Below are 70,280 nucleotides of genomic sequence, written 5' to 3' on the forward strand. Positions count from 1 at the left end.
CGAATCCGGGTCGTCGGGCCGGGCCGGGTGTCCCCGAACGCCCGCCACGGCGGCGTTTTAATGTGATAAAAAAAAATAAAAAAATCTGAGTCGGGCCCGTGTTGCGGGCCCGTACTGTTCGGGTCGCCGCCCAGTCGACACAACCCGTGGATCCGACCCGGGTTGGTTTTTATTTTAATAATAAATAAATAATTTATTTTCCAAAAAAACAAAAAAAAAATATTTTCTTTTTGAAATATATTAAAAAGCATTTTAATTAAAAAATTTAAAAAAATATTTTATTTTCCGAAAAATCAAAAAAATCAAAAATATTTCATATTTTCCAAAAATGTCAAAAATCCAAAAAAGGCCAAAAATTCATGAAAAAGCCAAAAAAATCAGAAAAAGCCAAAAGACTTGTATTTTTTCCAAAAATACCAAAAAACAAAAAACAAAAAAATCCCTTTTATGTCCAAAAATGAGAAAAAGACTCAAAAATGTTTTTCCTCCCAAAATGCATGGAAAATCCCTCAAAAATCCAAAAAGCCTAAGAGTTTAAACAAGATTAGGTACCGAAAGGGCATTAGTGATTAACTAGTGTAATCAAGTCCCCGATCATAATTTCTCTAGTTGCGCAGAGTGAGTATTTCTCCCGATACTTCACTTGGGTTTCTAATCAACCCACCCCAAATCGATTAGTGGCGACTCCAATTTAAAAATTGATTTACTGGTTAAAAACTCAGACCATTAAGTCGTGAATTGGTGGACTTGGGAGAGTCCGGGCTTAACTAAATTTCAGCCGAGCCATTAGCCTCCTTAGGCACTCATACCCGATTGCGGGCGCCGAGAAAAAAGAGGTCGCGACAAATATGTTTGTGGATGAGAAAAAAATCGATTCAAGCTGCATGCCAAAAATTATTCTGATAAAATGAACAAGATTAGGTACCGAAAGGACACTAATTAGTCAATTAGTGTAATCAAGTCCCCAACCCTAGATTCTTTGGTTGCGTAGGAAGTGAGGCACGCTCCCATGCCTCACTTGGTTCCTAGCCGACCCCAATAGGCTAGTGGCGACTCCTTTGTGCAAAATTCCTTAAGAATATCCCAACGTCATGCGAGGTATGGGCTTGGGAGAGTCCACGCCTAATCATGGGCCTTAGGCCTGTCATTTAGGCAATACCCCTAAACCTACTCCCTCCCCCCGAGGGGTAGGTCGTGACATAAAGTCTAACACCTTAGTAATCCTATTACTAGAGCTCCTAATGCTAAATCTTTCTCACTTTCTCTCACGACCCCTTTCTTGTTTCCAAACCCCCATCGTTCCCACATCAACCGATATTCATCCGGACATTCTCAAAACAAATGAAGTCGAACTACTTAACTGAACACATGCAAAAATCAACACCACCACCTACACAAGCTTCATCGAATATCACAAACAAAATCATGACTTGGCCTAGAAAGATATCCTAAACTCGGTATGTATACTCACAAATCCCTCAATAGGTTCCCAAAGATATTGAATATAAACCTCATTCTTCAATAATTTCACAATCAAAACCATAATTCACCTCATAAACCGATTTTACAAATCGAATCAAACCAACTTTTACAATTCAATTTATCAAATATAATGCATTTTATAAAACATTTCACAAATATATATTCATAACTTTTGGCAATTACTTCACAAAGCAATTAAGTAAGACGTTCATAAATAATCATTTCAAACTATTTCAAATAATGCTATTTTCGATTTCTCATAAACCAAGGCATATAACCATTAACAAAAGAATTTGCTCAATTCATTTTAGGATAATTGACTCGTAAGCCATTTCTAGAAATGATGTACCATACCATTTCAAAATCAACAAGGTAATAAATGTCCAATCCAAATTTATGCAGCAAGCAGCAACTATGCTTTAAACATCACTTTTTCCACATTATGCCATGCCTTTAATACTCATAATGTATACAATTATTACTTGAAAATATTATTCTTTTTTTTTTGGTCCATGAAGATATTATTCTAAAAATTCATAGAAGAGATAGTGGGAATACCCAAACCAAATAACACTTAGCTAAATGAGCCAATGATCTCGTCATTCTAATAATTAAATAAGAGCCAACATTACAACCGAAAAAAATTCTATCTTAACTATGACTCAAACGTGCCCATAAATCATAATATATACAATTATTACTTTATTTATCTTTCTTTTATACTCTATAAGAATGGACGACTCACCGAATCAATAAAATCAGGCGTCAATAGGCCTAGAAGCCAAAGTCCAACCCATTTTCTAGGCCAATATTCTCAAAATGCAGCCTAAAGTCTGAACCAAATTGGGACACTATCTAGGCCAGCCCAATGTCCAGCCCAAAATTGACCCATTATTTTCTCTCAACAGGCCCAAAGTTCAGCCTATTATCCAAGCCCAATCGGTCCAAACTTGTCCTATTATCAAGGCCCAATGTCCAGCCCAAAAATAGGCCCACAAAGTTTGGCCCAATCAACACAGGCCTAAAGTCTGACCCAAATGGCCCATTTAGGCCTAGTAAATCTGTTGGCATTTCTAACTTTATAGCAAAACCCTAGTCTCTCTGTTAATAACCCTCTCTCTTTCAAAAAAAATCCTCCCTCAAAGAAACTTCACATGCAAGTTCTCAACTTCAATTTATGAAGCTGAGAGCTTGCTTTGCTATGCTTTTCTTTTCTAGACCTTGATTTTTTTTTGTCTCGATCTAATTTGAGTCTTTTTTTTTTGCCTTGTTTGGCGTCTTCTTTCGCTTGTTGTTGTTGCTATTCTTCACTCATCTTAGTAAATAAATCTGCTTGTAGTTAAAAATTTTGTGAGAACATCATCACTGATCCGGTTAACAGGTTGCTTGAGATGTGGTTCTATGACTTCTTTGAGATTTGGCAGAAGTTCTCCTCTCCTAATTTAGGTGTATATTTAAAATTTGGGAGCTTTTATCGCTCCATCTAATTCTAATATGGGAGTTTCTTAGAGGCGCTCGATCCGTGGTGGTTCGACATGTTGGTATTGTTGTTTCTATATGGAGAAATTATTTAAGACATCAAACCTAGGCATGCACTACAAGCCATAGCTTATGGAAGTAAAGATCTTGGCATGTGCCCATCATGGTTCCAGTAATCGACCGCGGAATGTCTTTTGACGTTGTGATAGATAAACTCTTTTAAAATGAAAGTGTGCTTATAGTTGTAAGTTGTACTCTTCTGTTTCCTCAGTTTTATTTTGTTTCGTAACTCTTTTGAGATTTATTTTTCTTGGAAATTTTCTATACTCTTTTCATATTTGATTATGACAAATAAATGAAATTTTCCTTTTGAAAAAAAAAAATATGTCATGTACTTGACAGGCTTCAAGCCTAGTCAACTTCAACTGAATATTTGAAGCCTATTGGCGTCAACGAAACGTTATTTCAATTTAAGCCTGACACAGGTTCATTCTTGGGGAAGCAACCACTCCGTCCAATCCAACCCAATAACCCACTTGCCCCTATCATTGTCAATTACTATTTCCTTTTTATTTTAGCCAATTTGCTATTGGAACTAGTATTCCGGACTTGAGGAGTTGCACTTCTATAGGATTCAGATGCATAAAGAACAACTTACAGACCTAAAAAGGCATGCTCCTGCTCAAACCCGGCTCTTTGCTATCCAGTTGGACACTTCTAACGCTGTTCCGCATGCTATGAAATGTCTATCGGTTCCTCTCGTCACCCCGAGATATAGACATTATATGATCAAAACTAATAATTACATATATATGACAGCCCAAATGCTAAGCTCACAAGAATGCTTAACATGCACCCTAGCTGAACTTCGTTGAAGCAAGGCCATTTGCTATAGACATTATAAAACACAAACACCAGAAAAAAGCATGGTCACCCAACGAAAGCACTCTCCGAGGTGTTGGTCCCAATTATCTAAGGACACTAGTGCCTATTATGCTGGCCAGAGCAAGCGCCTTTGCCCTCATATCTATTGCCATCAACTCTTTTGTCCATACGTCATTGATATTGCCTCACATTCTACGCATGTTTCAGGGTTAACCAATTGTTTCTTTTGAGAAATGCTAGCCTAGGCATCGATAATTCAGATGTTGGGCTACATGGAGGTGCAGAAATGTTCTCGGGTCTAAATCCATACCCACACAAGCCAACGCAACGTATGTGCACCATCTATGATCTCCGTGGCATCAAGTTCCTCCCATGAATCACCATCTACATGGTGCAGCTTCAGTTTCAATAGGCCCAAACAACAGCATGCCATGTAGTCACACTCCCTGGGCACCCTCTGCAAATCAACTTCGGTTCATTTCCTGTTGGGAGGCTTATATGCCGGGTCAAACCCAAGAAGCTGGGCTCTAAAAGTCACACTATCTATCAAGCATTAGGGCAGAAGTTAAAGCTAAGTAAGCATCATTTTAGAGCAGTAAAAGCAGTACACTAATAACAATATTGTTGAGGCCTAATCATAAAAATTGAGGTGACAAACGAAGGGAAATACTGTTAATGTCGCTCAAGACAGTTCTTTGGTAGTAACTCTCAACTAATTGTATTACAAATTCTCTTCCACTGTCTCCTCGAAAGTATGCATATGTTTAGCAACAAATCAATTCTGCCATCTTGTTTACGCCGCTTGACATGCAAGGAGCAATTAATCCCAATCTCTAACTACAGATCCATCTTTGGAGAAGAGCGACAAGTGCACCTAACATTCAACACTTCAAACAACAAATGCATTCAATGTTCTTCACCCCTGCCCTAAATACAGTATGCTAATTAAATGTAGAACAAGGTACACGCACAAGGTTCCTCCATAATATTAATATACAAGGGTCATTCTAGTCGACGCATGATAAGGAGAGATGAGGAGTAAGGTGCTTGGACCACCTGCGTTGGGACATCGCTAATTATTCTATCCACGAGGAAACATGTCGAGATTTATCCAGCAATCCATCCACCATGTAGAAGATGCTATTTTTGGACACTTGTGCTTGGAAAATGTGTTCACATTCATAATTTTAAGGGAAAATTGTCCAAAAAATCTTAAATTCATTGTACTTTTACCAATTCAGTCTTAAATATTTTAATTTTACTAATTGAATCATAAATATTTTCATATATTACCAATTGAGTCTATCCAACCAATTTGGGGTGAAACTCGCTAATGTGAACACTAACCATCCTATGTGACATGGTTGGCCCTAACGCGAACAAAATTTATTATTTTTAAATATTTTTTGGATTTTTTTGGAATTTTTCTTTTCCTTTTTTTCTCCTCTTCTTGCTTTGCCGGTTGCTGGTCTCCCAGCCTTCAGCTATTCCTCCGTGGTCAAGACTACAATTGTGCACGATATCATAGTTTTAGCTGGACTGCTGAATCTATGTTTTGTAAGCCGCGGATGCAATGAGAAGTACATGTATCTCCAAAAGCTGAAAAGTATAATAAGAGACTTGTCACAAAGGACCAAGAGTGATTATCTAAACACACACTCGCGGGTAGTCTCACTTTCACCATGGCACGCGACGGGCATTGCGCTTGAACTCATTAACTGCCATAGCTCGATGCAAAATAGATTCGTGTTTGAACAGTTTATACTAGAAATTATAGGATTCGTCTACTCTTCAAAATTCAATGTCATATACCTTTGAGGTGACCAGCTGTCTTTATGTTGCAGATTTTCTGGCATTCGTTCAAAATATCATGTCGCTGCCCTGCCGTGGAATGCAAGGATTGAAAACAAACTTTATTGATGAATCTCGTTTGTGAGATTTAGGGGAAGTGTAACTGGATGAATTTTTTGTAATTGTTGCGACAATCTTGACCCATGATGCGGCAGCCCTCTTTGGCCTGTCTACTCAGATTCCGACATGTAGTGTGAGCCTCATAACATGAGATTGATTGTAGTGGCGGCTCTTTCAGTTTGCTCCTTCCCGACCTATTCAGAGAGGCTGGAAGGAGAGTGAAGTGATGACCAAGGGACTTGGGAGACACTGTGCCGTTGTGTCCCTGGATTCCTGTGCAGTCACTGAACTTGATGCATAAAACCTATATACGTCGGCAGCGCATACTAATAACACAAGAATTTGTTAATCTATGAACAGTAACAGCCAACTCTGCTGTGCAAACTATGCAAGAGACATGGTTTTCAACGTATCGTATGATGTTCAGTACTACATTTCGCATGACGGGAGCCTGGGCATTTCAGAGATGTCGACAGGCCCCTTCCCTTTCTTGGATCGGCTCAGCTCTCCCATGGATGTTCCTGAAAGATTTTTTTTTTTTTGGTCGGTATTCCTGAAAGATTTTTTTTTGGTCGGTATTCCTGAAAGATTTGACATGCCTCTTCCCTTCTTGCATTGGCTCAGCCCTTCCATTTTCAGTGACAATCGACCTTCCCTTTTTTTTCCAAGAAAGCAGTTTCGCGAACCTGCAACCACACAGCCTGAAATTGCAATTGGCGGATAAGCCCAGAGGGTAAGAAAAACAAAAACGTGAATTTACCTTACAAGAACCTCGGCATAGGTCTCTTTAGAATACGGCCTGTCACTTCTTGGGTTTCTCTTAAAAACCGGTTTTTGCAACAAATCTTCACCAACTTTCACTAGATCCAACAAATTCTCCTTGGTGGCTTTGCCTATGGAAGATAGGTCCCCACAAAAAGTATCATCCTGAACACATGAAATTCAAATAGAAAGAGTCAACTATTTGGCTATTGCAATCTAAGAACATAACTTAGTAAATGCTTGAGCCAAAAACCTGAATCTGAAGGTAATAAACTTTGGCGTCAAGAGCTTTGATGAGACAGAGAATGCTCTCATCGAGCGAGTCTCTTATCCCTGTCCCGATCGATAAAAGGAGAAACTGGCCATGCTTTCTCGCTTCAACCAAACTGTGAATCCCTCCTGTCACTTCCCTTATTGTTTCCCCTATTGCAATCCCACTCTTCAAGCAAAGACAATATTAAGTCTCAAAGGAATAAATCTTAAAATCCAAACGTAATGCAATCACTAGATGTTATAAATGTACCGAATTATTTGCGACAATTCCGCTGAGGTTGAATTTTGTGATATTTCCCAAATGGTCAATTGTCTTGAAATAGTGGGAGGGCATGTAACCCGGTGTCGCCATGGCCCCGATGCATATATCGGAAATGGGGGCATCTAGTCTTGGTGATTTTTTCATCTAACAAACAAGATCCCAACAATCCATGTTAAATGGAAACAAATTATTATCATGATTTGAAAATATTGAAAACATATTTGAAAACAGAAGAATGAATACCTCATGGTTTGAGAATATGACTAGCTGATTCAATATAGTATCGTAATCCATAATCACTACATTGGTCAATGTGTCGTGCAATCTCCTTTCCCCAAGCAATTTACTGACAACATTACGCAGGTATTCTCCATCATATTTTGGACCCCATAAAAATGTATTCACCCTCTCCAAATACGGCAGCTTCCAAAAGTGACTTCTGTGTTGATAAAGTTATAACTCTAATTTAATTAGAATAAAATACCTAAAATGGACATAGTTACCTCTAGAAGTAGTACATCAACCAGGCTATCAGTAATTGTATACAACATAATATCTCAATTGTACATTTCAATTGGAATAATCATGAAAAAAAGAAAAAGACCAACAATTTCATTAATTACCTGGGTGGATGGAAAATTCTAGGAAATTCATTCAGATAAAATTCAATGATTTCTTTCGCGGTGAATAAGGGGCAGCCTGCTTCGTCTGGGCAAGTGAGCATCGCCGTTATCAAACCGCCGGTGCTTGTTCCGCTGATAGTGTGGAAGTAGTGAGCGATTCTTGCCTCTGGGCCATCGAGTTTCTACAAGAGTAGTGATCAAATGTACTCAAATAAAGTCTGAAAAAGAGATTTTATTCAAGTAGAAAGTCACTCTTGACTTACCTGAAGTTCGGACTCCAAGAAATTGAGAATAACTGCCAGAATTATTCCTCTAATCCCTCCTCTAATCCCTCCTCCATCAATGCTCAGAATGGAGATGAGATTCTGGTCTCCTTCCATTGATCGATTCTTCTTAACTATTCAAGGGTGAGAAAACAACACAGAAGAAAGCAAAAGTAATTGTTCGAACTTAGCAATAAGACGGTGCATCCTGTATATATAACACGAACGGTTGCTCCAACTGAACAGGAAAGCAATTTGAATCTGAAAATATTAGACCTTTCCAAGCAGGAAATAACATCAAGAAGAAATTAGGATAGTTACCAGCGCACCTGCTGACTAGGCAGTATCTGGCTAAAGTGTAAATGTTGCTTTTGGCGGCAGTGAATAAAGATACAGAGATGCATACACCAAATCCGTAGCCACAATTGTGAATATATAGTTTCCTAATTTGATGTCTTTTACCCATGAAATTTTCCGCTTCCCCAAAGAAAAAAGAAATATATAGCTTCCTAATTGACAACAACTTTCCCATATTTTATACGTGGCAGGTTCAATTGGACATAAATAAGATGAAATTAAAATTTGATTAAGTTGGACGTAAACTTTCATGCTTCAGCTATTGCGCTCAACCCCTACACTGACTTCACTGTTGTTCGAGCTCTGACTTAGTTACCTCGTTCACGTGATCAATCTCGACTCAACTAATTAATCACCTCAGAACATATAGTAAAAGTTCAAGCGTTGAACATGAATTTGAGGCATTTAAACGGGAGATATATAGAAAATGAATCAAATAATACTTTTTACTTTAATGAATATACATATAATCATGTTCAAATGTTCAAATGTACAAAGATTCCGCAACACAAAAGACCAAACTGTTCCAATATAGATCTAACCGTACATAAAATGTTTCATTAATCACGTTATAAAAGTTCCATGTAACTTGCACTAGCATAATTTCCTAAACTATATGAACACCAACTAAACGAAACTCAACCAATTCATCTCCTATCTTCCTAACGCCTTCAATTTCCAACATTTTTTTTATTATTTCTTATTATACTCTCTCCGTCCTTTTTTTTTGGGGTATAATTAAAGAGTTTCTATCTACAGAAACTGAGAATATACCTATAAAACCCCAATCCTAGAGGTGGGGATCCCCACCTTCCTATGCCCATAGGAGAATGGTGGCCCTAGGGCAACCCCTAGTGGCTCGATGTTTCTTCATTATGCAAATTAAGTGCACACAGATCTTGGCGTGAACACCGGAATATGAGTAACTTCGCCCGAAAATAAATAGATTTATTTTGCTGCACCGGCGACCATCTCCATCGACCACTGGACTACCGCCGTTTGCTGCCGGGCGTAAAAGTGGAGCACAGAACATAAACATGAGAAAAAACGAAATATAATGGAGAACTCCACGAACATAAATTTGCAGATGTCGATACTAGCACTATTGAGTTTCTGCCATTCCTTGGCGAATGCCATTAAACACCTCAAGCACACATTACAAAAACAGAGAAAATCTGGGGTGTCTGTTCTTGGGTTGGGCTGGGACCGGCTGTATTTTCATTTTTCATTTATTTATCTCTTGTAATGCATCGTGCACTACCCAGTCTGCAGACTAATTAAAACTGGTCCAGTTTGCGCCTGCCACCTGAACTAAGCTTGAAATTCTAACACAACCTAAGTTAAATTCAAACACAACATAAACAAAACAAAAAAAAGCAGCCCTAATCTCCAAACCACCAATAGACTTGCAAAGTGCGCAGATCAGAGCTTACCAATTCCAATGAGCAAAGCAAGGAACCAATTCACCGTCCACTCGATAGATGAAATACAACTTCCCTCTTTTTGCCTGCGATCAACCCGCACAGCCTCAAACTCATACTCATATTCCAGATCCACAACACCACAATCGGCCTCACCGAAACATAAGGAAAGATAAACCAAAATAAGAAATTTACCTGGTGTTCGTGTGCAACGAACGGGGACTTCCTACAACAGCAACGAGCGAGGTAGACAATCGCAGGGACTGAGCGTCGAGCGCGAGAGAGGGACGTGAGTGCTTGAGGCCGAGCGGTGAGCGATGAGCGGTGAGAGGCAAGGGAGGAAAAATTGAGCAGCAATATATAAGCCCTAAGCCACGTTTGGTTGTTCGAATTTAAATTGGGATAGAATATGATAAGGTGGGATTTGAAATTCTCCAAATATCCTCTGGATAGAAGAAAATCCCATCATATATGCTTAGTATAATTTATGATAGGATTGAAAATCTTTGAAAATGTTGTACAAAAGATTTATATAATTTAGAAAGTTTTTCATTTTTCCACTGCAAACATTTCAGCAAATGTTGTTAGGGAAGAGCATGAAAACCGTTTCCTCCAATGATGAGGACGGACAAATCAAGCAAATTGGACTTGACCCAAATCGGTTGCGATTGGTTTTTTCCTTGGAGTCCGAGTTGTAGCTTTTTGAAAATCTGAGAACTGAATCGAGGAGGTTCTGTGTTTGTGTGCGTGGGTGTGAAAGATAGATGCCGAAGAGAATGACACATGCACTTGAGCGAAGACGCTGCTCTTGATTGTACCGACCCTGATCTCTTTCTTTACTATTGCAAGCACTACGGCTCTCATATTCTAATCACCGCTTCTCTCTGTCTCCTGTGCTTGATTCGCTATTCCCTCTTTAAATCTCTCGAAACTGAATTACATTCGTTTGAAAAATATGGTACAAACGGTAATGGCTAAATAGACCTGGTGATAAGCGAGAATAGAGCGTTGAATGTCATGGGGTCAAAGCCTAGGAGAGAATTGACAGTGAAGATGGAGAGGTTGTAAGGGGTGATGAACTCGAGGGGGCGTCCAAGAAAAGGGAAGAAGAGTGAGTGATAGAGACAATGCCGGTGGAGGGTTGCATGTGATGTTGACGGAGCCGTGCTTGTTAAGTTATTTTCAATTTTTCTTATCTAATCTGGCTTATCCCACTCTCTACCCTGGATTTTTTATCTGGTATTTCATCTAGATTTATCTACGCTTATCCGGTCTAGATGATGTAACCAAACATCGGAAAGGATAATTTGTTGTCCTATCTTGACGTAAATCCATATTACTAGACATAGCCAAAGGATATCGAGAGCTCTTTTTCCTCTTTGTTGATTGTGTATATTCTCTTTTTTAAAGAAGAAGAAGAAGCAAATACCGCACAAATACCCCCAAGCACTTTTTTGTACCACCCGGAACCCTATCATAAATATTCTCAACTTTTTTTGTCACAAAAAAAAAATCCAAACTTTACTCTCTTTTTCAATTCTATCCAGAATATATTTGTCACGATGGTATATAAGTTCAACGGTTTGGATTATTTATGTAAATAAAGTTCAGGATATTTATCTCACGGTGGGCATAGTTGTATAATAGAAGTCTTAAAACTTCTTGTTAAATTGCAATTGAGTCACGAGTTTTTTTTTAAAAAAAAAATAGCCTTTTTTAGTTTGTCTTTTTTTGGGGAAAAACTATTGGATATTTGAACCTAATTTAATTAAGATTTGTTGCAAAATTAAGATTCAGATCAAAACGACATGATCTTAATGCTTTAGTTAAGTTTAATGCCACATAAGTTGCCGCATAGGAGAAAGAATAAAATATAAAAAGCCACTTTAGCATTTTTCGGTTAGTTAAATTGGATGAATTTAACGGAAGGATCTAATCATATTAATTTGATAAGTTTACTTTTTAAAGTTTTTAAACTGAATTATACTTTTATGATACTGCACTTATTTCAAAAAATTCTTCTCTAATCTCATTTTATTGAGGAGTTTTTATAGGTTATGACCCAAATCAAATGACGCAGATTTTGCTTCACTGGTCCAGTGCACGCCACTGTGTTGTTAAGGAAAGTATTTATGTAAGGATAATACCTTGTCATTGTTGCAAACCATTTTTCTACAACAATTGGGGAAAACACGATAATAGGTTTATGAGTATTGGTTAAAAGGTGAGTCAATCGATCAATGAATTAACTCGTGACCTCTCTCAAGCTTATACCTAGCAGTACGTTGGATTTTTGTTTTTAAAGTTTTTAACATTCTAAGTATTTCTAAGTGAGATAGGAATCGACACTAATCTATTAGGGCTGGTTAGAAATCAAGTGAGGTTAAGTGGATCTTTCACTTCCTGCATAGCCAACTATTTTAAGTTCAGGAACTTGCTTATATTAATGTCTATTAATGCCCTTTCAATACCACTAACTGGTTGGTCATTTATCTAAGTAATCATGCCATCTTGATTACCGATTAATCCTAAAGGTATTAAAACCATTTCCAAGTTTGACATACAAATGTTTTTTAGGGTTTCTTTTAGTTAATATCTAGAAAAGTTTAGAAAAAGAAATTAACAATCAATATATTGAAAGACGATGTGGAAATGTAAACACTCAAGTTATTGAAAGCGGCTATCCGTAAAGTCGTTACCATCATTTCTGAACAATGCTATAAGAATACTCTTGGAATCTGCTACCCGTAATTGCGACAACTTCCTAGTCACCAAGGATGATGTTGAAAAGATCATTGACTGGGAGAACACATCAACTAAGCAAGTTGAAATTCCTTTCAAGCCTGCCCGTGTCCTGTTGCAGGTTAAAAATTAATTATATGATGACAGTAGCTTGCTTTTTGGGTTGCACCTTACACATTTTAAGCCTTCTGAGTTGTTGAACATGATTTTACAGGAGTACCGGCGGTGGTTGACCTTGCTTGCATGCGGAATGCCATCAAGGATCTTGGCGGTGATCCTGAAAATATCAATCCGTTGGTTGGTGACTTTTGAACAAGTTGATTTGTGAATTTTTTGTTATTGCCAAATTCCAACTACTATTTCCTCTACTGGGTGATCCCTAGATGTACCATTTTGTCACGTCCACCAAAACCTGAGAAAACAAGAGTTCAACCTATTTGCACAAGAATGCTCACTTTTGCTGAGTCATGGCCTTAGTTATTTTTTGTTGCTACTCTGAAGTCAAAGATTCGTTTTCACATTGAACGAAAGCTTATAGGAGTTTGCAGTTGCACTGTTTCTCCTAAGGGTGAACGACTACATGGCACATGGCAATTCACATGGAATCAAGATCTCTAGAAAACTAATGGCATCCCAACTTGGGGGGGTGTTCTTTGAGGAGAGACTGAAATATATCTTCGTTCTCTTTCTGTCGAACGAAGATTCATTTGGTCTTGATCCTTGTAGAGTGAAAAAGGGACTCTACTGGATCTGCACGAACCCCCCGATAATATCCATAAATGGCTTGTTTTTGGTAAAAGATGGACATTACTATATGTAAATTCAGGTGCATGGTACACATCGGTGCTCCAGTGCATTTCTCCCTCTGATTCAGAATAAATATGTTTTCGAACCCTCTCTTTCAAATTGAAAGTGTATGTTCCCGCGCGAATTTCAGCAATCGAACGGGGGGGTTCTTTGAGGATTTGATAACTGGAGTGATAACTTACGATATCTCATGCCCGCGGGTTCCGGTGGACTGGTTGTCGATCATTCTCTTCAGGTTGATGTAGCCAGAAATGAGAATGCTTTGTAGGCTAATATGGAATTGGAGTAAAGAGAGATTTTCTTTCCTCAAGTGGGGATCCACTGCTTTCCATAACATGTTTGTCGTGCCACCTGGTTCTGGGATAGTCCTCACCAGGTGATGATGTTTCAGCAACCCACGGATAAAACTTAATTTGAATCAATTCTCCTTATATGGAGGTATTTCTTACGTGTGTTGCTTTAATTTTGTTCAGCTTTTTAGATTTTTTGTCTTCTGGAAGCCAGTTGATTGCCTTCAATTGCAAATTCTATATGGCTGATTTTGGTCTTATTATATATATATATATATATATATATATATATATATAACATTGTTATCTGAAATTTGATTTTAACCATCATAAACCAATTGGGGCATCATAATGTTGATTCATGTGACTTTTGCATATTTGTTTCCCACTTTAAATTATTTCAGGGATTTGCTGTCCCCGAGGAGGCACAAGATAGAATGGTACCATTCTCATTCCATGGAATACCTGCAGAGCTTAAGCATGGTGGTGTCGTTATTGTAGCAATTACCAGTTGCACAAGCGCGTCAAACCCTAGTGTCATGCTTGTTGCCGGGCTTGTTGCAAAGAATGCTTGTGAACTTGGTTTGTAGGTTGGTTTTCAATTCTCAAATGTTTTGACCCCTTTGCACATTTCTGGTGGCCTAACTCTAAGCATTTCAAATTGAGATTTGGCACAAAAACATAGTTACAGAAGAGACTAACAACAAGAATGAGCATGTCTTAGGTTAAACCATGGATTAAAACAAGTCTTGCACCTGGATCTGGAGTTGTCACAAAGTACCTGCTCAAGAAGTGTGCTAGTTGTATCTTCTTATAAATCAATAGCTATTTGAGCGTATTACTTATTGTTCCAACATATGCTTCTGCAGCGGCTTGCAAAAGTAGCTGAACCAGCAGGGCTTTCATTTAGTTGGTTATGGTTGCACTACATGCATTGGAAATTCAGGAGAACTCAATGAATCAGTTCCCCTGCAATTGCAGACAATGGTACATCCCGCTTGTTTCTTTTTATATACTACTTAGGCGGTCAATGTGTGAAAAAATGCGCATTAAAAAGTGACAGTAACCTCTTGCCTTGAAACTGGCCTATCTTTGTCTGAAGTATGTAAGTTATCTAAATCTACAGGCATTAGCATGTGACTAAAAACAAAATCATCCAGAGAGTCAGAGTTAGCCTAATGAGGAGGATAAAGAAAACTCTAGCGAGGCTTCTTGAGTCATTCCAAGTACCCTGAAGATTTAGTTCCAGCAGGCAAGAATTGTATCCACGAAGTTGAGCCATCATGCCACAAGCCCTTTTAGCACCTCTAGCTTCAGCTTCATAGCCTGTTGAAATTCTCTCTTGGCTGAAATAGATAAGATAAACAAGTAATGTTGCTTGATGGGCAAGAGTTTCATCTGATAATTCCTGCTTTTTATGGAAAGAGGTGCTAATGGAAGTGCAATCTGTACCCATCTTGCTAGGTAATATATAGGCGACAAGCACCAAACAAGACTTGAAAATGTCCCTAAGGTTCATCTTGTTTTTAATATATGTGTCGAGCTTTGATGACTTCCTTGCTTTGCATCAAGATAAATCATACAGTTCTGCTCGCTTATGCTTCTCAACCAATTCTTTCATTCTCTTTCCTGAGTTCCTAGCGACTAAACTGAAATTGCGTGTGGTTATTCTGATGTTCTTTCCATTGCCCCATCTATTTGTCAATCTTTATAATTTTGGTCCACCTGCTGATGATTCTGTTTGCTTATTTATCTGTAGTGGATCATTTTCATGATATTTCGGGTTCAGCCAAAGTTAACTTTTGGTTTATTTTGCGGATATAATTGCTGGAGCTGTGCTTTCTGGAAATCGAAATTTTGAAGGCCGTGTTCACCCATTGATGAGAGCTAACTATCTGACTTCACCTCCATTGGTAGTTGCATATGCACTTGCAGGCACAGTACGCATGCAGATGTCTCTGGTGGAATTTTACCCGATGTCATTATATCTTGTTGGATACTTCCATTTGAGCCTTCATTAAAACATTTGCATACCAATATGACCACATGAAAGCCCTAATATGTGGTTTTTACTTAAATTTAGTCGCATTATTATTTACTTTGAAGCTGATAAATTCAGAATTGCGTACTTTGTTATCAGCAGTTATCATGACTCAAATAGCTTCTGGGGACTCGCTGACTCCTTTTTTCAATTAGGTTGACATTGATTTTGGTAAGGAACCTATTGGAACATCACAGGATGGGAAAAAAATATATTTGAAGGATATTTGGCGAAGTAATGACGAAATTGCAGAGGTAGATGCCTATTGAGTTCACGGGGTTGATTCTTTGGTGCTCTCCATCTCTTACAGTTGGACCAGTGCACATGCATTTTACTCTGATGTAGGTTGTTCAAGCTAGTGTGTTGCAAGACATGTTTAAGAGCACTTATGACGCTATTACAAGGGGAAATCCTATGTGGAATCAGCTCGCTGTACCTTCCTCTACCCTTTATTCATGGGATCCAAGCTCGATTTACATTCATGAACCTCCTTATTTTAAGAACATGACCATGGTTCCTCCCCGGTCCTCATGGAGTGAAGGATGCCTATTGAACTTTGGAGACAGCATTACTATTGATCATATCTCTCTAGCTGGAAGTATCCACAAGGACAGCCCTGTGGCTACGTACCTCTTGGAACGCGGAGTGGACCCAAAAGATTTTAACTCTTATATCGCTGCATTTGTGTCCGAGGAAAAAAGTTCATACAGGGAGACCTCCGCAGCGTAAGAGAAGAAAAGGGGCGCGCATTATCGAAAAAAATGAAAAAGAAAATAATTACAAGATCCTTTTTTTTATTGAGAAGAGGGGATGTTCGCCTGGGGGGACCGGGAAAAGACTCTTTTTTTCTCCTCTGTAGACACGCTCTCTCCTTCTCCATTTCCCCTCACTTCAACCTCAGTGTCGACCACCCTCCTCAGTCCATCGCCACCGTCATTGTCACCAGTCATAACCAGTCCCGGCGTCCCCTCACTGAGCCATCCGCCTTCGTCTCCTCTCAATCCGACATCTCCCTCGGCTTGCTCCTTTCGCTGTTCTCGCTCCGTCCTTTTCTCTATGGACCTCCCGGCTTCCCTCACCTACGTTCCCGAAGCCGACCACACCGCACATCTAGTTGTCAACACGAGAACGACTCCCTTCGAGCATTCTTTCTGCATCAACCATCTTTCTTCTCGTCTTTCGTCGCTCTTGTCTGACTATCTCTCAACGCGGTCGCTCGTTGCTGTTCACCGCTTCAAGCCACGCTGGTCTTGCCCCCGTCCCGCTTTGTTTTTCCGAGCAAGAGTAGTCGGAGGGCTGTACACTTGCTCGACCTTCCTTCTCTGGCTTTTACACCTCCCACCGACTGCCGAGGAGCTTATAGCCAAGAACTCTTCTTTAGCAAGGTAAGGCTCAACCCACCATAACACCCTGTTTCGAGAGAATGATTGAGGTGCTGTGCGTTCCTTCTCCCTTTCTCTCCTTGGTGCAAACATACTATATCAAGTCTTTGCTAGCCTAGTTGTGAAATCTCGATTTGAAACGATTACTGTGGATATCTTTAAGACCGGTGCCTATAACCTGTTCTGGAAATGCCTATAAGAACCCAGTACAAGTTTGTTTCGTTTTGTCTAAACCGAAAGCACATTGGTCTAGATTAAATCATTTTAAATGAATTTCAAAGTCCTTTCAACTAACCCATGTGCTTTTTCTGAATCAATGTTTTCTTTGTCTTTTGTTCCACGTGTGCGTGGTTATGAACCGCCATCCTCGGTGTGGTGTCGGCCTTGATTCTGTAAAATTTATTATGGTTGACCAAATCAAAGGAAAGGAAAAAAAAAAAAAAAAAGGAAAGTGGGCCTCTTATTAAAATGAAATGTGCAGCAACGGGAGCGAGCGAGAGAGAAACCCTCGCGCAGGAAGAGAGAAAAGAGAGAGAAAGAAAGAAGAAGAAAGAAGGGGAGGTGGCGAACACCTCATCAAGTCAATTCAACTATGTAATGCAATGTTTGGTAAGTATTCGCACCCCCTCATTCTTTCAATCAGGTTAGTTTTCCAAGATTAAGGCTTAAATTCGAAATTATGTAAGATTTGAGTCACGTCTAATTTTTGAGTTGTTGAGTTGTGTAATTTCTTGAAAATGATATTTTAAAATATTGTGGATCTATAGGATTCTACAAAACTTGATTTGAGTTTATGATTTATCCAAAACGAGTTTCATAATTTCCTATTCGTGATGAGAAGTGTGCATCCAGCAATTTTGGGGGCCGTGTTTCGTTGGTTTTCAGCTAGATTTTAGGTCGGTCAATTTGGGATTCTTGTAACACATTGAAAGGGCTTTTGATTGATTGTAAGTACGTTTGAAATGGGGTTCAATGGAGAGAAAGATGGCGTGATCAAGTTTCATGCTCAAGCTCCGCATTGCTAACATCTTTAAATAATTGCTTTGGAATGAACGATTTGTGGACATGTTTGAGTCATAGTTGAGGAAGAGTTTCATTTGATTTTAATCGCTTTGGACAAACGATTTGTGAGCATGTTCAAGTCATAGTTGAGGTAGAAATTTAGTTGGTTGTAACATCAATTCTTCTTTAATTGTTAGGATTACGAGATCGTTAGCTTGTTTATCTATGATTCATTTGGTTTGGGTATTCCTAAGTGAGTGGTGCTATCTCTTCTATGAATTTTAAAACTCATTTTACAAGTAATAATTGTATATATTATAAGTATTAAAGGCATGGCACAATGTTGAAAAAGTGATGTTAAAGCATAATTGCTGCATAAATTCGGATCCGGCATTTACTACCTTGTTGTTTTTGAAATGGCATGGTAAAGCATTTTTGGAAATGGCTTACGAGTTGATTATCGTGAAACAAAATGAGGAAATTCTTTATGAAAAGAATGCTTTTGCTAATGGTTATATATCTTGGTTTAGGAGGAATTGAAAACAGTATTATTTGAAATAGTTTGAAATGATCACTTGTGAACGTCTTAATTAATTGCTTTGCGAAGGAATTGACCAAAAGCTATGGATATGAATTTTTGAAATGTTTTATAAAATGCATTCTATTTAATAAATTGAGTTGTGAAAGTTGATTTAATTCGGTTTGTAAAAACGGTTTATGAGGTGAATTACAGTCTTGATCGTGGGATTATTGGAGAATGAGGTTTATGTTCAATATCACTGAATGAGGTTTATGTTCAATATCACTGTGAACCCATTTATGGGTATGAATATCGGGTTTAGAATATCTTTCTAGGCAGAGCCATGGCTTGATCACTTTGTCACAAGATATTGTATTGTGATTATGGTTGCAAAAGATTGGTCGATAGATGGACTATCGATGTGTGTTTTGATATGAGTTGATCAATGGACTTAACCGTTGATGTTTATGATGATTTATATAAGTATTTTCTGAATTGTATAAAGCCTATTGAAATAAAACAACTTGTACATAATATGATATGTATACTAAAGAGTTGGATTATGAGTTTTTGGTAAGTACCATATACTTATTTATATGCATATTGGGTGCTTGATCTATTGAGAAGATATATGTATTACTCACTTAACTGTGATTTTTTACCCCTCTTTTCCGATCTTTTCAAGTTCTCAATTAGTGGCCGTTAGAGTAAGAACATTATCATGGGAACTATTAGGAATTGGATATTTAAGGTATAGTTTGAGACTGCATCCTTTAGAGAAAGAACAGCCGTGTCACCCCATCATCCTTATAGGTTTCGGGGTGCGATAGATTCTAGATCGTGAGTATTAATATACGGATAAGCCTACACCGATTTGTCTTTCACATTTTATTTTACATGCCTATCTCCTTCGATTGTGACTTAGCGACGCATGTGAATGGTGACCAGCAACGGCTTCCAATGATGGCCGATGGTGGTGATTGTTAGTGATATTCATTGAAGCTTGTGTAGGTTGTGGTGTTGATTTTTGCCTGCAATTGAGTAGTTCAAATTCATCGTTCTGGGAATGTCTAGGCGAATATTGGTCGATGTGGGAACGATGGGGGTTTGTGAACAAGAAAGGGGGCATGAGAGAAAGTGAAAGAAAAGAGCCTAGTAATAGGATTAATAACCTGTTGGACTTAAGTTTTGTAGACATGGGCTAGATTTGACTTTTAAGTGATCTCGGGCTTCAGTGTAGTGAATGCAAAGAGGGAACCCTTGCCCTGCAGAGACCAAAGCCTAGCTTGCGGAGACACAGAGACCTATTGTAGAGACACAGAGACCGAAACCTAGCTTGAGCTCCATCTTGGCTGCATTTGCAAAGTGAGTGCCTTTTCTCTCTTGTATATTGTTTTCTCACCTTTGGTCGAGAAATTTTTTCTGATCTATCAATGGATGGTCTCATCTTCCAGAAACCATGAGCAGTCGAAGACGCAGTGATGGAGGACCATTGGCTTTCGTTGCCATTTTAAGCATCGACGGAGGTGGAATTAGGGAAATAATTGCCGCAGTAATTCTCGATTACTTGGGGTCTGAACTTAAGGTATTTCAAAAATGACCTCCTTCTCAATTTTTCATGGATATTCATGTTTCAGATTTATGAATGTTAAGATTTGATAACAATGATAATATGTTTAGATGGAGTTATAAATTGAACAAACGATTGAATATCTTTTTTTTATTCATTTAAATTTAGACACATAAAAATATATAGACAAGCGAGTGTCACCCAACATATTAATAAGTAAGCTATGGGACAAATTCATTTTATAAAAAAAAATCCAACTGACAAGATCAATCTAGTCATTTTAATTAGTAAGATAGGAGACATTTTTGTTTTATAAAGAAATCCATATGGCAAGGTCAATCTAGTAGAATTAGGACAAAAGAGATGGGCAAGTAAAATATAGCATGCCTACCTTTTTGCTAGTGTTTTCTCTAATTTTTATTTTGAAATCTTAGATCGACCACTCATCAATCAATTTCCCAACACTACATTCGATATCAAAATGAAGCTTAATTACATTAGATAGTATCTGGATGTTGAAGATGGTGGAGACGGTAAAGATGCAAGAATTGCCAATTACTTCCACACAATTGTTGGAACAAGCACTAGAGGTCTAATTACTATGATGCTAACTTGCCTGAACAAAGAAGGCGGCCCTCTATTTACAGCGAAAGAGATTCTGGATTTTTATTTGGAACAAATCCCTAAGATTTTCCCTCAACTCAAGTGATTAATAGAAATTATCAAATATGATTCTTTTCTCATGAGTATCCATGTGAAATGCACGATATTGCATTAATTCAGGTATACATATATTTATAACTTAGGTGATGTAGTTCGTCTATTATAAATGAAATTAGTATAAGAGAATAATTATGTCAATTTTAGGAACTTTATTATAAAATTACTAACAAATTTAGAAAGCTTTTTACAATTGATATTTCCTTTTAATCAACACAGTACGCATTTGGGGGCTACATGATTTAATGGAGGCCATTAGGTGTCTTCGAGGTCCAAAATATGATGGAAAGCATCTACACAATCTCATGAGAAAATTACTAGGGAATAAGAGATTGCATGATACATTGACCAACATTGTGATCATGACATTAAGTTGTCTAAAGGAGTCACATTCTCAGGTCATGAGGTATTCTTTTTTTCAATATGACAATCAATTGTTTTTGCCTACTTTGAATTGTTGAAACCTTCCTTGTAGTTAAAGAAATCAGCGAGGCAAGATGCCCTCCTTTCTGACATATGCATCTCGACTTCAGCAGCGCCAATTTATCTACCCTCCCATGATTTCCAAACGGCCCACACTTCAATCAAGAAATTTAATCTTGTAGATGGCGAATAATCCAATATGACTTTAACATCAAATGATTTTCTTTCTTGGATTTAATAGGTTACTTTTGGCTATTAAGTTTTATTCTTTTATATAAATATTGGGTTATTGCTGAAGATAAAATGCTTTAGCTCTAGATTTATTCCTTGAGACTAAGTATTGTGTCATTACTTGAAGATTTTGCCTGCAATAATGGAAACACTTCGCGGGAGGGACTACCAAAGAGGTTAAAGCGGCAACACATTGTGAGTTTCTCATATTATCCATCGGAACATGGACCAAATTTCAAAAGAACTACAGCGCGCGGGAAAGCGCGAACTGGGGCTTATTAAAGTGGCTCTACAGAAGAGGGGATTTTCCGCTTTTGAATATCTTGGACGGAGGAAACAATGCAATGATGAGCGAGATTCTTCCCATGCACATCAAGAATCTTAATGCCCACCATCGTTACTTTCGGATTCAGGAAGACACTTTGAATGCGATAAATCTTCCTTGGACTTAGTCACCGAGAAGAATTTAGGGGATTTGGTGGAAGCTGGTAAAGCTTTGTTGCGAAGACAAGTTTCTGTAAAAAATGATCTATCAACGACCTATTTTGGATTTACCAATGCTCAGGCTCTCACAAGGTATATTTACTTATTTATTTTTTCCTTTTTATATTTTGACTCTTTCGCTTATCCATTAATTGCAATTACGCTCATGTGGTTGTAGGTTTGTTAAATTCTTTCATGAGGGAAAGAAACATCAATCAGCGCGAAATCTGAAAGTTTGTGAAGAATTGCTGCCAAACCTAATTTCTAGTAGAAACATAAAAATTGAACCAGGTTTTAGAATAAGATTTTCCCTCATGAAGAAATTTAGCAAACCTACAGCCACATGAGCATAATTGCAATTAATGGATAAGCGAAAGAGTCAAAATATAAACAAGGAAAAAACAAATAAGTGAATATACCTTATGAAAGCTTGAGCATTGGTAAATCCAAAATAGGTCATTGATAGGTCATTTTCTACAGAAACTTGTCTTCGCAACAAAACTTTACTAGTTTCCACCAAATCCCCCAAATTCTTCTTGGTGGCTAAGTCCAAGGAAGATTTATCGCCATCCAAAGTGTCATCCTGTATCCGAAAGTAACGACGATGGGCATTAAAATTCTTGATGTGCATGTGAAGAATCTCGCCCATCATTGCATTGTTTCCTCCATCCAAAATATTCAAAAGCGGAAAATCCCCTCTTCTGTAGAGCCACTTTAATAAGCCTTAGTTTGCGCTTTCCTGCGCGCTCTAGCCTTTTTGAAATTTGATCCCCGTTCGATGGATAATATGAGAAACTTGCAATGTGTTGCCGCTTTAACCTCATTGGTAGTCATTCCAGTGACTTCCTTCAGTGTTTCCATTATTGCAAGCAAAATCTTCAAGCAATGATACAATATTTAGTCTCGAGAAATAAATCTAGAGCCAAAGCATTCTATCTTCAACAATGACACAATATTCATATCAAAGAATAAAACTTAATAGCCAAAAGTAGCCTATTAAATTTAAGAAAGAAAATCATTTGATGTTAAAGTCACACTGGATTATTCACCATGACACCACCATCTAAGAGATTAAATTTCGTGATTAAAGTGTGAGCTGTTTGGAAATCGTGGAAGGGTAGATAAATCGGCACTGTTGAAGTCGAGATACATATGTCAGAAAGGAGGGCATATTGCCTTGCTGATTTCTTTAACTACAAGGAAGGTTTCAACAATCCAAGTTAAGCAGAAAGAATTGATTATCATGATTTGCAGATATTGAAAAAAAGAATACCTCATGACTTAAGAATGTGACTCCTTTAGGCGACTTAATGTCATACGTCATAATCACAATGTTGGTCAATGTATCATGCAATCTCTTCTTCCTAGTAATTTTCTCATGAGATTGTGTAGATGCTTTCCATCACATTTTGGACCTCGAAGACACCTAATGGCCTCCATTAAATCATGCAGGCCCCAAGTGCATACTCTATGTTGATTAAAAGGAAATATCAATTGTAAAAAGCTTTCTAAATTTATTAGTAATTCTATAATAAAGTTCCTAAAATTGACATAATTATTCTATTATACTAATTTTATTTATAATAGATGAACTACATCACCTAAACTATAAATATATGTATACCTGAATTAACACAATATCTCTACTATGCATTTCACATGGGATACTCATGAGAAAAGAATCATATTTGATAATTTCTATTAATCACCTGGGTTGAGAGAAAATCTTAGGGCTTTATTCCAAATAAAAATCCAGAATCTCTTTCGCTATAAATAGAGGGCCGCCTTCTTCGTTTAGACAAGTTAGCATCACAGTAATTAGACCTCCAATGCTTGTTCCAGCAATTGTGTGAAAGTAGTTGGCGATTCTTACATCTTTACCATCTCCACCATCCTCAACATCCATATACTACCTAATGTAATCTTGGTAAGCTTCATTTTGATATCGAATGTAATGTTGAGAAATTGATTGATGAGCGGTCGATCCAAGATTTCAAAATAAAAATTAGGGAAAACACTAGCAAAAAGGTAGGCATGCTATATTTTACTTGCCCATCTCTTTTGTCCTAATTCAGAATAGTCAATTTCATAAAGGGGAAAACAGAAATCCGATACCCTTTTGATGAATAGTCTTCAAGAAAGAGGGATTAGGAAAATAAATTAAAATCTCATTTCTACTAAATTGAGATTGCCATATGAATTTCTTTATACAACAAAAATGTTTTCAATCTTACTAATTAAAATGACTAGATTGACCTTATCAGTTGGATTTTTTTATAAAATGAATTTGTCCCATAGCTTACTTATTAATATGTTGGGTCACACTCGCTTGCCTATATATTTTTATGTGTCTAAATTTAAATGAATAAAAAAAGGATATTCAATTGTTTGTTCAATTTATAACCCCACCTAAACATATTATCATTGTTATCAAATCTTAACATTTATAAATTTGAAACATGAATGTCCATGAAAAATTGAGAATGTCATTTTTGAAATACCTTAAAGTTCAGACTCAAGTAATCGAGAATGCTGCAGCATGCAGCAATTATTCCCCTAATTCCACCTCCGTCGATGCTTAAAATGGCAATGAAAGCCAAGGGCCCTCCATCACTGCGTCTTCAACTGCTCATGGTTTCTGGAAGATGAGACCATCCATTGATAGATCAGAAAAAAAAATTCGACCAAAGGTGAAAAAAAAAAAACACGAGAGGAAAGGCACTCACTTTGCAAATGCAGCCAAGATGGAGCTCAAGCTAGGTTTCGATCTCTGTGTCTCTACAATAGGTCTCTGTGTCTCCGCAAGCTAGGCTTTCGTCTCGCAAGGCAAGGGTTTCCTCTTTGCATTCACTACAAGATCACTTAAAAGTCAAATCTAGCCCATGTCTACAAAACTTAAGTCCAACAGCTTATTAATCCTATTACTAGAGCCCCTAATGCTCTTTCTTCTTTCACTTTCTCTCATGCCCCCTTTCTTGTTCACAAACCCCCATTGTTCCCACATTGACCAATATTCGTCTAGACATTCCCAGAATGATGAAATTGAACTACTCAACAGAATTGACCAATATTCGTCTAGACATTCCCAGAACGATGAAATTGAACTACTCAACAGAACGCAGGCAAAAATCAACACCACAACCTACACAAGCTTCAACGAATATCACTAACAATCACCACCATCAACCATCATTGGAAGCCATTGCTGGTCACCATTCACACGTGTCGCTAAGTCACAACCGAAGGAGATAGGCATGTAGAATAAAATGTGAAAGACAAACCGGTGTAGGCTTATGACTACAAGGGTGAGAAAACAATGCACAAGAAAGCAAGAGTAATTGTTCCAACTCAGCAATAAGACAGTGTGTCCTGTATACTAACATGAAAGGTTGCTCCAAGTGAACAGGAAAGTAAACATTTGAATCTGAAAAATATTTAGAGACCTTGCCAAGTAGGAAATAACAGCAAGAAATTAGGATAGTTACCAATGCACCTTCTGACTAGGCAGTATCTGGCTAAAGTGTAAATGTTGCTTTTGGTGGCAGTGAATAAAGATACTGAGATGTAAATTCATAGCCACAACTGTGAATATATAGTTTCCTAATTTGATGTCTGTCGCGACCTACCCTCGGGGGGGAGGGAGCAGGTTTAGGGGTATTGCCTAAAGGACGGGCCTAAGGCCCATGATTAGGCGTGGGCTCTCCCAAGCCCATACCCCGCGTGACATTGGGATATTCTTAAGAAAATTTGTACAAAAGGAGTCGCCACTAGCCTATTGGGGTCGGCTAGAAACCAAGTGAGATATGGGAGCGTGCCTCACTTCCTACGCAACCAGAGAGTCTAGGATCGGGGACTTGATTACACTAATTGACTAATTAGTGCCCTTTCGGTACCTAATCTTGTTCATTTTAACAAAATAATTTTCATCGGGCAGTTTAGATTGATTTCATACATATCCACTAACATAGGAGGTGAGCATGCAAGTGTACAATCAATAAAGTAATAGTTATACCTACCAAGCTCTTATTTGCCCTAAAATTAAACACGTACAAATTAAACATAAAACACGCAAATTAAACATCCGATAAAAACAACATATAAGAAAATAAAGGCTTAATCACACTAAAGCGGCAATACACAGCAATTCCTAACCAAACCCTATCATTCTTGGATTTTCGAAAAAATTTTGTGTTGTTTTTTTTTTTAAATAAATAATTATTTTTTAAAATTTTTTAATGTTTAATTAATTTCTTTTTTTTAAAGAAAGTCGAATTTTTAATGTTTTCTGAGTTTTGAAATTTCGGAAATTTTTTGAATTTTTTGAATTTTTTGAATTTTTATCATTTTTTCGAGATTTTTGATTTTTATAATTTATTTTTGAATTTTTATAATTTTTAATATATATTTAATATTATTATACTTCAATAAAATGGGTTCGGACCGGGTAAACCCAATCCGGCCCGTGGACCCAACCCAAACCCGGATCCAACATTTTTGGGTTAAAAGAAACATTTTTAAAATTTTCTTTTACAGCTTTTTCTAAAGATTCTTTTCTTTTTTTAAATTATCTTTTCCCCACTTCATCATTTCCCCTGCACGTTCTGCCCAACTGTCCTTCCTGAGGCCAGCTTTGCCGTTTTAGTTTTCTATTTTTTATTTATTTTGCCTTTTTTTCTTGATTTTTCTTTTTCCTTTTTTCATTTCTTTCCCTCATCTCTTCTGACACTTTCACCGAACACCCCCCCCACTTACTGTCTTTCCTTCTCTTTTTGGGTTTTCTTCTTCTTCTCTTCTTTTTAATTTTTGTTTTGTCATTTTTCTGGCTTTTCTTTGTTCTTTTTTTTTTATTCTTTCCCTCCTCCCTTCTGACTCTCTTCTTCACGATACCAACGTCTTCCTTTCTTTTTCAATTTTTTTTTTACTTTTTCACTCTTTCGATACTTTTCTTTTGCTCTTGTTTCTTTTTACTATTTTCTTTTTTGGTCTTCTTCTTCCAGCGACCTCTCTGCGCGCCGAAGCCACCTTCTCTCCTACGCCCTCTTTCACCGAAACTCATCGATCAAACCAGTCCCATTTTAAATGAACCTCACTATTTTTTTGTCACCCACATCGACACCGCCTGCACTCGGGCCACCACCGAGCCAACACCCACTCTCTCCCCTAAACGGACAAGGAGGAATACGGGACGTAACTTGCACAAAAATGAGCCCAAATAACAACATATGGCCCTAAGTCCTAACCACGACAATGTAAACTCGGAATGGACGAAACAAAAGCGTGTAGAACAACAACAAAACACGTCTAGCAACAACGGACACCTATAATAAACAAAGATTCAGAGATAGTTATGCGGGCTTCACTTAGGCATTTATACAAACAGTCCGCGAGCATTACCGGACGTTAGATTTCCTACTCAATCGGGACACGAAATGGGATCGGGATTCTGAGAAAACGACCAAAAACACACAAAGACTCGGATAAAGACCTACGGGGGTTGGAGGGACAAAAGCTCATGCGAACGGGTTGTCCACAAGCTCCGGTCCGACATCCTATAAAAACGAAGCATGCATGATCGGAGAAAACCTACCTGGTTTGGTTCGGTGGGTACTGTGGCGAACCACCAACGACAGCAGATCACTCTCTTGGGTTCACGTTCTTGCTGGTCCCTTTGCGGCTAAAACCAACGTTGGAGGACGTGAAAAAAGGGGGGGAACCGCGAGCTCCGTTGCGTCGGTTTGCGTCGAGGACGACTAGATAACGCTCGGCCAGGGCTAAATTTCAGCCCTCTCGCTCTCTCGGCTGCTCTCGCTCGAACTCCCTTTGGATCTCTCTCTCCGACCCTCTCCTTCGCTTGAACTCGCTCTTCAGTGCTCTTTGTTCTCTCTCAACCAAGAAAACCAGTCGAGAACCCCCCTCTACGGTTTGCTCTCTCCCTTTTAAAAGCTCGGCCAACGACAGGCGCGCATGGCTCCTGCCACCGCCAGCCTGTCGCGGCCGCTTGATCTCCGACCCTGGGATCATGCCGTCCTCTGCCTTCGCGATCCTCTGGCCTTGCGATCCTCTGCTCCTCTGTTTGTACCCTCCTCTTTTCTCTTTTTTGCAGAAGCATGGATGTTGTGAGGGGAGGAAGATGATATGCGCATGGGCCGGGTTGAAATAAAAGGAGATGGGCCAGCCCAAGTGCGAAAAAAAGAAAAAAGAAAAGGAAAGAGATATGCGGGCGAGCCCATGCGCGAAGAAAGACCCATATACTCGGCCTCATTCGATTTTTATACCTTTAATGGATCTTTTTTTCTCTTCTTTTTTTTGTTTTGACAATTTTGGAGAAATAAAGGTCGTTCCATATGCCGTGCAATGATGAAAACACAATATCTTAATGATTTTTTTTACTTTTCTTTTCTCTTCTCTCTTTTTTTTTTTTTATTATATATTTTTTTTTAATTTCGAATTTTTTATTTAAAATTTTTTTTTGTAATAATTTTTGTAATAATTTTTCTTTGACAAATTTTAAAGCTAGTGACGCAAATGCTCATAATGCCAAAAATTTAGGTGTCAACAATGTCTTTTACCCATGAAATTTTCCGCTTCCCCAAAGAAAAAGGAAATATATAGCTTCCTAATTGACAAGAACTTTCCCATATTTTATACATGGCAGGTTAGATTTGACATAAATAAGATGAAATTAAAATTTGATTAAGTTGGACGTAAACTTCCATGCTTCAGCTATTGCGCTCAATCCCTACACTGACCTCACTGTTGTTCAAGCTCTTAGTTACCTCCTTCACATGATCAATCTTGACTCAACTAATTAATCACCTCAGAACATATAGTAAAAGTTGAAGCATCGAACATGAACTTGAGGCATTTAAACATGAGATATATAGAAAACGAATCAAATAATGCCTTTTCCCTTCATGAATATACATGTAATCATGTTCAAATGTACAAAGATTCCGCAACACAAAAGATCAAACTGTTCCAATATAGATCTAACCGTACATTAAATGCCTCATTAATCACATTATAAAAGTTACATGTAACTTGCACTAACACAATTTCCTAAACTATATGAACACCAACTAAACGAAACTCGACCAATACAACTTCTATCTTCCTAGCGCCTTCATTTTCCTACATTTTTTATTATCTCTCATTATTCTCTCCTGGTCTTTTTTTGGGGTACAATGAACAAGCTTCTATTTACAGAAACTGAGAATAAACCCATAAGCCCCCAATCCTAGAGGCGGGGATCCCCATCTCCCAATTCCCATGCAGGAATGGTGGCCACTAGGGCAACCCCTAGTGGCTTGATGTTTCTTCATTGTGCAGACTAAGTGCACACAAATCTTGGTGTGAACACTAGAATACAAGTAACTTCACCCGAAAATAAACAGATTTATATTGCTCCACCGGCCTCTCCACTGGCGACCATCTGCATTCACCACCCCTGTCACCGCCCGAGAGTGAAAATGGAGCACGCAGAACATAGACATGAGAAAAACGATAATAGAGGACTCCATGAACATAAATTTCCAGACGTCAATACTCGCACTATCGAGTTTCAGTCATTCCTCAGCAAATGCCGTTAAACACCACAGGAACATAAATTACAAAAACAAAGAAAATCTGGGGTGATCAGTTCCTGGGTTGGACCGGGACTGGCTGTATTTTTATTTTTCATTTATTTGTCTCTTGTAATTCATCATGCTTCTGCACACTAAAATTCAAACACAACATCACAACGAGTAAGTTAAATTCAAACACAACATAACAAAAACGCAGCCCTAATCTCCAGACTACCAATAAGACTTGCAAAATGCGCAGATCACAGCTTACCAATTCCAATAAGCAAAGCACGGAACCAATTATACACGAAATACACCTTCCCTCTTTTTGCTTGCGATCAACCCGCACAACCTCAAATTCATACTCGTATCCCAGATCCACAACACCAACCACAATCAGCCTCGCCAGAACGGAAGATAAACCAAACTAAACCACGAAATTTTACCTGGTTTTCGTGTGCAGAGAACAGGGTCGAGCGCGAGAGACGGAGGTGAGAGATGGAGACTGCCCGGCGACCGGCGAGAGGGAAAATTGAGCGGCGAAATAAGAGCCCTAATCGAATCGTCCTGAGAAGAGCTCTCGTTCCTCTTTGTTCAGTGGGCATATTCTCCTTTTAAAAAATACTAGAAGAAGCAAACGCCGCACGAATACTCCCAACACTTTTTTCTATCACCCCAAATCCTAAAAAATACCCTCGCTCTTGACTCCATGTGAATTGCCAGAAATGAGAATGCTTTGCAGGCTAAAATGGAACTGGAGTTTCACAGAAACAAAGAGAGATTTTTTCTTTCCTCAAGTGGGGTTCCACTGCTTTCCATAACATGCTTGTCGTGCCGCCTGATTCTGGGATAGTCCACCAGGTGAGGATGTTTCAGCAGCCCACGGACAAAACTTAATTTGAGTCTCTCTCTCTCTCTCTCTCTCTCTCCGTGCGGATAAAAATCTGGTCAACACATTAATCTGGAATATCTTGGAAGGGTCGTTTTTAACACTGATGGCATTCTGTACCCTGATAGTGTGTGGTCGGTACAGGTTCCCTTACAACTATGATTGATGGGTTAGGAGTAGCTGGTTGGGGAGTGGGAGGAATTGAAGCAGAGGCAGCTATGCTTGGACAGATAGACTTCGGCATTTCTGCTTCTTCTCTCTGCCCCACCTCTCCACCATTGTTCCATCTTGACTGATGTATGCTAGCAGATTCAATGGAACCAGAGGATTAATATTTTCTTTTGAAGTCTCAATAAGATATGGACTCTATGGCATGCTTATCAATGTTGAGTGTGAAATGCAGTGATAAATATAGTGATCTTTGAGGAGGATGGCTAGACACTTAAGTTACTCAATTTACGTGTGTGCAGTTAATCAAGTTTGAAGAAATCGCAATTTCCTCTCTATTCCTATTAAGGTCCTATTATAGAAGCTTCAAGAAATAGGACCGTAGCAATCTAGCTGGTATGAGGGTCATTCCACTTTGTTTCATGCCAGGCGAGGATGTGAACACTTTGGAATTTACGGGGCGTGAACGCTACACCATAGACCTTCCTAGTAAAGTCGGTGAGATGTGGCCTGGCTAAGATGTGATTGTTACAACCAACACCGAGAAATCATTCACTTTTACCCTGCGATTTGATACCGAGGTAAAGTGTCCGCAGCCTTTTCCGAGTTTTGTTAATTGCATTGCCATTTCGCTTATCAATTCCCATAACAATATCACGGGTTTGAGTCGCTGAGGACTTCTGCTTTTTTGGTTGGTATCTTGGATTAGATTGATTGCAGGTGGAGCTGGCATACTTTGATCATGGTGGAATTCTACCATACGTTATACGCAGCCTGATTAAACAGTGAAATTAAAGTCAGCAGTTGTTCGTTTCGTGTCTTGGAGAGGTCCGGGAATATTGGGGGTGTGAAAATCCCTCCGGTTTGTTGTGCATAATAATTTGGTTTGGTGAAAAATTTGGGGGAAGAGTGCAGGGGATTAAGATGTGAACCATTCGAAGAACGTATTGACGACAGTGATAAGAGATTATATGAGGGCAGAATCAAAGTCGAAATTCTACTTGGCACTCCGGCAAAGTTTCTTTTGGATTTACTTTAAATTTTCAGTCGGTGAATCGTGGTATTATTTGAAGAGCAAAAACCGAGTAAGACTGCGTCCAGTCCAACCTGATAGCCTACTTATACCGTTCCATCGTCATTATTATTACCTTTCTTTTTTCTTTTTCATTTCAGCCGATTCGCTATTGGTACTGGTATCAAGGGTTTGAGAAGTGTACTACTACAGGATAAAGATGCAGAAAGAACAAATTAGACCTAAAATGGGCCTGCCCCAGCTGAAGACCAGCCCTGTGCCAACCAATCGGACACTTTTAATGCCATTCTGTGCGCTCTGAAACGTCGGTTTCTCTCACCGCGACCGGCATAGACATTATGTGATTGGGAATCTAATAACTACAAATTTTAACAGCCTGAATGCTAAGCTCACAAGAGGGCTAACGCACGCTATCTGAACTGAACCTCATCAACATGCGCACATGCTGCAGACATTATAGAACACAAGGTTAGAAAAACGGCATGGTCAAACGACAAAAGCTCTCTCCGAGGCGTTGCCCCTCATTATCCCGGGACACTAGGGCCTATTATGCAGTGATTTGCTCAATTTTGAGGCCAGAGCAAGGGCCTTTGCCCTCGTATCTATTGCCATAAGCTCTTTTCCAGCACACCGTTAATGTTGACTTACGTTCTTTGCACGTTTCAGGGCTAACCGATTGTCTCGTTCAAGAAATGCAAGCCCAAACTTTTCGGCCACTGAGGACATCTTCCTGGGTCCAAATCCAGACACCGCCCATGTCTCGGGATCAATATCCTGAACAAAGGGTTCATCCAATATGATTTCTGGCCAACATCAACGGCGTCCGGAAAAGAGTTGTATACCCCTGCAAATCAACTTCTGTTCATTTCCTGTTAGGTGTTTTATATCCCTTGTCAAACCCAAGAAACTGGGCTCTAAAAGTCACGCTATTTATGTGGGAACCCGTCAAGGCGGAAGATGAAGCTAAGTAAGCACCATTTTAAATCAGTAAAAGCAGTATAGTATGCCACGGCTGGTCAAAACCTCTACGAATAAAATTTATAACAACCAACCTCTACAACATTCTGATCGTAAAATTTGAGGTGCCAAACGACGAGAAAGACTAAAAATGTCGGTCAAGAAAGTTCTTTAGTTTTAATTCTCAACTAGTTGATTGTATAAAGTCTCTTCCTCTCCCCTCAAAGTATCCATGTATTTGACAGCAAAATCAGATCTCTCATCTTGGGTATTGCCAGTTGACATGCAAGGAGCAAGAAATTAATATCAATCTCTAATTATCGTTGCATATATGGAGAAAAAGCAACAATTGCACTTATCATTCAAAACTTCAACCAATAAATGGGCTTGATGTTTTTCACCGCTGCCCTGAATAGAGTATGCTGATTAGCTGTAGACCAAGATAGGGTCATGCTAGTGCAACATGATTAGGAGCGATGAGGATTTGGCTGAAAGTGATAATATAGATGCATCAGAAGTAAATGACCTTGTAAATTTTTTTAAAAAATGCCCTTTCACATGCTTGGATATTCTGAGTATCAAGAGGCTTTGCCCAAGATGAAGTTAATTGCATGTGCTAATCATTATAAGAGCGTAAAGCAAAGAGAAGGACCACGATGGCATAAAAAATCATTGATGGTGAAAATTGTCAATGTCGACATAGACAGAGTTCATACCCACATCTCGAAGTTTCTAGCGAATGACAATGCTGCGAAGCTCCAAAAAATCTCATTCACATTTATGCAAATTGGGGATCGTAGCTCCCTATATACAAAAGAGATGATACGTACCTTCCTGCATTAGAATTTTCACTGCATCTTCTCACCTTTAACAATTACAAACAGTATAGAATATTGATTATTGGGGATGAGTCCTGATGATCGTTGCTTAATATGCTTGCACTTTCAAATTCTGGCGTGCCTGTGTTCTCACAGAGATATGAGGTCACCGGGCAATAAGCAATAATCCTCGCAAGAGCTGAGTATGGAAGTGGCAGCTCTCAAGATTGGGTTGCCAAGGGACCGATGCTCCTGGTGACGTCATGTTTGATTAGCTCACCATATTCGATTTGCCTAGCACCATTCCTTTTTTGGTTTGAATTTGGTGTCACTAAGCATTATGGGCTTAATCAAGGTGTAAAAGCAGTGACAGCTAAGAGTTTTGAGAGAATACATCGTTTCGTTTCTTGGAGGGGTCCGGAAATACAGGAGGAGTGAACCCTTGAGTTTCTTGTACATAATAATTTGGTTTGGTGAAAATTTGGGGAAAGAGTGTTATGGATTAAGCTGGGAAGCATTCGCAGAACGTATTTTGTTGGAACTGTGACGACAGCAATGAAAGATCATACGAGGGGAGAATCAAAGTACAAATTCCACTTGGCACCCTACCAGGTTTATTCTTAGTCCAACCTAATAATCCACTTAAACCGTTCTATTGTCATTATTATTTCCTTTTCATTTCAGCCAATTCGCTATTGGACTGGTATTACGGGCTTGAGAAGTGTCCTACAGGATTTAGATACAGAAAGAACAAATTACAGACCTAAAACGGGCCTGCCCCCAGCCCAAGACCAGCCCCGTGCCAACCAGTCGCACACTTCTAACGCTATTCCGACGCTATGAAACGTCCGTCAGTTCATCTCATCACCACGACATACAGACATTATATGACCGGGGAATCTAATAATTACAAATTTTAACGGCCCAAATGCTAAGCTCACAAGAGTGCTAACGCACGCTAGCTGAACCTCATCAACCCAGGGCCACATGCTGCAGAGCTTGTAAACACAAGCACCGAAAAACAGCATGGTCAAACGACAAACGCTCTCTCCAAGGTGTTGCCCCTGATTATACCGGGACACTAATGCCTATTATGCAGTAATTTGCCCAATTTTGAGGCCAGAGCAAGGGCTTTTGTCCTCGTATCCATTGCCATAAACTCTTTTTCCGCACGCCGTTGATGTTGCCTCACGTTCTTCGCACGTTTTGGGGCTAACCGATTGTCTCTTTCAAGAAATGCAAGCCTAAACTTTTCAGCCACCGACAATTCAGATGTTGGGCTAGATAGAGGTGCAGAAATCTTCCTGGGTCTAAATCCAGACACAGCCCATGTCTCGGGATCAATATCCTTAACAAAGGGTTCATCCAGTATGATATCTGGCCACGCTTCTCTCGGAACTTGGGCCCCTCTTAGAGTGAAAGGTGATGGCTTGGGATTTACCGTGATGCGCGGGCATTCGGCAGAGAAATCCTCCAAAGTATATTTATCAATCCTTGGCTGCATAAAATGAAAATCAAAAGGCAAAAAGCTAAGTTGTTTGTCTAGGAAGATTTATGAAGTAAGAACAAAAATAGGAGGGATTTCATATTCTTGTCGTGATTTTGAAATGGTTAAGAACAGAATGGCTAAACATATCAACAATGCAAAGATCCAAAGCATCAGTCCCAAGTTAACCTTCCTGCCTTTGAGAAGCAGATGAAAAGGGCGAAGATGGAAAAAAAAAGCGGATAATAATTACAAAGAGTAAATTTTTACCCACACAAGCCAACGCAACGAATGAGCACCATCTATGATTTCAGTGGCATCAAGTTCCTCCCATGAATCGCCATCCACATCACGCAGCTTCGGTTTCAATATGCCCAAACAACATCGTGCCATGTAGTCACTCCTCCGGCACCCTCTGCAAATCAACTTCCGTTCATTTCCTGTTAGGTGTTTTATACCCCTTGTCAAACCCAAGAAACTGGGCTCTAAAAGTCACGCTATTTATGTGGGAACCCATCAAGGTGGAAGATGAAGCTAAGTAAGCACCATTTTAAATCAGTAAAAGCAGTATAGTATGCCATGGCTGGTCAAAAACTTTACAAATAAAATTAACAACAACCAACTTCTACAATGGTGGCAAACAAAGAAAAAGATTAGTAATTCTCAACTAATTGTTTGTATAAATTCTCTTCCTCTCTCCCCTCAAAGTATCCATGTATTCAACAACAAAATCAGGTCTCTCATCTTGGGTATTGCCAGTTGACATTCAAGGAGCAAGCAATTACTCTCAATCTCTAATTATCGTTGCATATATGGAGAAAAAGCAACAATTGCACTTATCATTCAAAACTTCAACCAACAAATGCAGTCAATGGCTTTTCACCCTTGCCCTAGATACAGTAAGCTGATTAGCTGTAGACCAAGATAGGGTCATGCTAGTGCAACATGATTAGTTTTTTTTTTTTTTTGGTTGAAAGTGCAACATGATTAGTTTAAAGTGATAATATAGATTCATCAGAAGTAAATAATCTTGTAAATTTAAATAATAAAAAAATGCCCTATCAAATGCTTGGACATTTCAACCAAAAAAAAAAAATGCTTGGATATTTTGAGTATCAAGAGGCTTTGCCCAAGATGAAGTTAACTGTACTATGTAATGACGTATGCTAATCATTATAAGAGCATAAAGCAAAGGGAAGGACAATGATAAAATCATTGATAGTGAAAATTGTCAACGCTGACATAGACAGAGTTCATACCCACATCTCAAAGTTTCTAGCGAATGACAATGCTGCAAAACTCCAGACACACCAGCCACAGTGATATTTTCACACCGACTGCATGAAAATAAATCATCTCAATATGATTAGTAAGTCAGTTAAAGCCGTGTCGGCATGAGAAAATACCTAGTCTAACAAGCAAGTACTTGAAGAACAGAAAAACAAAAAAAAACAATAAATTTCAGAGGTAAAATAACCGAGAGAAGAGTAAATTTATCCCCACAAACAATCCTACCTAAAGTGCAATGGAGGCAAAACATTGTTCTTGAAATTTCACATGCAACAAAAACAGAAAAAAAGGAAGCCTAACTGATAGTCATTATATAACTTGGTAGATTTGCCTAAAAACGGAAAGAACCACAGCTATGAAATCATGACGCTGATAGAATACAGAGGCCCTCCATTTCATGCATCTATTCGACTTATCAAATGAAAGCATACGCAAAAAGAAATTCCCTCTTGACTCCTAGAAAAGTGGGCCTACACTCATTATCTCACTTGCGCTGTCCAACCCCCCACCAAAAAAAAAAAAAAAAAAACAAAGCTCACAATGGTCCTGGACCTACATGGAGGGTAGAGGGCTTAAGAACCGCTGTCCTGTATTTACTCTATTTACTTTTCCAAGCAAAAGACCAACATCATACATACTTGAACTCTTGTAATTTCACAGTCATCTCTCGAACAACTTCCCTCTTGAAAGGTTTAGAAAGAAAAGATTAAGGTTGGTAGGGCCCAGGTGGAAAGACAAGCCAAAATGACATTCCTTTCATTTGCCAAACACAAGGCGTTCACATGTTCATGATTTGTTGCATGATGCTTTAAGGAACCAACTACAAACCCTTGGCTTACCCAAGGAATTACATGTCAAACAAGTTCAGCAAAAATAGAAAAAAGAAGTCAGGAAGATGGAGTTTAGCACATGACCCAGCCTGGATGAGACCCACGTGTAACATAGAGACAATATTTTCCATCCCCTTTCGGGAGAGTGTTGAGGCACACAAAAGGAAATAAAACAATTTAAGGTGAGGCCCATGAGACCACTTATATAACTAATGTAACTTACGTACCTTATATCCACAGCTCGAAGAGACCTGCATATTTCAGCTAATTTAATCAATCCCACATCAGTAACATTTGAACCAGAGATGTCAAGGATCTCCCATGAACCATCAGCCAAAGGAACAATTACATTGTCATCAAGTAACCGTCTCCTCCGAGCAACTGCTGCCAGTGCCATCTGCCAATAGCAAACCCATGAGAACACAGGGACGCTGTGTCTACTATGATAAAATCATCTCAGTATAAAGTAGAAAAGATCAATGACACTAAAACATATTATGACCAACTCAAACCTGTTAATTCTGGTTGAGTTTATTTCCATGAAAAGAAAAATGCAGTCTGCTTTAAACTAGGCGTATATCTTTTAGGCCTTTCCACTGAGCTACACCTGAATGAGGCACTAATGGTATTGAGTGTCAACCATTAACATGTTACCTGTGTAACAATTAATACGCATAACGCACTCTAGCACCCAGCATGTTCAAAAAATTAATCTCTCCAACTGTTCAACCCATCATGCCAGCAGAAGATTACATTCACATCTTAACTCCATGGTTCTTCCTCCTGTACACATGAAATAAATGCAAACCATAGCTTCAACACATACCCTATTTGGTTACAGTCTTAGCCTAACAGGTTTCCCATCATAGCGATGGTATTTATACTTTATTGACCATCTTATTAGTTCATGATATAGCAATACTAATCTAGCTATGTTTTTCCCAAAATGCTTGAGAAAACTGGCAACACACCTTAGTATAGATTATAGACATCCAATAAAGAAAAAGAAAGAAAGAAAGAAAGCAGCCAATGCACTAGTTCTTTTTCCTTTATTGGGTTGCGCTCACCTTGGTGTTGGGGGGGGGGATTGGATTATTCAGCTTCTGAATGTTTCAGACCCTATACCTAAATCCATAGAACAAATACTTCTACATAGATTACAGAGATCGATTTCTGATTTGAGCAGAACTGAAGAATAGTACTGGCAATTTTCATGCTGTTTGGTTGTCTAATGGGACTCCACAAAGTCAGAGTAGAAATTACTATGCCGAGAGCACATAAGTCATTCAAATTACAATGAGCAGACTCATCGGGTATCCAACATCTCAGGAGCAATTTAAGATGAGGCTGATTATATGCACAAGCATCAACTAGACAAGCAAATGTATGCAGAGCATGTCTTGCACTAAAGATATCTTTTATGTCATAGCATGGCTATTTAATCCACAATTACTCATTTCATACCATGCTATGTATAAAATGCCTGAATAAACAAGTACCATAATCGTTTGGCACTCAAGAACTGAAATCCTCAAAAACCATGGAAAAAACATGACTGAGTTGCTCTCTTGTGATGTTAATTAATGTGCAAACCAACACCGTGCAGACTGGACAGATGATCAAACTGATTCTTGACAAGTGATGTTCTCATATAGACATTCTAAGTTAAAATATGGTTCTTCCACATTCTTCCTCGGAAAGGATAAATCAGAATGCCACATCAATGTTCAACATGAAGAAAAGATGCCCATCCCTATAATTTTTCCATCAAATTATATACATCCACAACAACAACAAATGTCATCTTTTCCTCGATTTTGACATTCATTCTTTGCATGACCTTATGCATGAGATAACATACACTCATCAAATGAAACGAACACATTGGAGATGTGAACCCTTGATAACACAAAGCTGCTAAGGTGAAGGCAACTTCAAAAATGACATGACAATTGATGCTGTAGATGAAACGGGTTCTCATCACAACATCGAGGAACAAGGAAGAGTTCTCTGATCTCTGGCAAAATTTGATGACAACGACAGAACTGAACACAAGTACTGAATTGACACAAACAATATAATAGGACTATAAAGGCCAATTTGACGACATGAGCTTGCTCGTGTTGCTCTTCATGCACAGATTACCCAAAAATTATCTCCATTTGCAATAGTTAAGTTCACACAACTACTATACATGAGAAAACTTCAAATGAAAACCTTAATATCCGAGGGAAGGTAATGGCAATCTCTTCCAAATCTGCAATTATATCCTCCAAGTGCTTGCCAACAACCCCCACGCACAGACTGACTAGACTCGGTGGCTTGACCTCTTGCTCAGCTGCCCTATATGGACAACCACGATGCAGTGAGTAAACAGAGCAGATTCATATCCCATACCAGCCCAAACTCACAGCAAAATACCTATAGAACAACAAGCTACAGTCCAGTATCCATTTCAGCAAAAGTAAACTGAAAAACTACCAAAAAAAAAAAAAACACTGCGTCCGAGCTTCTGGACACAAATAGTCCTCGATTCAGACGTTAAAGCTTCATCCGCACAACAGCACATCACAATCGACGGGCCAAAAGAGATGATAACGATCAAACCAGTTAAAGACACAAACGCCGTTCTTATGGCGGCTAGATTCACAGCACGCGGCATCGAGAACTCCAATCTAGGTCAAAGACAAAGCGACACGCTCACGAACGACGCGATCGATCGCTCGATGCTCACGACACGCGTAGGAACTCAGAATCGCAGACGAGCAACGACGCGCACGATCGCATCGGCGCGCGAACGTGTGCGGAGGGACGGGGATGAGAGAGGGAAAGAGATACCGGACGGTTGGAGCCAGGAGGCGAATCTGCGATCGGAACTGGATTCGGAGCTGGCGACGGAATCGAGCTTGGGAAGGGAATCGGTGACCGCCGCCGCCGCCGACTTCGCCTTGCCTTTTTCCATGAAAATGGACGGCGGCGATGATGCGAGAGAGAGAGAGGGAGATAGAGAGGTGGGCGAGATTCAATAAGGGAGGAAAATGGAATCAGCGATGCGGCTAATGCTGTGTATCGTGTAAGAACCTGAGGAAGCCTTCTTTTTGTGGCATTGGACTGAGCTTGAGCGAGTTCATATGTGTAATTTTAGTCCTCAAATTGAACTTTGGGCTTCGATTTTTTTTTTTTTCAGATTGAACATCACAATTTTTTTGCTTTTCCCTCATAATTCTAAAAGAGATGAATGATAGAAAACGTCCTTAAATGTGATACTTGAATTTTAATTTGTTGAATGCGGTCCCAAACGTACAATGTTATTTTTGAATTTTTAATTTATTCAACATAATTTCTAAACTTTTGGCATATATTCAATTTAATCCCTAAAAAATTTTCATAAATATTCATATAATTCGAGACTAATTCTAAATATGTACCAAAATTCTTAAACTATATTGAAAAATTAAAAATTCGGAGATTATATTGCATATTTTGCTACAGTATAGAGACAATATTACACATTGACTTAAGTTCATAGACTACTTATATGTCGACTCTCATTTGTGAATATTTACTTGTTTCGTTTAAGAAAAATCAAAATATGCACGTAATAATTAGATTACTTATATGTCGAGCTCTCGTTTGTGAATATTTACTTGTTTCATTTAAGAAAAATCAAAATATGCACATAATATTTAGATTACAAATGTTAGTCGGAGACGAACTCGATTTATATCTTGGACTTTAAAAACCGAAATCGATTTCGTGATTAAAAAGGAAGAAAGCACGCATACCTCCCGCCAATCGGCGTCCACGGCCTGGGCCCTTCAACCTAATTTGCTTTCCTGTCATGCAATGATGGTTTGATTGATCTAAACTAAATGGCTAAAAATCAATATTTATTTTTGTGTTTTCCCACGAAAAAGATCGATCCCTCGTCCTAGCACTCGCCACGGGCCGTGCCGGCCCACGTGCCAGGGCCAGGGACGTTATGGCCGGGCCTGACTTTTATCTCTTTCTTTTATCATTTTTTAAATCGATTAAAAAATCAAATAATACAAACAATTGTTTGATAAAACCAAAAGACAAATGTTTTTTCAAAACACATACAGAAAATTTGAATTTAAAAGAGAAACCGGCATCCGTGCCTAGGCCTACCACGCGGACCGGCACAAAATCGACACTAACTAATGCCCGGCCTAGCTTGCCCAGGCGCGAGGCGACATGCCTCGACCTTTCTATGTGATTTTCATGCTCCTCCGTCCCTTTTCTTCTTGGGCCTCTAGCCTCTCAAAAATCGGATAATGCGAGGAGAAGAAGATCGTTTCGAATTTTTCCCTTTTCCTTTTTAATTTTTTATCTTAAATATTTTTTACCAGGGCAGCCCGAAAAAAAAAAAGAAATAGGGAGATTGTCCTGAATTTGCTTTGTCCAAATTAGTGGATATGCCAATTTGGACGGGTGCCTCCTGCTTATCGTTTCCCCCTTTCTCGATTCTTCCTCTCCATCCCCCGCCAAAAAATGGGAACAAAAACCGCTTTGGCGGGGCCCACCCCCAGCGCCACCGAATCTGGGGCGGGATCCGCCAGCCCCCTCCGCTCCGCTTTGGCGGTGCGTCGTCGTTACGCGTTACGCGCGATCGTCACAGATGTCCGCCCTGGCACCCCGCATCGCGCGATCGTCGCCGTCTACCTAATACGGGGAGAACCCATCTGGACCGTCCAAAGGCTTTTTCCTTCGAAGGCACGGCATTTCGCGTGGGGGCCCCTCCACCCCCGTTCAATTCGTGTGGCTGATAGATATCGAATCGCCTCCAACGGCTATATATATCCCCTCTCCTGCACTGGGAGTTTCTCACCGATTTCCAGAGTAATCGCTTGCGATCTCGTGATCAGCTTTTCTTCCGGTGAGCCTCCGGTCCCTGCCTCTAGCCTTTCCTCTTTTTCCTCTGTAGTCATAGGGATTTCTTGGATCTCTGTTCTTTTGTCAAAGTGGGTCTTTCTTCTGGGGTTAGCTTTTTTTTTCTTTTCCCTGTTCGCGATCATGGGGGATGGATTAGTGAAGGATTGCGTATGTGCTTGTCGTGGAGAAGTATGGATCATCTGAAGTTGTAGCTTTAGGCTTGACCCTTTTCCGGTTGCCGCTGTGCCGATCTATGTTCGATCTCTTATCTTTTGTGGGATGCTTTGCTCTTGTTCTTTCTTCTTGATTCTTGGTTCCTGTTAGGAATTGGTTCTGGTGGACGTATGCTCTTGATCGAGCTTGCTGGGAAAGAACCCTGTTCTTAAAGTAGTAGTAGCTGGAGAGATTGGGATCCCCGTAGGGTGATCTGTTATTATCTTCATATGTTTTTGTTCTTTGCCACAAGCTCGCTGTCTTGATTGTCAAGAAGCCGTTTCTTTGCCATGGTTGGATTGGAATTATGTACAGCTTTGCCATGTTGTGGGTATTTGTCTGCTAGTTCATTAAATCTGATTGAATTAATTTTCCTCTTTTTCCTCTGTGGTCATAGGGGTTTCTTGGATCCCTGTTCTTATGTCAAAGTTGGTCTTTCTTCTGGGGTTAGCTTCTTCTTCTTTTTTCTTTCTCTGTTCGCGATCATGGCGGATGGATTAGGGAAGGATTGCGTATGTACTTGTCGTGGAGAAGTACGGGTCATCTGAAGTTGTAGCGCTAGGCTTGACCTTTTTTTGGTCGCTGCTCTTCTGATCTATGTTCGATCTCTTATCTTTCGTGGGATGCTTTGCTCTTGTTATCGCTTCTTGATTCTTGGCCCCTGTTAGGAATTGGTTTTGCTGGACGTGTGCTCTTGGTCGAGCTTGCTGGGAAAGAACCCTGTTCTTGATTTAAATAAAGTTGTAGCTGGAGAGATTGGGATCCCTCTAGGGTTTGAAGTGGTTTTGATTAGGCTATGTTTATGATCTGTTATTATCTTCGTATGTTCTTGTTCTTTGGCCACAAGCTCGCTGGATCATGTTAAATTGGTTCTTTCTTGATTGTCAAGAAGCCGTTTCTTTGCCATGGTTGGATCGGGATTATGTACAGCTTCCCATGTCCTAAGTTCTTACTATTGAATTGTGGGTATTCGTCTGCTAGTTCATTAAATCTGATTGAGTTAATTTTATACGATCTTTTGGCTGTTTAATGGCTTGATCTGGATTATATCGTTGGCTTGATGAATTTATATTTTTCGCTGGTAGTTGTTTAACAGCGAAGTATTCTTGATTTGCAGCAGCGAAAGAGCACCCCAGCGTCCTCTTCGTCGGTTCTAGAAGTTCAAACCCAGCAAATTACATGGTTGAAGGAGATTTCGAGCTTCCAACTGCTTTTGACCCATTCGCTGAGGGCAAAGATTCAGGTGCCCCAGGGGCAAAAGAGTATGTGCACATCCGTATCCAGCAAAGGAATGGAAAGAAAAGCCTGACCACCGTGCAGGGGCTGAAGAAAGATTACAGCTACGAGAAGATCCTCAAGGATCTGAAAAAGGAGTTCTGCTGTAATGGGAATGTTGTCCAGGACAAGGAACTCGGCAAAATCATCCAACTGCAAGGCGATCAGCGCAAGAACGTGTCCCAGTTCCTGGTCCATAATAACATCGTGAAGAAAGACCAGATCAAGATCCATGGCTTCTGAAGGGAGCCGTCGTTGGGTTTCATGATCGGTGATTGTGTCGTGTGCCTACTACTATAGCCTATAGCTTGGCTTTTATGTGGGGTCTGGAGATTCCCTCAATAATCTGGTGGCTCTGACTGCTGGAGACGTTTCTAGGTTGTGTTTTTATTCCTGTCGGTCCTCTTTGATGCTCTTAAGACTTGTAAACTTATATGGGTCGTTGCCTTCCTTTGTGGAAAATGGGATTCGGAAGTTTCGATGTTGACGTGATAACTTCTCGTGTTGATACCTTTTGTCTAATTTCCAAAGCATGGTGCGATTTCAAAGATGGCGGCGGTAAATGAATGGTGGATTGGTTTAACTAAGGTTATTGTCTTCATCCAACAAGCTAACTGCGATGTAACCTTGGTTGAAGCATGATAGGAATATAATTTGGTTACATAGGAACGAAATCTATACATGAATTGGCAGTTAGGGAAATATCTGTCACTGCGGCATGTTTCGTTACTTCTCCAATTCCTACGCGGCTTTGAGATCTTGGAAAACGAGGAATTTCTCAATTTTACATAGGGACTGATGCATCATCATGCGTTCCTAGAAAATAGAATATGGCAGCCTGTCATCGGCTTCATTTATGGAGGCCGTGATGGGGACAGTCACTACTTGAAGGGGAACCCCACAAGTGTTGACGACAATCTCAGCCAAAATAATCCTTGCCGTGGTTTCCTCATGAGCTCGATTTTCGCTGTCGATTGGATTGGCCTCGTCGTGAAGTTGATGTTTCCGAACGAGTGGCTGCTGGAGTGGGCCCACTTCATGCTTGACGACACCAAGGATTTTGGCCACATGCTGGTCGAATTGTACCCTCTATATACGAACCAATTTGTCTTCCGAGATAGGATTAGAAAATTTTGGGGAAATTGCTTGATTTTCCCGAATTAAGATTTAAAGATTTTGGAGAAATAGCTTGATTTGTCTAAATTAAGGTTTATTTATGGGGAAAAAATGTTAAATGGCATTTATGACTGTTAATGCTGACTTAGAGCTTTGACAAGTCATGTTACCACATTAAATTTTCGTAATACCAAATTGGTCATGGTACTTAAGTGATCCTTTTTAAGAAAACGATACTTAACTAATCTGATGAAAAATTTTGACGCCAAGAAATTTATTGCATTTCTAACATCATTTTCCCAACTTGAACCGTCAACCAGAATAGAAATGCAAGCAAAGTCAACCTTCCGCAGGAATTCTGAATTAGGAAGGCACAAACCAGAGGGTATTATTGACATAGTTTACAAAGAAAGTACTTTCAGGGAGGCTGCATATGCCACTGAACAGACATTCTGAATTAGGAAGGCACAAACCAAATGGTATAAACATAGTTTACAAAGAAGGTACTTTGAGGGAGGCTGTATTTTCACAAGACGTCTACCCTCACAAGGAACTTCAAGAACTCGACAGTACAAAAATGAACCATGGGGAAGGCCCAAAAAGAAAGCCATAAGTTACATGCCTCTTTTGGCATCTCAAAATAAAGAAAAAAGAAAAAGAAGAGGAAATCTCAAAGCGTTATCAACTTTGGCGGTCAAGTATGTAGAAGGAAAACAGCTTTCGCGTTTAGAGTGCTTTGCTTCAATTTACACAATCTCTAGTCGTGGCAAGAAGAGCTTCCCTAATTGTTGGTTGGTGCCTAGAAGAGTTTCCCCTGGTGTTGGTTGCCACTTCTCATCATTGCGCAGAACTCCTGATAGTCAATCCTGCCATCCTGCCAGCACAGAAGAAAACATATAAGCTCACGATGCTGAACAGAGCGCAGTTGCTTTTGTGGGACCTCTGTAGTTTCCAATTTGATCATCAGTGAAAATATGGTTTTGATAGGAACAGCTTTCTAAACTATTGGAAAATGATGATACCACTTCCAATGTCTTCCTTTGGAAAAAGGAAAACTAGAATCAACGAAGATTTCTTTGGTTTCACTGAGCATAATCCTTAATCAGGAACAAAGCGATGAAAGGACACAAAATGTGCAGAGTAAAGATGATACGCCCAACAGCTTTCCACAGAAAAGAAAGGATAAAATTAAAAATGTGAATTCTCACAGAAGTTCTAGAGGAAATCATAAACCAGAAAACCCTTTTCGAAACAAAAGCACCTGCAACTTCATAGGAAATTAAACTCACATTGTCTGTGTCAACTTCGGCTATAATATCTCTAATGGTTTCTTCATCTCCCATTCCATATCCTCGCAGGGCAGTCTCAATTTCATCCATTGTGATGAACCTGTGAAAATCAATAAAAAAAAAAAAAAATCATTTGTGTCAGCAGTCGTCTTTACCCTCAACACAGAGAAGGAAGACCTTCAAACATCATATAGAATCTGATGCATGAAAATGCCTTTGATAAATCATGGGTATAGTCAAGTAAATCAAATCTATTTTCCATATTCAGTAAATCAGGAGAGATGGACCTCGAAATTCAGAGTGAAAAGTCCTGATTCTTAAGCAGTTTATAAAACATGGGAAGGAAACACCTACCCACTGTTATCCTTATCAAAATGCTGGAAGGCTTTGTAAAGATGTTCATCTGTCTCTAGCTTGTGTCTATGCATTGTAGCCGTTATGAACTCAATGTAGTCAATACTTCCATTTCCATCCACATCAGCCTGCAATACAGAATAAGGATATCAGTCACACCAATTCGAATCCCTCACGCCAAAAAAAAAAAATCAGGTTGAATAAGTGGGGGCACTCCATGATATATCTTACTGCTTCCATCAGCTGCTTCACTTCTGCCTCTGTGAGCTTCGATCCAAGCCGAGCTAATCCTGTCTTCAGCTCCTCATAGGTGATCGTTCCACTCTTGTCAGTATCCATATTCGCAAACATTGCTTTTAACCCCTGAATATCTTCTTCAGAAAGATTTTCAGCAATTACCTATTTTCATTTTACAATAGCAAAGGTATTAGCATGAAATGATTGCCTAGTCAATCTCTGTTCTATATAAAGACTTGGAAATAGCATTTGGAACTAGACATAGTGTCAATCAATTAGCAAATGTAAACAATTTGAATTCAGAGATATAGGAAACACCCCCATCCAGAAACAACCCTTCAGTTACCCTTGTCTACTCTTTCCGCAAATACAAATAGGGACAAAAAGAATAAGACGCGATCCAATAATTGCAGGGACTAACCTTCAATGCAAGTCTCTTCAACTTGTTCATTGCTCTGAATTGCTTCATTCTTGAAAGGACAGCATTGTCTATTGGCTTGTCTGATGCATCTCCACCTTCCTTAATCCAATGATGCTCTGCATGGGACAAAAATATCATGTGGTTGATCAGAAGAGAATATAAGCTCCCAATGTACCAGCAAGTTGGACTATATCTAGATAAATAACATGCCAGAAGAAGACTTCTACTTTCATTGTTAAGTAAAAAAAATAAAAATTAATGGTCATAAACTCAAGCTTAGATAAAAGAGCTCACACTTCTCGTACTCTGTATTTGCAAAACAATTATATCCCTAATACAGTAGCATGAAGGCTTCCAAGTCAAAAGGATTCCAACAAAATTGACTGACATTAAACATTTCTAAGAGCATGTGTCTTGTAAGGAGGAAGTATAAATCACCTAAAACCTGGGCAGAAGTAATCCTTTTCTTGGGGTCCTTCGTCAACATTTTCTTGACCAGGTCTTTAGCACTAGGGGATATACTTGGCCATGGTTTACTTTCAAAATCAATATCTCCTTGCAGTATCGCGTCAAATATGCCCTTCTCAGTTTCTGCAATGGCACACTTGTTAGACACTACCCATGCCAAAATCATGCACCGCTTCATTGTTGGCATAGTTCTGAAGAGATGATTGAACTACATGCTCCAAAGAGCGTGAAGAATTATGTAAGGATACAAAGTTAAAAGAGAAGGATATAGGCCTTACCAGCCCAAAATGGAGGGACGCCACTAAGTAGGATGTAAAGTATGACTCCTGCACTCCAAATGTCAATTTCCTTCCCATACTTGCGCCGCAAAACCTCAGGAGCGACATAGTAAGCGCTCCCGACAATATCCCGGTAGTCCTTGCCTGGAAAACAGCGTAAAAGGTAAGCAATGGAAACTGTCAAAAAAGCTATGTGCATAACAATGCTCAAGTAATGTCCACTTGACGACTTCTAAAATCTAGGAGCTATAACAGAAGGCAAAGCTGAGCCTAACTGCAAAAGTTACTTTTATCAGCAACCGGCAACAATACATCTCAGTTATACAGTGCATCAATTTTCACTTGCAAACAGCAACTGCCTTTGAAGCATCTACCATTGTACAAGAGACATCAGGGACCTGCCACATTCTTTTGATGGAAATAAACAACACAAGTTCGTGCCAAATACTGCTCTTCTTAGAAAATTATGCAGCAACTCAGCATCTAACCTCCTAAAAGAGATGGATACAATGTATATTAATTCACAACCTCATGATCAGAGCAAATTCACTCCCAGTTAACAAATTTGCCAAAACTTAACCATAGCCAAAGAATAAAATATATATACGTATGAATTATCAGCTAATTGCTCTACCATTCGCATGTCATGATCTTACACACACTCAAGACACCCTGAAAAACAGACTTGCACCATTCTACCATTTCCTCACCGTCGGTTCTAAGAAGGAAAACATCTTAGAATTGACAAAAGACAACGGCTTCTTTCCCAAAAAGCCAGAGCTGAAGGTTCAATATATCCTCAAATTGCAAACAATTTACCATTCACTTCCAAAAGTGAAAGCTGGTCCGTTTCATTTCATAGTGCCAGTAATGAACCAACCAAACAGGAAAAAAATTGTTAGTGAAAATTAGAATATTCACCTTCTTCGATGAACACGGACAAGCCGAAATCTGTAGCCTTCAAGGGGGCATTCTCATCCTTGCTAGCCAACAAGAAGTTCTCAGGCTTGAGATCCCTATGCATAACACCCATGAAATGGCAGGCATGAACAACATTGACAATCGCCCTACAGATTGTAGCCGCGGCTCTCTCAGTGTAGTGCCCCTTTGCGATGATCCTATCGAAAAGCTCGCCACCGGCACAGAGCTCCATCACGAGGTGGACCGCTTGCTTGTCCTCATAAGCGCCCTTGAACTCCACTATATTGGGCTGGCCACTCAAATGCTGCATGATGTGAATCTCCCTCTTCATGTCCTCCTTATCATTCTTGGTCACGAGCTTCCTCTTCGAAATGGACTTACAAGCATATTGCCTACCAGTGGAAATCTCAGTGCAGAGGTAAGTGACACCAAACTGACCTCTACCCAGTTCTTTCCCAAGCGTGTAGTGGGACTTGACTTCTTCATAGGGCTTGCCCAGGATTGTGTCCACCTTCTGGACTGGCCTGGGGCTTGGGCTTGAGGCCGGGACCGAGGTCTTGAAGGCGGCTTGCTGGGGTTGATAATGATTCGAAGAAGGCTTGTGCTGCGGAACCACGATGGCTTGTTGTTGTTGTTGGTGGTGTCGCTGATGATGGTGTTCGTGGGGTCTCTGGTAATTCTCACCCGCAGATCTGTACCCATTTTGCTGCGGCTCTGGAGCTTTGTCCTTAGTGAAACAACAACCCATGTCTTTATTTCTCTCCGGAAATAACAAACAACGATCAGGATCGGAGGAAAGATCGGATTCGAGGCTCAAGAATTGCTGCAGAATGAACTGAGATTCGAGGGAAACAGATGGAGAGAAAGTCTTTGACTCTTCTTCACTCGGGAGCCTATGGATGATGATGAATCACGGGTCGGTGATTACACGAGGAAAGAACGGACGATCCGGTAGATGAACTGAGATTCGGGAGAGAACAAGGCGGAGGCTGGCGACAAAATAAGGCAGCTTTGGATCGTGATTTGGGTGATTTCTGAGGAAAACGTGTGCCAGAATTGAGAGAAAAAAAAAAAGGCGAACTTGCGATCGGAAGAAAACAGCTGCTTCGTTACAAGCGCTGTTTAAAGCGAGAATCGGTCAACTCTGCAATTAAGTCGAGACATTGACTTTGCCTTTGACTAGCATAACGTGATACATACTACAGCTAGACATAATGTTTTAGCCAAAAAAAAATAAAAATACAGCTAAACATAATTTCTCTAGCACCACCACCAAAGTGGTAGCCAAGCCATAAAAAGAGATCACCCGCCTTCCACCATATCACAAGCTTAATTGATGGCGTGATGCAGTATTTTCGTAATTGTATTGTTTATCTACAACGTATATATGGAAGTGATTTTATGACTATTGATATATATAGGTATGATGATGAATTCATTACTTTCGAATCTTTCCGTCTTGAGTGAGGTTAAATTATTATGATATGATTCGTATATTCCATGATGGGTACAAGACTCTTATGATAATACTGAATGGGAGTTGTTGACAGCATTGGTTGTCTCTTTACCACTTTACTTATTAAAATAGCAAAAGGAAAAAAATCACTTAGATTAATTTCGGAAATTGCTCCTCGGCGAATGAGCGAAGGGCTTATTTAACTTTAATGCACGTGACTAAGAGGACTCAGCGTCAAGAAGATTAATCGAGCGATAAGACGCTCAAATCGCTTTTGAAAAGTTGGGAAGCTTGGCATGTCGCATGATTGATCTCAAAGGAGAAGACAATTTCGTATTCTCAAAGCAAAGAATCCTGCCACCCGTGAGCGTCGGGATGCACGAACCAACGCCACATCGCGTCCTCCCAGTATTTTTTTATTAGTATTCCCCCCCTCCCCTCGATGCGTGGGCGGCCGATTAATCGAAAGAACTACTTGGAGAAAGGATAAGGTTTGGTGGAGGAGGGGGGGGAGGAAAGAACTTGTCGAGTTCTTCTCTTGGTCATAATGACTTGCGAAGTTTCCTAAAGTCTACATCGTTCGGGAAATTTCACCAGCGGAAGGAGCTCTCCCCCATTTCCATCCTCTTTGCATAATTATACCCAGTCGTTTTCCCCTTTGGCTGGCGGCTTGATCATTCCACGAAATTGACCTCGGCAGTACATTGCCAATTCCGCGACCCAACTTCCGTCCTTCACTTTCGCTTGAAACCCATTCTTCAGACTCAACGCTGACTGTGCACTAGAGACTCGAATAGGGATTTGATTCGATCGTTTCGACAAAGCAAATTTTATTCCAAGTCGTGTGTGTTGGAACGGCCAATGAGCGTAGAAATGGAATCCGGAATAAAAGCAATAGACCAATTCAATGATGTACATTCTGTTGAGACAGCAACGTGCTTTACAATAACGAAGAAAAGCTCCCCATCTTTTTTTCTCTTCCTTTTCTCTGCCGAAGGCAAGGAGTACCTGCTAACCGTGCTTTGGACCAATACGGATTACATTAATTATTTCACATAAGGTACTAAGGTTCGAGCGGGTCCCGCAACATGGTCGACTGCGTCCGCATTATGCACGAGCAGAGCTTTATTTAATCAGCGCCAGGAAAAGGACCTCGTGAATGACGTGGCTTCTGAGGTTCGGACCGGGGACGGAGGAGGCGATGCAAACCGCGTGGATGACACGAGTAAAATGCGTCAGCGGGGCTGGATGTGCCGGTCGGGGAGGGGAGGGAGAGGTTGGCTTGGTCAAAAGGTCTCTTTTGAAACCGTCTCGGTGTTTACGCGGTTGTCTCCAATTGAGTCGTGAGCGCACGTGAATCTTGCGGTCAGGTCGGGGTCGTGTCGGATCGTGTCGTGATGTGTGGCCCAAGAAATTCATGCCTTAGAATCGATTTCTGAATGGTTAAACAACGTAAAATGTACGACCATTGAGAATAATTTTATTTTTCTTCTCCTATCAATGTATTTTATACCAACCGTCGATGAAATTTAAGGGTAACACATGTTGGCTCCCGGATCTCGACATTACACGACATCTCATAAATATTTATGTTATTAAATCATTAATTTTCAGTTAATTTTTTCATTAGCACGCGTGATGCACTCGGTTCTCAAAAGGTGAAAATATCTGGCCTCTTTTTTCTTTTTGAAGAAACCGTCTATTTCCCCTCAATTGACGTGGGAAATAAAAAATATAGAAATTGAGAGAAGATTAAATTAATTAAAATACTAATAAATATTTGCTGACTTTTGATAAATATAACCACTTTGATGAAACTAAAGAAGATATTCTACGAAGAAATAAAAAATAAAACTAAAATTAGACAACGTTAGGGGAAGAGGAAGACTTATAATTAATGAGATTACAAGTGGGAGAAGCTATCTTTTATCTTACCGTGATCTCGTTGATCGGAGATCGGCTACAAAATCGGAGTACAGGCACCCCAGTTCAAGGGGTATAATTGTTTAAAAAAACTATTCCAGTTTATGGGATTTATTACCATAAGCAAACGGCCAAATCGAGCCTAATCCATGTCCAAATCATCCTGACACGTTTATCTGATTTTTTTGGTTTATGAAATCTCCCTACCGAGTAAGTTTTATTTTTATGGACTCATTAAACACCATCCCGCATCTAAAATGGTTTATATCACGAGTTGCTTCCACGAGGTTTTGAATCAAAGACACCATATTTGTTATGAATAAATTGAACGCAATCACAAAAAAGTGAATCATTGATTATACTTATTAATCCACAAGTTTTCAAATAGAGTACTTCTATAGCAGAATCCAACATATAAATGTGCACAGACAATGACATTAAATGAAATTCCAAGTAGTTAAGATAAACTATGGATTTTCGCATGTCATAATGAATAACATTCGATGGTGAAGTTGATTTTGGGGTTTGAGATTCAAAACTGGAAAGGAAATTCATAAAAATAATTTGTCCTAAAAAAAATTGTGGGCATAATTTTTACTTGAGCAAAAGAAAAGTATTATGAAGATGATTTACTAGTGAATGTAAATATTTGAAATATGTCACACCATTTATAAAGTCTTAATATTTGTAATGTTTTTTCCCAACAAAGTAGGACACCCTTTACTTCGGTTTTGGGCCGTGTGAAACTAACCCAAACTCATTAGAGCTCTTCTGTCGGGTCAAATTAGTAGGCTCAATGATGCGCGGAAGATGAAAGCCCAGTTGTCCCCTAGGCATAGTTGGGCCACGAAGTTGGACTGTTATATGGCTATGGACAGTTTTGTATACTAGGAAAACTATATGTTAAATCGTGGCATACCCGCAATTTATACTAGCCACGCTTTTTATATGTTATGAGCGGAACAGAATCACTTAATTAAATGAGTATACAGTGTCACATAAACTATAAGCTGCCAGAGGATTCTTTTTATACTAGCAACGCTTTTTATATGTTATGACAATTACGACAAAAATACGATCCTTTTTATTTCTCTATTATATACTTCTTTTCTTTTTTTATGACATTTTTATACTTTGATTATTATTGATATTGAATGTCTGGGAATTTCAAAGTAAGTATATATTTTTGGTTTATAAATTTTGAAGGTGAACAAGCTTTCTTTTGGATGATCATAAGGAGATTGATGCGTAGAAAGAGTTGGTCTAATAGTCATCACTTGTTCAATTTATTTTCTTTTTCTTCTAGCTTTGGCCAAATCAGAAGTCCCTCTAATCATCACTTTCCTCGACGTTTCTCTTGTTGCAAGTGAAATCTTCAACCGAAGACTCAATAGTCAATCTCGAGGAATATATCTTGAGAGGTAAGGACGGTATTAAATTCAAGAAATATAATTGCCAGATGTAATAGATGTATTAGATTACTCTAGATAATTATACCAATTTCGTGATTTTTTCCAAAATTTGAACATCTTGATATAGTTGGGAGGGGGGCTAAACCGAAACATGTGGATGAAACCATCCTTCTACAGGGGGTGGAGCTTTCCCACGATGATCACGAACGTGCTTACGACTTTCCAAATCAGCCATAAGTGATTAGGGTCGGCGTGGAGCTAGGCACGATTTCATCTCAACGAGAGTTGCTTCACTTACTTCATAGCCTCTTCTTTGGCTTTGGTTGATAGTAAAATGTCTTTTTTGGTCTTTGTTGTGGCAAAAGAGAGGAAATACGGGTGCCAATTATAATCTTTTTGGGTCAAACACTCATGATGGATACGGACTTGAGATTCTTCAATGAAGTTTCTTTTTATGATATTTTTTATAAGATGCAAAAATCGAGTATGTTGGATGGAAAAGTTATGCCCGACCAAATATTTGGAAAAATATGTGTACAAAGCACATGAATATAATTTTTCAATTTGAAGAGTCGAAAACATTGAGTGGCGTGGATAAAAACTTGTGCCCAACGAAAGTTTTGCCAAATTTATGTGAAGAAAAACACATTAATATGATTTTTCAAAAGAAAAATTCAATTTGATGAATTGAAAACATCAAGTTAAGGGTTTTTCATAAATGCAAAAATTGAATCAATGGGATGTAAAAAAGAAAATTATAGCCGGTCTAAGCTTAGGTGGGGTTGTGTCATTGGGTGAGGGAGGATAGGTTTTTACCAACGCCAAAAGTAGAAGAATATGTTTAAGGCGTGAATTATTCTTCGTGCGACTGTTTTGATTAATCTAGGATAATCTAGTAATTTCATTTATTTTTCTTTCCATTTTTGTTGGTGATTTATTTATCTAACAAACAGGGTCCCAATAATACATATTATATGAAAATAAACTATTGTTATGATTTAAAAATACGAAACAAATAATTAAAAAAATACATCATGACTCAAGAATTTAACCGTTTCTCATTTAATTCAGTCACTATCACAACATTCATCAACACGTCATGCAATCTTTTTTTTCCTTAATAATTCGCTAATAACACTGTGTCAAATGCTTTCCATCACATTTTGAACCTATCATCTCCTCTAAATAATGTAGCACCTGAATATGTCTAGTGTTGATTAAAAAGAAACCTAATTTGTAAACCTTTATAAATATAATTATAATTTTATAGTAAATAAGGTAGCTGAAATTTAAAAATTTATTATACTAATCTAAGACTTGTTAATGAATTACATCACTTGCGCATGAAATGCATTCCTTGAATCAACACTGTATCTCTATTGTACATTGAATAATCATGAGAAAGGAAAAATAATTGATGAATTTCATTAATTAGCAAGTTGGCTTTAGTAGATGGGGCTGAAGCAACCACTCTGCATACCGTGTGAAAGAGTCATTCGAGTAGACACGTCAGCTGGTGGAGGTTTTGAGTTCGTTCAAAATGGTCGTGTTCCTGTTTTATGCTTCATTAGCAAACTATAAAATAAACTACAAACTAACACACATTTTATTGAAGAAAAAAATTTATTTAAAAGGGCTCTATGACATGATAATGAATATTTCATACATATGATGTTAGAGGTTCATAAAAGATTTATATATATGATACACTTTTTTGACAAATAAATGACATTACAGGATCAATAAAAAAAACATTACTAAAGAATTATGGATCATCTCAAGATAAATGAGTTTTATAAAATCAATAAATAATTATTTAAATAAAAGAGCCCATCATTGGAATTATATCACACGATTGTGGATATGTCGTGAAAAAATGACTAACAATATTTTCCGCTACAACTCTAATGAGTCCATGCATAATCAGAGATAAATCTTATTGCTTTGCAATTTGGATATTTTTTCAAAGATGAATAACATATAGATACATAATATAGGAAATATTTCCATAAATAAATGATTACATATGACATGACAGTCCATATTTGACAAACAAATGCCAGTATTCAAGTATGAAATGAATTCTAAAATTTTGAGAAATGCTTCATGAAATGAATAGCAAAAGCTATATTTATTTATTTGTGAAGCTAGTTTATGAAATTCATTATATGAAAGGTTGATGTTTGGATTTATGAAACCAATTTATGATTTTATGATATGAATTCTAGATTGGTTTTGTGGATAATGGGAGGATGATGATTGGATACTCATTATTACTATGAACCTAGTTAGGGATATTTGGGTATGCGTATTGGTTCTAGATATGCTTCTGGGCCAAGTCACTAACTAACGATAGGTGGAGATGTTGCCAAGAAAGGAATCTTAGTTGCATTATCACCAAGAGTTGTGTTGTAACCATGATTGATTTTTTAGCATGAAATTAATCAACGGATTGGACCATTAATTTGTGATGCAATGTTAATTTAAACGAGCATTTGATACGTGTAAAGTTTTCTTGAGACGATATAACTCATTTTGATATTGTATGTGTATTATGTACTAGATTTGGGATATGGGAGTTATGGCACCGTTTTATAAATATGCATAACGAATGCTTAATCTCCTTACAAAAGATATGTACCAGTAGATGAAGAATTTTTGGTAGTTGGATCGTGGGTGTGAATTTGGATAGTTGGCTATACTTAAAATGATATTTGTTTTAGTTTAGTCGTTAGTTTGTCGAAATATGTACATAGTGTTTGGTAGAATTTGGAACTCTTATTCTGTAAGTAACTCCCTATTTCATGGATATAAAGTTTGTGTCGATTTGAGTTTGAGTTTGCGTACTTCGAGTGGAAAAACGGTTGTGTTATTCCCTTATTCTTTGTTGGAGTTGGGGTGTGACAAGATGAATTTAGTTTAAGATACAACATTGCAAAAGATCACAGCCACAGTCTACCTAAATAACAGTATGCTCGAATACATAATGTTTTTTAAGAAATCCAAAATGTTTATCTATTTATGAATTCCGATGAATATCCTAGATCTAATTGTCTCTAATTCTGCCTCATTAATCATGTCATAAATGTTATATTCAACTTGCACGAAAGCATTGCTAGGTTAATGTCCCTTCAAATAATACTAGCTAGTGGAATTCATGTATATGATGAGGCAAGTTGGCTTTCAAGCTCACCCAGAAGCGGCGGTACACATTATGTGAAGATAGCATCTATTGCTCTGGTCCTCATATATATCCTATGCGCACTTGTGGAATGGATGAGGAGACAGGATCTTATGCAAGAAAGACTAGACAATTATAGTACAGCTTAAAAGCGTCCCATCCTTGGTAACACTGTCGAGAAATCTCAGCTCCATACCGTGCATTAATGTCTCGTCAAAACATGAGGCAGCCGATTGCATTAATTGAACAAGCCATTCTGGAGACTCGGAGAGACATCCACGAAGCACCACGCCCACAAAATACCATTTCGACTATGCTTTTCTTCCTTCTTTTTTCCACCAATAGTGCATGGGGGTCGAAGGGCCGGCATGGATCACTTTCTACTTCTCTATTTTCCGCTTCTTTGCTTTTCCAATGACAATTATGCTTCGATTTGTGCTGATATTGAAGACGTGAAATCTTCGAAAAAAATAGAATTATTTAAATTTGAAATTTGTTTTTTTAGTACATTCGGAGTATGTATATTTTCAGTTTCTGAATTTTGAATGGAAAAGTCGAAAGGAAACATACGGAAACAGACCCGAGCTCTCTTTTGGGTGATCAGAAGGAGATTGACGGCGACGCGAAGAGGAGTAGGTCTAATAGTCATCACATCGTCTATTTAATTTTTTTTCTTATCTTAGCAAATTATAATATCAAGTTGTTAATTGCATCTCATATGAAGAAACGATAGTCAATCTCGTCTTTGATAAGAAAATGATCCATTTCGGGAATAGAAATTTTATTCAATTATCAAATACCTTTAAATGCTCAAAAACTATTTTTAGGAATATAAATAATAATAAAATTATTTCTAAAAAAAACTATTTTCCAAAACAAATACGTTACCATAGACACCATAAATGATTAACATGTGAAAGAATTCAGCTAGCTAGATATAGATACATGTAACCCGCACACTAATGACTGCAGTTTTCTTTTACACATCCAGTAATCTACACGGTTATCTAACGCTAGTAATTATAATCCTCTCTCACGTGTAAACAACATAATATGATAGATCAAATTCGAGGAGAACAAGATAGATCTTAAAAACCAAATTTATAAGCGTGGTAACCTTAGGTGCAAAAGCATAGAAAGTTAAGCTGGTGGTGGGCATCGTAGCGCATCACGGGTAATTAATGCACAATGCTCCACAGCAATTCGCAATCAAGCAAGTACGTATGTGCACGGGTGAAGGAGGATTGTCCAAGTACGCAAGACGAGCATCGAGAAAATCAAACGGCTTCAATTAATGACTGCTTCGTCAAGTAGACCCGGCTTACGTATCCAGCCCACAGAGAAAGCTCGGAACCACCATCGCAGCCCCTGGTTTCCAGCAATTCTCCTTGAATACGCTTACCTCTTGGACCTACCACATCCCTCGATCCACCTTTTGTACCATGATTTCCAATTATATGTCACTTGAATTCGGTCTGCCTGCATTAATGGCGTCGAAATTTCCCTTTATAGGATCCGTTCACGGATCGAGCTGTGTCTCTCAGTCACTATGAATACTAGATGAGATTAGACATCATGGTTAAGTGCTTCATTTGTGTCTCGTCAGATTGGAAGTGCACCTATGATGGGTGGTGGACACTGAAATGCTGTGGCTCAAATGCGGATGCCAGATTGAATGGACCAAACTTGGACAACGGTACATCCACCAATTAAGCTATGCAGTTGTCTATACATATAAGTGGATGAAACTCGCAAGCACGCATGAGATTTGACTCACGTGGCACGCTTGACATGGCTTGGCAATTTGCTTTGCTTGACAAGTCAGTGCACCAAACTCATACATTCGTGTATACACAAATTAAGCTATATACAACTATATGCAATTATCTATATATATAAAAGTGGATAAAACTCGCAAGCACGCATGAGGTTTGAGTCACGTGGCATGTTTGGCACGAGTTTTGCTTGGCAATTTGCTTTTGCTTGACAAGTCCGTGAATCTGTCCTCATCCTAATGCATTACGATGGAAGATGAATAAAGACAAAAAAAAAGATTGAGGCATAAAAGAGGAAGATCAAGGCAAAAGATTCTGTCTAGCCTTCGCATATCCAATGTTTTGACGGTCGAGATTACCATGAGCTGATCTCCTGGGACAGCTAATTTCTGTAAGGCTGAGTCGTGTTTGCTTTAGGCGCGAATAATTCCAATATAAAATTCACAAAAAGAAAGATGACATGAAGAAACTTTAGAGTAGAATTAGCAACAACATATATATCTGCCTTACAAAATTTTAGAGATAAATAAATAAATAAATAAATAAACTCATAGAGGCAGATAATTAAGTCTCTATAATGCCTTTTTATAGGAGAAAGAGTGCAGACAAAATAAATCTATTGGAAATTCCTCCTTCCTCCTCCTCCTGCTCCTCCTCCTCCTCCTCCTGGACACAATAACTAGTATGTATCCAACATATTGTGCAATTTTATGTCTCGTTTTTTTTCTAATAGGTGAATTAAATGTGCATGATAGGATTTTGATCCACTTTAAATAAAACTCCACGTAGACTCTAATGGAGAATTTGATTGACGTGAATATTTATTTCGTTATAATTTTATTTTCTTACAAAAATTCATATTGTAAACCAACATTCAAGATAATATAACTAGTATAAGTTTAGATCTGACGAGTATGAAACTACTTTTCGTGTACCTTTCGTTTCTGCTTTTGGCTAACATGAAGCTTTGAATTCGTGTCCTCTAAAAATAAATAGATTTCATTAATATAGGGTCAGCTTCTTTTTCTCAATATTGCGGTTTTTCCCCCTTTTTTGTTCTTATTTCTTGATCTTTGTTCTAGACCAACTTCGAAAGAGATTGACAATTACCATTGAACAAGCGTCATGGATTCACAACTTGCCTTCACAATTTGGTGGCGAGGGACAATGTACCCTCGAATTCAAAAAAGTACAAAAAAAGTTATAAATTTATTGTATTTATACAAATTCAACCATAAACCTTTCAATTCGATCAATTTAATCTTAAACAACTTTCACATTGGAACTAATTTGATCTATTAGGCCAATTTGGGTCAAAAATCATTGACGTAGATGTTAGTCATTTTACATGGCATGATTGGCATTGACATAGATATATTTAATTATTTCTTAATTATATTTGATTTTTTTAATAATTTTTTGTTCTTTTTTTGGTTTCTTTTTTTTTTACCCTTCATTTTGGTTGGTAGCGAGGGTTGCTGGTGACCTTTGCCGGCAATTGGGCAAGGGCCAACAAACACTTACATTATTAATGTTATAGTCTCTTACATGTGAATTCATCAATTAAAGTATGATGATGAGACTAAATTGACATAAGACGAGGAACAAAGGCGAATCTCACCACGGAAAGGGTAAAATCACAAGGGGAATACACTTGCATTACGGCCACGATGTTTCACTAGATGCTCCTCGAAGTTTTGTGTATTGGGGTCTTTCCAAGTACTAAACGCAATATATCCCTCGCAAGATCGTAATGAACAAACTATAGACTATAGGTCAATTTATTGTTAGCTTATAAGTTGAGGTGAGGTCATCCCAATATGAAATTACAATCTCTCTGACAAGGCCGTGACAGTGATAGCTCGTATAGAACACATACCGATCTCTCATCACTTCCTGAATATTCATGCAAATACTTTATTATATAGCTACATGCATGCATTACCGATTTGCGGTCGAGGGGCACAAACATTGCATGTTGCCCATTGGAAACACCAAGTTGCATAATCCACTGGCCAAGCATGGGAGCACAAATCACTTTCTACCTCCATGTATAGTCGTAATGCTCCATATGGTTTTCTTCATATAATGCAGCCGCACCGCCCCCTTTTATATCAAATCGTGCATGAACCTGCGGTGCGTATTTGTAGTAGTGCGGTGACCATTTGGGAGGTGGCTCTCATCTCGCCCCACTTAAATGCTCCTACCTTATCATTCTCTCTCTCCCTCGCTCTCCCTACCTTCCTCCCTCCTTTAAATGCGCTCTTACTACTTCACACATTCCCTAGGCGGCTCCTCTCTCTCTCCCCTCCCTTCTCTCTCTCTAAGTAGTATTCAAGAGAGGGTTCTGCGTCTAGGCTCGCCTTGAAGTATCTCTGAGCTGATCTTCAGTCTCAAGTTTTAAGGATGATGATGAAGAGGTGGGTCTGTGGAGTGCTGAAACAACTTCAGCTCAGGTTCAGAGAACTAGCTGCTTCCTCTTTGTGGGTGGGTGAGGGAGCTGGTGCTTCCAGAACTGGGCGTTTCTGCATATTCTTGAAGAGAGCTTTCCTTGCCGCTTTCACCTGCGCTTTTGCTTTAGGTGAGTTCTAATTTCCACTTCCCCCGGCGCTTTTGCAGCTTCTTTCTAAGCTTTTGTCCGACCAAGTCATGCACAATTTAGCTAGCAGTGAATTCTCAGTTCAGAGAGGCCGCAGAGCGAGCTCAACTCACTAGTCATTCTGTGGCCATCAACCGACCTGCAAACACCATAATGCAAACGCTAGAGAAAAGGGGTTCATTGTGTTGAGCCTTGAGCTTTGAACTTATGGAACTGTTGTCGTGCAACTGCTTGCATGTGCCGGGCCAAAAACAAAGTACAACGGAGTCGTCATTGCATATATCCAATTTAATGCAAGTTCCTGGTACAGAGAAGCACCATCGCATTATTACATCCTCATAAGTCTGTCTCCTTTCCCAATATTGTTAGCCAGGGTAGGTGGTACCTTTTTTCCCAAATGCTTCGCAGTTTTATCATCACCCGTAACTAATTCATTGCTTCACTGGGTGTCGTCTGCCTTCACCAGTAAAAAAAAAGATGAATTAAAGTCAGTTATGGGGAATTTACAGTCTTACTCAGGGACGACAGGACAATGAGAGGCTCAGACTCTATTCTCAACTTGTAACTAGAAAAGAGTCAAATGCATATAAACTCGGTCCATCACAATTAAAGAAACATACCAAATCACAAATTTCACACACGATAGTCTCCTTGTGACGGCCTGCTTCCCTTCCGAGCATTAGAAGGAGTCTATGAGATAATTCTTCTGTAGGTCAGCACGAAACCTGGCAATATGGCCAAGTTATTGCTTCACAACTAGGACTTTGATGTAGATATGGTAATGCACTAGTATGATGATATCACATATTTATGAGGAATGTGCTAATTTCTGTAGGTGGAGCAATTGTGGGAATAATTTCAGGAGCGCTAAAGGGACAGACAACGGAGACAGGGTTCGTGAGAGGAGCGGGAATCGGAGCAGTGACTGGGGCTGTCACTGCGGTTCAGTTGCTGGAGCTCATGGTAGATGGGGAGTCACTTTCTAAGGTACCAACTTTTCTTTCGTCACTTTCTAAGGTTGTCCACGTGATCCGAATGCCCTTTTGTCGCATATGCTTGTGTGGATGAGATTTTGTTGCTGACGTCATAAATGTCTCGCTGTATAAACCTCACTCTGCTCTCCCTCCTGTCTTCTGAAGTGATGGGTACAGAGTGACATTGACTTGATATTCTCCATTCTAGATATTTTCTCTGTCGAATATAAGGACGTGGTGTTTGGTATAAGAGGTAAAGGGAACACTTACCTAACCCCCACCAAATATAATACGAAAAAAAGTATTAGCAGTATTTCTACGTGGAGATTGAAAGTTTCACGATTGATCGGATCATTCAAGGATTTTAGTTTAGATTCTGACGACCCTATGATTCTCAAAGTTCTCCTTTTCTTCTTCTTCTTTTTTTTTTGGTAAGAGCCTTTTCTTCTTCTTTTCTGAGGCAAACATTATAATATCTAATGTAATGTTTTCTCAAATTCAATTCATTTTGCAGGTTGCCCTCCTGTGCAGCTTAGTGGATGGAAAAGTATTCATGGAATGGGTAGGCCCGGCAGTGCTCAAAGCGTATCAATGGCAGGCGAGTAACCCGACCCCAGAAGCTGTTTACCAACATATGTTGACTGATTCATCTAGCAGATAATTATGAGTCACAATATATGATCAAGTCCTAATGCACTGCGTCTCCTTTTGAGCGTAATTCCTGATGAAATGTGAAATGAACTTGTGGGAATTGCAGGTGAGCAATCTGGAAACACCTTACAGAGAAATTTCAGACATTTATGACACAGACGAAGATAAAGGGCTGTCCCAGAATTGTATTCAGAGGCTTCCCGAATACCATTTCCAGTCTAGCAAGATGGCCAAGATATCTGATGATGGAATCTGCTGCTCAATCTGCCTCCAGGTGAATTTCTGCTCGAAAACCCTGATAGTTTCTTGAAGTTTTTTGGAATTTTTTTGACTGAAGAAGGATAATCATCAGAGGGAATTGCTGTAGAATTTGGCTGAATCCAAGTTTACAAATTACAGCTATGTTGCTGATTGGATTGACCTGCCTAGTTCCTTCTAGGTATATTAAGACGATCTGCAAAATTGGCATACTTGAGTAAAGCAATAGGCTCTAGATGGGTACTCATAGAAGCAGGTCATATTCAATGTCCTGTGCAGTTTACCACATAATTTGGTAAACCAATTTAGTGAATTAGTCCTAATATGCATGGTCTTGGTGCTTTTGACTACTGAAAAAAGACCATGTAAGCAACTTTTGTATGCATGCTTGCACAAGCGGTATCACGTTACACTTAACTAATGAGCGCATGGCTGTTTTGCTTCTGCAGGACTTCAAGGAAGGAGAAACTGGAAGAAGGCTCCCCAAGTGTGGGCATATTTTCCATTTGGAGTGCCTGGACGCATGGCTCGTCCGGCGAGGCTCCTGCCCTATGTGTCGAGATAGTATATGTGATCATGAGAACCCCGAATTCGTCGCAAATTGCTATTGAACTCGAGTCGTGACAAGGGTTGAGTTTCTTTTGACAAACTGTACTATATGCACATGCTGCTGCAATATCAAGAAGTTTATTTGTGAAATGCCCGGGAGACCATACATTAGCCGCGTGATATAGAGAAGTGATAACTTGACAAAGATATATCTTCCCGTCCGAAAAATGCATAGTCAGTTCAATTCCATGGCTATGCAACCCTCTTAAAAGCTGGACTTTGCTGAGCTAACTTTTAGATTCTTCGTATCGTATTGATGAAGTTCGCAATCTGCATCGTAAGAATAAAGACATAGAAGGACTTCATAGGTTGTATGCGATTTCAATAGAAGGACATTTGGTTAAATTTCTCCCCAGTGGTTTATCATTAGGTTTTATGCAATTTCAATCATCGTTTGACATTAACAAGAAGACCATGGTTTTATTTAATTTGAGAATAACACCCTTGCTTACTAAGCACCCCCGGAAAAGATAAAACATGAAGGCCGTTGACTTTTTCCACTCACGAATTATATGATGCCATGTTCCTTTTTTTGTCCATCTATTATAAGAAGGTGGTTTAATGAATCCTTCGAAATGAGCTTAATTCGATGTGTGAAAATCGACTCAAGATATCTTGTAATCATTATACAAAGAAAAAAAAGGTTTGCTAGATCAAGGAAATGAACAAAATTTAGTGCATCCAAAGGAGAATATCCCAAGAATCGGTTTGACGTGCAAAAATTTACTTGGGACATCAACTACAGAATCTGAGGAGAGGGGCAAAAATTAGAACATCTAAAAGAGAATCTTCAAGAAATCGATAAGAACTGGATTTTCGATGTGTCGAATCTAACATTCAAATCTCAGTATCTTCCACTTAAGAGTTTTCCCGGGGACTGCGCCTCCCATTCCGATACTTGTGCTATTAAAAAGGAAAAAAATAAAATTACCAAGTAACAGAGAAACAATTTGTGTTAAGGAAAAAGCTTACCGAGAATCCTGTCTGGGCTGGGCTGATCCATTTTCATCTTCAGCCCGACCCATTGCTTTTTAACAAGCAACATCAAAAATATTCAGAAACATGGAATAGGGAAATACACCGAGAGAATGACAAAAGCAAAGGGCCTAATCCTCTAAAAAAACTTCAAATTTTAGGTCCAATCTCAATTATATTAACCTCAAACTTTAAGTTTAGTACTAAATCTGTCCCCAAAAAAAAAAATTCTAAAAAAATCATCAACTTTCAATATATTCTTAAATCTATCCAATTTCAACTTAATGTAGTATATAGTAAGGTGAAATGAAAAATTAATGGTGATTTTTGGACGGGAGGGTTAATTGGCTCAAATTTGAGATTAGAGTATAAGTTGATGATTTATCTCAGGTAAAAAAAAAAAAAAAATCAGATAGATTTAAAATCGGACTTAAAGTTGTGGTTATTTTTTAGACTCATTTTTAAAAAAGAAAAAAAAAAAAAAAAAAAAAAAAGGTTTGAGGCAGAACCGGAAGCAAAGTCAAAGTTTGGTGCCTCTACAGAAGTAGGTCAAAGCAAAAGAGCAACTCCACCATTTTTCTACTGCCCATCAGAACAGTGACTCTTCACTCCACCAAACCAAGCCCCAAATCTCTCGTCTCGCAGGCTCAGCCAGAGAGAGAAAGAGAGAGAGAAGAATGTCGTGGCTCGCTTCGAGGGCGTTCCACGCGCCGCCGCCGATCGACATGAGGGCGCTGCGGGCCCGGTGCCCGGCGGCCATGGGCGTCGGCTGCGCCTCCATAGTCGGCACGAGCCTGTGGCGGTCGTCGGCGCCGGCGAGGCGAGCGCCCGCGCCGTTTGCTTGCCTGGGCATTTCGACCGAGGCTCGTGAGTTCCCGTCTTCTCTTCGGTTCCTCTCTGTCTCTGTATCTCATTATTTCACGAGACGGCGCTTAGGGAGAAGTAATCCGAGTCAAAGTTTTGATTTTTTTGATTTTTTGGGTGTTGGTTCCGTCAGTGGTTGGTGCAATTGAGCGAAAGCTTCTTTCTTTTCTACTTTTTTTTTTTTTGGTTAAGATTGCTAGAATTTGGGTGTTGTGTGCGCTTTGATCGATGTGTAATCGATTTGATTTGTGTTTACAGCTTCCTCCGAAAGTCCATACCTTATAGCATAATCTTGCAAGCTTTTTGCGGTTGTTTTTGGTGTAAAGGGATTGCATTTGGCGTGGATTGTCCCGTATGTCGTTTGTGTAGTAGGTAGGCACTGGGGTGGAGAATGTGAAGAGCGGAATACGTTCTTGATGCGCAGGTGCTTAAGGATATGGTTTCGGGAAATTCACACAATTGGAGTCGTTGGTTTGCTTGGCAACTCGTTACTCAAATTGAAATGGGTGATTGAGACCCGAGCTTCGCTGACATGCTTTCAAACATTTGAGATCTTAAAGAGTTATGTGACAAATTGGCACCTCATTTTTCACTGTCAAAGTGTGCTTATAATGGATGGCCTTAAGTTGGACTTGCAAAAAGTTTGAATTTTGTATGTGTTGTTGAGTTTTTCCTTCTAGGGAATTGGGGTCAGATGTGAGTCGGCAAATGGCATAGAAATTGCTTACAGATACCACCTAATGATGGTAACATTGCCGGATGGCTTAGTTTTACTGCCATTCGAATGGAGCTTACTCATTCTATTTCGCACCTTCAAATCAAGGGGAGAGACAAGAGCGACTTAGGTTTACCATATTTTACTGTTGTATCAAATTTTGTGGGAATTCCTAACAAGGGCAATTAATTTAGGTTTAAAGGAAGCTGTTCAAACAGACAAAGCTCCAGCTGCTTTGGGACCCTATTCCCAGGCTATCAAAGCTAACAACCTTCTGTTTGTATCTGGTGTTCTTGGTCTCATTCCAGAGGTAAGCGGTTCGAGTTTTCTTGAATGCATATCAATTGTTTTAGTATGATCGTGGCTACTTAATGCCAAATGAGACAGATTTTTTTTTTTTTTTTTTAATCAAAACACACTAGACAGCGTTGCCTGCTTAAAATTTGCATGGAGACACATTTTGTTTACCGTGGCATTGCCATAACCAAGTGTAACGTTGAATGTCGGATATTCTGATGCAGACTGGACAATTTGTATCTGAAAGCGTGGAAGACCAGACAGAACAGGTAAGATACAAGACCTACCTGCATTAGGACTTCGATAACCATTCTATCTCCAAGAAAAAGATGTTGAGATGTCTTTAGCAATTCATCCACCTTGTAGAGGATACTGTTTTTTGGATACTTAGTGTGCTTGGAAAGTATATTCCTATTTGTTTTTACAATAGTGACAACATTAGGGCCAGGGCTCGATCTATCTGCCACCTATGACTTATTGCTCCCTGCTGAGTAGTATAACCTGCTCAGATGCACTTGATTTGTTCACCTGCTAACAGAGGTGGTGTTATGAAACTGCGTAGGTTCTCAAAAATATGGGGGAAATACTGAAAGCTGGGGGTGCCAGCTATTCTTCTGTGGTCAAGACAACAATTATGTAAGACGTCATAGTTTTTGCTGGACTGCTGAATTTATTTTTTGTAAGGTTGAAACGGAATTAAAGAACTTGGATTTGCCTATCTCCGCTTTTGCAGGCTGGCTGACTTGCAAGACTTCAAAAAAGTGAATGAGATCTATGCTAAATGTGAGTTCTGTACTAATGTGCCAATTGGACACAAATGTCTTGAGTCTTTTGGTTGAGGCGAGGCATATCAAATTACTAGGTCACTTGGTTTGATGGCATTACTTAAATACTTAAAGAAGTCATGTTCGATGGCATTACTTAAACACTTAAAGAAGTCATGTATGCAATGAGAAGCATATGTATATCTTCATAAGCTGAGAACATAATAACAGATTTTTCAGAATGGTGTTTTGACCAAGCGTGATTATCTGAGCAAGCGTTTGTGGGTTGTCTCACTTTCACCATGGCATGTAACAGGAATACAGTAATACATTCTGCCTTGTGCTTGAACTTGTTAACTGGGATAGCTCGATGCAAAATAGATTTATATTTGACCAGTGGATGCTCGGAACTACGGCACTCATCTATCCTGTCTATCAAGTTAGATTCTTCAATACCCAATGTTAGACACCTTTAAAGTGCCTGGATGTCTTTATGCTGCAGATTTTTCGGCACCTGCCCCAGCTCGCTCAACATATCAGGTTGCTGCTCTGCCACTGAATGCGAGGATTGAGATCGAGTGCATTGCAGCACTTTGATGGGCTTCTGCACCTTTAAATACAAACATCTTGAATGAAACCTGTTTATGAGATTTAAGGGAAGTTTAAGTGGATGAAGTTTTGTAATTGTCATAACAGTCTATATCGGTGATGCGGTGCTCTTTGTTGGACCGTGGACTCAGATTCTCTGATGTGCAGTGTTCGCCTAATAACATGAGATTGATCGTAGTGGCAGCTCTCTTAATTGCCTCTTTCCCAATCTATCGAGAGAGGCTGCAAGCAGAATGAAGAGATGTTTATCAAGCGACTTAAAAGATGTTTGTGCTTTTGTGCCACCTTGTTTGAGGTTCTTCTGCTGTCACTGAACGTGATGCATAATAACTGTCCTGGTCGGCAGCACAGCACGAGAATTCGTTAACCTATAATCGGTAACGGCCAACTCAGTTATGCGAGTCAGCCAAGAGTAATGTCAGATCTGGTGCTATTGACGTGTTTATAATTGCCTCAAGCAGGTGTCGTGTTATGTTCAGATCTACTTTTTGCTTTGCTTGAAAATAATATTTGATGGTCATCGCTTGAACAACACATCGGCATGTGACCGAAGCCTGATGCTCGACCTTTTTGACAAATCTCAGTTTGCTTGCATTTACCACAAACTTTCTTCAAGGGAACCGTCACTTTACTATACCGCACCTCAGTGTAGCTAACATTCGGAAATGCAACTCAGGAAGTAGACATAGTGGTACCGTGGCTAACAGGACGACGGTGAGAAGTATTCCCTCTTGGAAACTTTGGAAAACATCATGATTGAATCATTAAATCCATTCTTTCTCGTTGGTACAAGTCAATTCCAGTAACATTTCAAGATCATTTTAGATGTTGCTTTGATTGTATCATGATCACAAAACATAGGACAGATCTGCGAGCCAAGTCCAAGAGGAGCTCCCTCCAACAAACGCAGTACATGTTCATCAGCTACTTGTCACCGGTATTCCTGAAAATTGACATGCCCTGTGGCTTGGGCGTGCTCCCCAGCCTCCTGGAACCAGAAGATGGGTGAGACCCTGAGAAAAGATTAAGCAAACACAAAATTGTGCCGTGTCATGAAGAAATAACCTTCTGGCCGACAACTCCTATTTGGCACACTCCACAGCGTAGAGTGAATTTGGCGGTATCTGTATACTTCCTTTTCCTGCATAAAAGGTGGTAAAACCCTTGTTATCTAAGAAAACAGAACTAGGCGTGCTCTAGCCAACATAGTCAACTCAGATTTGTATGAAGCGCTTTCACCTAATCCATCTACATATTTGAGCATAACCGACTGTATAGCCTTTCATGACTATTTCATGACTATGCATAACCTCCAAAGGGAGAATGGTGCGCATAAAAGGTAATCTATAGCTTCTCAGTAAAATGCCAGGAAGGTTTCTATATTGCAAATAGAAGTGCAAAAGCAATAAGATGCCAATCCAAATTACCCCAATGCAACAGCAATGAGCTTGCATGTGTCATCAGCAACCCTATTCTAAGTGTCAATAGTAGTTTCTGAGAAGAAGAGTCTCTCCATAAAGAGAGTCTTAACTTGGCCCCGCCATGATTAATTTCAGAGGACTCCATGGCCAGCATGGCAGTCCTATTGTCTCTTGACTTGAGGTGTGTGAAACGTCAAGTCCAGTGCCTTTAACCACACAATCTTGGCCAATATATCTGAGGTTATATCTCACGCACAGAAGCTCACATTTGCTTCTCAAAATACATTAAAAAAAAAACCCGAACTGAGGTCTACGGAGAAAAAGTTGCCAAGAAAAACTACCTCTGCTGCTCCTTCACAAAGTTAAGGGCAACTTCTTCTATTGGCCCAATCGTCCTATCTTTTCGCACCTCAAATATAGTTTGATCAAACTCCTCTGGAGCTCCCTCGAACGGTGATATCTGCACAAAGGGAATGCATTTTAGAAATACAACTAACGAAAGAAGAACAATTTAAGTGCCCTTGATCAGTTCCAGTCCCCAAAAAGCGAGATGATTTTGCTCACAAAAAGAGCCCATCCCACACATCATTCCGCTCCCCCCACTAAATCTTCATAATTTTCCCAACCCCCAAAATATCTCATTTCGAATCTTTTCAAGTTTCTCTATTATGGCGCAGAAGAAAGATTAATCCATTCTGCAACTAGACCCTATCAATAGTGCCATCAGATCTGCACTACCTTTTCAACTATAACACTATTTCCTTAAAGATAAAGATGTGAAGATTAACTATTTAACAGATAAAGCATAACTGCAAGGAGAAAAAGCATACTACTAATGCATCATAATGAAGCCCATCATAAATCAGCATGACCCTCTCAGAGTACCTCTTTTCCTGTCAGATAGCAAGTAAAAAACGTTCAGTCATGTCCAACATTCAAAAAAGAAGAAACAATATTCCCATAAGATAATCATGCTTTTCTTCCTAAGATATAGTTTCTTTAATGCTACCTACCTGACCATACAGATCACAACGGCCTGTCTGGATGTCATATGCTGCTATTTCGCGTTCGTAGTAGTCTGCTAGTATTGACAGTTCAATAGCACCTACCAAGGACGATATGCATTGTCGGATTTAGCGCTGTAGGTTAAAATTCAAAGACCTAGAAGAAACAACTAACTTGCCAAGGGTTATTCATTCGCTACCAAATCATAGGCAAAGATTAAGTCACGTATGGCACAGAGTGATGGAGATAAGAAATTAATTTTGAAGTACTCGGGAAGTCTTTCTATCACTGCGCGTAACATTAATAAAAACAGCAAACGGCAATCTTGACCTCTTCTGTTTACGGTATCATCATGATTTCCA

General features: G+C 39.1%; 7 protein-coding genes, 1 long non-coding RNA gene and 1 pseudogene across 12 annotated transcripts in view; 4 read left to right on the forward strand and 5 right to left on the reverse strand.

Moving 5' to 3' along the window:
• Positions 1-5,330: 5,330 nt before the first annotated feature.
• Positions 5,331-7,144, reverse strand: LOC104448269 (patatin-like protein 2). The gene is made up of 4 exons (XM_039314303.1): positions 7,043-7,144; positions 6,773-6,958; positions 6,518-6,684; positions 5,331-5,445 (listed from the first exon to the last, which is right to left on the reverse strand). The coding sequence occupies exons 1-4, from the start codon at positions 7,142-7,144 to the stop codon at positions 5,331-5,333; spliced, it is 570 nt and encodes a 189-aa protein (XP_039170237.1).
• Positions 7,145-11,789: 4,645 nt separating this feature from the next.
• LOC104451364 lies at positions 11,790-16,327 on the forward strand (annotated as a pseudogene).
• A 12,458-nt stretch (positions 16,328-28,785) lies between these two features.
• Positions 28,786-30,138, reverse strand: LOC104448231. The gene is made up of 2 exons (XR_726202.3): positions 29,766-30,138; positions 28,786-29,646 (listed from the first exon to the last, which is right to left on the reverse strand). It is a non-coding gene; the product is annotated as an uncharacterized LOC104448231 (long non-coding RNA).
• A 3,876-nt stretch (positions 30,139-34,014) lies between these two features.
• LOC104448233 lies at positions 34,015-40,009 on the reverse strand (the record flags this gene model as incomplete). Its single annotated transcript, XM_039315178.1, has 6 exons — positions 34,015-34,857; positions 35,116-35,260; positions 36,105-36,182; positions 37,193-37,362; positions 39,170-39,308; positions 39,804-40,009. Coding segments are annotated over 6 exons (1,155 nt in total), but the record flags the coding sequence as incomplete, so codon positions are not given.
• A 1,695-nt stretch (positions 40,010-41,704) lies between these two features.
• LOC104448234 (protein translation factor SUI1 homolog 1) lies at positions 41,705-43,841 on the forward strand. 2 transcript variants are annotated; one of them, XM_010062043.2, is made up of 2 exons: positions 41,705-41,862; positions 43,189-43,841. In XM_010062043.2, exon 2 carries the CDS (start codon positions 43,251-43,253, stop codon positions 43,587-43,589), a length of 339 nt encoding a protein of 112 aa, XP_010060345.1. In that variant the 5' UTR covers positions 41,705-41,862; positions 43,189-43,250; the 3' UTR covers positions 43,590-43,841. The 2 variants fall into 2 exon arrangements, with proteins under 2 accessions (XP_010060345.1, XP_018731948.1); XM_018876403.2 differs by having other exon boundaries at positions 41,720-41,862; positions 43,192-43,841.
• Positions 43,842-44,825: 984 nt separating this feature from the next.
• LOC104448267 (calcium-dependent protein kinase 2) lies at positions 44,826-49,178 on the reverse strand. Its single transcript, XM_010062078.3, has 8 exons — positions 48,431-49,178; positions 47,510-47,653; positions 47,202-47,354; positions 46,764-46,879; positions 46,337-46,504; positions 46,106-46,233; positions 45,752-45,851; positions 44,826-45,336 (listed from the first exon to the last, which is right to left on the reverse strand). Exons 1-8 carry the CDS (start codon positions 49,176-49,178, stop codon positions 45,262-45,264), a joined length of 1,632 nt encoding a protein of 543 aa, XP_010060380.2. The 3' UTR covers positions 44,826-45,261.
• An 11,189-nt stretch (positions 49,179-60,367) lies between these two features.
• Positions 60,368-63,358, forward strand: LOC104448236 (NEP1-interacting protein-like 1). The gene is made up of 5 exons (XM_010062047.3): positions 60,368-60,758; positions 61,612-61,763; positions 62,265-62,348; positions 62,508-62,675; positions 63,109-63,358. The coding sequence occupies exons 1-5, from the start codon at positions 60,584-60,586 to the stop codon at positions 63,268-63,270; spliced, it is 741 nt and encodes a 246-aa protein (XP_010060349.2). The 5' UTR covers positions 60,368-60,583; the 3' UTR covers positions 63,271-63,358.
• Positions 63,359-64,818: 1,460 nt separating this feature from the next.
• On the forward strand, positions 64,819-67,675 carry LOC104448237 (reactive Intermediate Deaminase A, chloroplastic). Its single transcript, XM_010062048.3, has 6 exons — positions 64,819-65,110; positions 66,017-66,132; positions 66,344-66,388; positions 66,682-66,755; positions 66,853-66,902; positions 67,386-67,675. Exons 1-6 carry the CDS (start codon positions 64,921-64,923, stop codon positions 67,478-67,480), a joined length of 570 nt encoding a protein of 189 aa, XP_010060350.1. The 5' UTR covers positions 64,819-64,920; the 3' UTR covers positions 67,481-67,675.
• A 546-nt stretch (positions 67,676-68,221) lies between these two features.
• The window catches only part of LOC104448238 (OVARIAN TUMOR DOMAIN-containing deubiquitinating enzyme 2), a 4,666-nt gene continuing 2,607 nt past the window's right edge, over positions 68,222-70,280 (reverse strand). For all 4 annotated transcript variants that reach the window (XM_010062052.3, XM_010062050.3, XM_010062049.3 and 1 more), the window contains exons 5-9: positions 69,927-70,018; positions 69,744-69,806; positions 69,255-69,373; positions 68,558-68,633; positions 68,222-68,480 (exon numbers count right to left, since the gene is read on the reverse strand). In XM_010062052.3, the coding sequence (XP_010060354.2) occupies positions 68,424-68,480; positions 68,558-68,633; positions 69,255-69,373; positions 69,744-69,806; positions 69,927-70,018 (407 nt within the window). In that variant the 3' untranslated portion in view covers positions 68,222-68,423. The remainder of the gene's footprint in view (positions 68,481-68,557; positions 68,634-69,254; positions 69,374-69,743; positions 69,807-69,926; positions 70,019-70,280) is intronic.

This window comes from Eucalyptus grandis, chromosome 6 (assembly GCF_016545825.1).
Source record: "Eucalyptus grandis isolate ANBG69807.140 chromosome 6, ASM1654582v1, whole genome shotgun sequence".
Taxonomy (NCBI): domain Eukaryota; kingdom Viridiplantae; phylum Streptophyta; class Magnoliopsida; order Myrtales; family Myrtaceae; genus Eucalyptus; species Eucalyptus grandis.

Excerpts from the sequence above, each read along its gene's own strand:
- LOC104448269 (XM_039314303.1), bottom strand. The coding sequence starts at position 7,144 with ATGGCGACACCGGGTTACATGCCCTCCCACTATTTCAAGACAATTGAC. Across the intron at positions 6,685-6,772 it reads TTTATTACCTTCAGATTCAG|GATGATACTTTTTGTGGGGA; the intron begins GTTTTTGGCTCA and ends TCATGTGTTCAG. Across the intron at positions 5,446-6,517 it reads TATGCCGAGGTTCTTGTAAG|CTTTTGGAGATACATGTACT; the intron begins GTAAATTCACGT and ends TATACTTTTCAG.
- LOC104448234 (XM_010062043.2), top strand. The coding sequence starts at position 43,251 with ATGGTTGAAGGAGATTTCGAGCTTCCAACTGCTTTTGACCCATTCGCT.
- LOC104448267 (XM_010062078.3), bottom strand. The coding sequence starts at position 49,178 with ATGGGTTGTTGTTTCACTAAGGACAAAGCTCCAGAGCCGCAGCAAAAT. Across the intron at positions 46,880-47,201 it reads TACTTCTGCCCAGGTTTTAG|AGCATCATTGGATTAAGGAA; the intron begins GTGATTTATACT and ends TGTCCCATGCAG. Across the intron at positions 46,234-46,336 it reads TGAAGCAGCTGATGGAAGCA|GCTGATGTGGATGGAAATGG; the intron begins GTAAGATATATC and ends TCTGTATTGCAG.
- LOC104448236 (XM_010062047.3), top strand. The coding sequence starts at position 60,584 with ATGATGATGAAGAGGTGGGTCTGTGGAGTGCTGAAACAACTTCAGCTC. Across the intron at positions 61,764-62,264 it reads ATGGGGAGTCACTTTCTAAG|GTTGCCCTCCTGTGCAGCTT; the intron begins GTACCAACTTTT and ends TTCATTTTGCAG. Across the intron at positions 62,349-62,507 it reads TCAAAGCGTATCAATGGCAG|GTGAGCAATCTGGAAACACC; the intron begins GCGAGTAACCCG and ends TGGGAATTGCAG.
- LOC104448237 (XM_010062048.3), top strand. The coding sequence starts at position 64,921 with ATGTCGTGGCTCGCTTCGAGGGCGTTCCACGCGCCGCCGCCGATCGAC. Across the intron at positions 65,111-66,016 it reads GGGCATTTCGACCGAGGCTC|GTTTAAAGGAAGCTGTTCAA; the intron begins GTGAGTTCCCGT and ends CAATTAATTTAG. Across the intron at positions 66,756-66,852 it reads GTGGTCAAGACAACAATTAT|GCTGGCTGACTTGCAAGACT; the intron begins GTAAGACGTCAT and ends CCGCTTTTGCAG.